Raw genomic sequence first — 70951 nt, forward strand, 5'->3', positions numbered from 1 at the left:
GCTCAAGCTTTCAAGATCAGCTCTCTTAGAGCGGAGCTGTTGGCTGTGCAGGAGAAGATCAGCCAGTTGGAAAGAAGCTCGTCCTGGCTTTCGACTCGGGCCGACTGCGACCAAGAATGGTTGAAGAAGTTCTCCGACCTTCAGCAACAGCTCCAGGATGCCGAGGCGAACTATAATGCATACCGGGCTGGCTGGTGCAAGCAGATGGACGACTACAGGGGGAAGCTCAGGATGGCGACCGACGAGGTTGCCCGCCTTCAAAGGCAGTTAGCTGAAGGAGCTCAGTTTGCTCCTGTTTGGGATCCTGACGTACTCCAATCCCTGAGAGGAACCATAGAGGAGCTATCTGTCGCCCTTGGAGAGGGGAAGGCCGAGCTGCAGCAGTTGAAGATTCAACTGGTATACGAGCAGCAGGCAGTCAAGGACACGGAGGCAGAATCTGAGGTCCTGAGAAAGAGGCTCCGAGAAGCGGAGAACGAAAGCCAACAGTCTCATCGGAGGTATATGGAGATGCTAATGAGGGAGAAAGAATTGGAAGAAGAAGTCGAGAGCTTAAGGCAATCTCTGATGAGGGTCGAAGCCGAAAGTTCGAAGTCGGAAGAAGCCGAACCCCCTTAGGGCTCTTTTTGCCTTTCGTCCCTCTATGTGTCTTCTTTTGCCATTTACTTTTTTTTTGTTTGTTTTTTTTTGGCCTTATGGGCTCTGTAACGCATGTTTTGCTAACGAAATGAAAAGAAGATCTTTGTTACTTTGCCCGCGCATCGTGTTGAATTGTCGTCCGTCGGACTTCTTTCATTTTTTATCCCGTTCGATGTCGATGTTGGCGAAGGTTCCTTGTTCATCTTTGTATTAGGTCATCATTACCGAATTTCTTGTATTTTTTGGTTTGTTCGACGTCGACATCGTCCGAAGGTTCCTAGCCGTTGCCGCATTGGTTCGCCTTTTCGTTCATGATCGTGGATCTCTCTTTCTCTTTCTCCTTCTTCGCGGAGACGAGGTCCTTTGTGTCTTTGGTATAGTTTGGCCTCCATTTTTCACTAATGTAGTCCGCCGCTTTTCCTTCACATCTCCCTCCTTCTTTTAAGCAGGGGTTATCCCTAGCCTTTTATGGGGTCGCGGTAGCGTAGAAGGGCCGTCAAGAAGGTTCTCTTCTTTCTTATCAGGTCTCGAATGGTCGGACCTTAGTTGATGTCAGGATGAGGTTCTTCTCCTATTTCTGATGTAATCGATTTTAGCTCAGGTTAGGAAGAGGTTCTTCCCCTATTCCTAACAGGACTGTGGGGGCACATATGGGCATCGCAGGGCCTCTCCCTCCATCCGGTCTAAGAGTAACCGGGCCTTCGACTTTGCTCATGTTAGGACGAAGTCCTCCTCATGTCTCTAACAGGACTGTGGGGGCACATAAGGGCGTTGTAGGGCCTCTCCCCCATCCGCTTTAAAAATAACCGGACCTTCGGCTTTGCTCGTGACAGGACGAGGTCCTCCTCCTGTCCCTAACAGGGCTGTGGAGGCACATAAGGGCGTTGTAGGACCTCTCCCCCCATCCGATCTAAAAATAACCAGACCTTCGGCCTTGCTCATGTTAGGGCGAGGTTCTCCTCCTGTCCCTAACATGGCTGTGGGGACACATAAGGGCGTTGTAGGGCCTCTCCCCCCATCCGGTCTAAAAATAACCGGGTCTTCGGCCTTGCTCATGTTAGAGCGAGGTTCTCCTCCTATCCCTAACATGGCTGTGGGGGCACATAAGGATGTTGTAGGGCCTCTCCCCCCATTCGGTCTAAAAATAACTGAACTTTCGACTTTGCCCATATTAGGTGTTGTTTTCGTTGTCTGAAGGGGTTATCCCCTATCATTACAAGTCCATGCCAAAAGGGAAAGATGTGCAAGTCTGAAAGAAATCTTGATTTAAAGCGAAGTCGTTTGCAATACATTTACAGGTTTTACAAATCTCAGGGCTGTAGAAGGTCTGCTCCCCGTCAAGGTCCTCCAGAGACGGAGTTGATGATCCCAATTGGTGGCCGATCTCCGGGCCGCTCTTCCTTCCTCGACAGCTCAGGTTGCGGTAGGGCCCTTGGCCGATCCTCTCTACCCTCAGGCCAGCGTCGAATGAACCTGTCGAGCCGACCTCGTCTGATGAGCTCCTCGATCTCGTCTCAGAGTTGAATACATTCCTCTGTGTCGTGGCCGTGGTCACGATGGTAGAGGCAGAACTTGTTAGGATTGCGCTTCCTGGGATGTGTGCGCACCCTTTCTGGCCTTGGGAGCTGCTCTCTGACTTCCATCAGCACCTGGATTTTCGATGCGTTGAGGGGGGCGTAGCTGCGAAATCTTCCTGGACGGGAGCCCCGCCGAACCCTGCACTCCGGGCTTCTCTGCCTGCGCGCCCGGGGAGGAGTCTGGGCGCGCCTGTGCCCGGGAGGAGTTTGAGAACGTGGCCGAGCTTCTCTCGGCCCAGGAGGAGTCTGGTGGCTCATCTGATCAAAGAAAAAGATGGTACCCAGCTTCAGCGCCGAGTACCAATTTCTCACCGCTCCTTTTAAGGTGGATGGGAAAGCTCGACACAGGATGGCGTCTGACGCACCATGGAGTAGCATCATTGTCCGGAAGGCCTCCAGGTGGTCAACTGGGTCTGAAGTCCCATCGTAGCTTTCAAATTGAGAGAGCTTGAAGTTTGGCGGGATCGGTTCCTACATGATCATTTGAGAGAAGGGAGGGTCGGTACAAATGTCCTCACCATAAGCAGGGGGAGCGTAGTGGAGTTCTTCGATCCGACGGTTCATCTCCTAGAGACTTCGATCCAGAAAATCCTCTCGACTACAAGTCTCAAGGGTTTTCTGGTAGAATGGAGGTAGAGATCTTCCAGGAGTAGAATCATGATCTGACTGAGGGCTCTCCACCCTCGGATTCATCTTTTCGAGAAAGATGGGGCAACTAGCCCAAGTGGCCCATCCTACTGCTGGATTTTGGAGTTCCGACGATGTTCTCTCCAGTCGCACTGACGCCTGTGGCTGTTGCTGCTGCTGCATGGCCTGTACCGCTTCAGTAAGGCCTCTGACCTGCTGAACCAGTAGGTCGAATTGCTCCACGCCAACCGCCATTGCCGGAGGAGGAGGAGGAGCCAGAGAAACTGGAGGTGAGGTCGGAGCCTGAGATCTGGCCGCGGAGGCCGTGGATCGTTGAGTGGATGCTTTGCGGGGAGGCATTGGGCGAAGATCCGGTAGAGAGAGGAGAAGAGGATGTCGGAGAAGATGACCGAAGGCGGTCCCGTTGAGCGCTCCTTTAAGAACAAGGATACTGCGAAGACACAGGCTCCTTCCTCTAGCGCCAATCCTGTTGGTGCAGAAATCCGCCGGCGTCGGAGAAGTTGGAGTCGAGGGAGTCACGGTCGCCACCGGGACCTGCAAAGGAAGTCTAAATCGGAGTTGGGGGTGCTCCGGTAAGACCCTCCGATGCTCAAGTCAGTTCACTGCCTCAACAAGAATGGAGTGCTCGATTGAAAATTTTAGCAGAGTTTTGAGATAGAAATTAGAGCCTAGATAATAACGTATCTGGGGTCCCCCTTTTTATAGACGGAGGGTGCAACAGACCGATAGCGACGTTTGTAACCACCTGGCAGTAGGCCATTCGGGGCCAGGAGAAGTTTATTATGAAGAGTAGTGGAGTGAAATCGTAGCCATCATCGTGGCCTGCCACGTGGAGCCCGTTGCGGGGAGTGGAGCAGCGTCCGTTGTCGTGACTTACCAGAGAGTGGAGGAGCCACGCGGAATCCGTCGCAGGAAGTGGAGCAGAGTCATGGCCATTACTATGGCCTGCCAGGGAATGAAGGAGCCGCGTGGTATCCGTCGCAAGAAGTGGAGCAGAGTCGTGGCCATTACTGTGGCCTGCCAAGGAGTGAAGGAGCCGTGCGATATCCGTCGCAGGAAGTGGACTAGAGTCGTGGCCATTACTGTGGCCTGTCAGGGAGTGGAGGCCTGTCGGTCGAAGCTCGGTTGAGGTGCCTGGCGGAGAGGGGTAGCTATCCATCTGAGAGGAGCTCGGATGTCGCAGGCGAACCTTCTACCGTTGGGTGCCTTGGGCATTAATACTGCAGGCGAGGGCTACTTGCCATAGGAGCTCGGTCAGAGAGTTTCCGCAGACGAAGTTCGATTTTGCACAGAATTCGACAGAGGGTCGACCGGCAGTGGATGTCGGATGGCGCTGGAGAGGTTCATCCGTTGGAGGGGTCCAGCTGCTGGATTCCGTGTGTCGTAGGAGTTCGCCGAAAATCTGTCCGTTACAGAAGTTTGGTTGGAGTCCGATCTCCGTAGAAGCCCGGATGGAGATCATTTGTCGAGGAATCTTGACCGAAGCCTGCCTGCAATAGAAATTCGAAAGAAATTCGTTCACAATGGAAGCTCGGGTGAAGGCTTACAGTGGGAATCCGACGCGGACCGCTCGTAGTGAAAATTTAAAGTAGATCGTTTGTAGCAGAAGCTCGGAGTGAATCGCTTGCAGTAGAAGCTCGGAGTCCAGCCCTTGTAGGAGTTCGGGTGAAATCGTCCTGCAGTCGGAGTTCGGGGAAGAAGTCCGACTCCCATAGGAGGCTGGACGGAGTCCACCTGCAGTTGGCATTCGGGGAAGAAGTCCGACTCCCATAGGAGCTCGGACGGAGTCTACTTGCAGTTGGCGTTCGGAGAAGAAGTCTGACTCCCGTAGGAGCCCGGACGGAGTCTACCTGCAGTTGGCGTTCGGGGAAGAGGTCCGACTCCCGTGGGAGCCCGGACGAAGGCTACCTGCAGTTGGAGTTCGGGGGAGAAGTCCGGCTCCCATAGGAGCCTGGACGGAGTCTAGAAGGTGGTCGACCACTGTAGACACCTGGATGGAGTCCGTCCGTCGTGGAGAATCCGGTCAACACTGGTGGGGGTTTATCCGTCGGCAGAAATCGGGAACGTTGCGGAGGCTCAATCACCGGAGAGGTTCGAAAAGATGTCGCCGAAGGTCGGACGCCGATAGAATCCCTAGAGGGTCACTCCTGACACGAACTTCGACTGAGGGATATTTTATACCCAATAGGTCACATTGACCTTGTATAAATATCTTTGTATTTAAGGTTTGTATGAATGGTTCAATCAATCAAATCATTTTCTCCCTGAATTTTCTCTCTCTTCCTTCCTCTCTCTCTGGTCTTCTCCATGCCTTAGAACCAAGAAATCTAGGGTTTCTTGGCCGCCACCCCAAAAAAGAAAGAAAGGAGGCACTAGAAACCTGCGCCCCCCCTTTGTGCACGCCCCTATTTTGAGTGCCCCCTCTTGATTGCTCAAGAAGAGTTACAGATCCTATTTTTTTATTTTTTGGAGGCTTCATCAAGTATGCTTTCAGGTCCCAAAAGGTGGATTTTAGATCTGATGGAGAAGGAGTTCAAATCGTAGAAAAAAATCCTACCGACAGAATTTACAAAGCTGTTGAAATCAGGAAGGCTGTTCTTCTTCAATGTGTTTCATCCCCTTCCAACGAGTTTTCTTCATTGATCTCCTAATGGGAGGTACTCCACACACCTAAAAATATGGCACAACAGTCCAATCTCCACCTCAACTCAATATTCAGCCTCCTCCTAACTTTGAGAGCTTCTAGATCTCCTCGCCCCCATTCCCTGGGGCAATCGCTTGCTGATCATGGATGGATAAACATGAGAGTCAAGTCAGGCCGCTCGATTTCATCTTCGTCGTATGCTGTACTCCTTCTGACCTGAGACCTACTCGAGGTATCGTCCTGTGGCAATAGAAATCTTACCTTGCGATGTCTTTTCTCATCCTCTCGAGTCTCCTGTCTCGTACCCGATCCACCTCCACCTGGAGCTCTACCTTGCTCTGAGCTTCTCCTGACTCTTGAAGCTCCATCTCGCACTGGGCTCTCCACCAGGTAATAATATCCTCTCCTCTTCTTCTTCCCCTCCAGAACAATCCTATCGTCGCGAAGCACTTTTAGGATCTCTCCACCAGCTACCGTCCTATAGCCTCTCAAATTCAGTCTACTCAGTGAGATAAAATTTTGTCTGAAATTGGATATGTATCGGATCTCTCCTAATCTCCTCACTGTACCATCACGTATCCTCTAGCTAACCATTTCGATGTCTCTAATCGCACAGCTTGATCCATTCGACAGATAAATAGTACCCTCACTGTTCTCCAGGGAGTCAAACTGCTCCTTTCTGCAACATACATGATGGGTGGATGCAGAATCTAATATCCACTGCTACAAAGAAGTAGATACCTTATCAGATATCTCAAAGACAACTCCCTCTAAATCATTACTGGCCATCGCTACAATAGCCATCGTCTGATCCCTGAGTTGAAGACAATCTCTAGCTAGATGCCCTAACTCATCACATCGGTAACACCTGATCTTACTCAAGTCCCTTCTGGACTTGGATCGTCCTTGTCGTGATCTCCTATAGCTCCATCTACCACCCCCTACTCCTCCAAAAGCCACCAAAGCTGAGCTACCACCATCTGAGCTCGAAGTCGGATTCTCCCTCCTGAGAATCTCATTTTGGAGTATCACTGTGGTGACCTCATCCATCTTAATGGTGTTCTTTTCCACTAGAAGAGCAGTCATCAAGGACTTGTACGAAGGGAGAAGCGACGCCAGCAAAATCAGCATCCTGATCTTCTCCTCAATATTCTCACCAATGCTGAGGAAGTCGGTGAGGATCTTCTAGAAGTGGCTGAGATGCTCCTGCACGCTATCCCTCAGCCATTCGTAGTTGGTAAAACTGTCTCTAGAGAAAAAGAGTATCGGTGAGAGATTTTGCTATGTACAACTCCTCGAGCTTCGACCACAGCACCGTCGGAGAAGTTTCGCTAAGCACGCTAAGCACATGGATCGCCACCTCATCCGTTAGATACATGCGGATGGTACTCACCACCTACATCTGTAATCGTTTTCAATCTCGCACCTCCATGGTGGTCAGCTTCTCCTCACACAAGAGAGCACCGATCAACCCTTGCTAGATGAGCACATTCTTCACCCTTGCCTGCCACAAGGAGAAATTGCTCTTTCTATCAAATTTGTTGATCTCTATTTTGATTGATCCTATATTCTCCATCTTCAATCTTGCTCACCACCGCTGTAATCTGCATCCTTGTACAGTCTCGCTCTGATACCACTTGTTGGGTGGATGTCTGGTTAGGACACCACTTCCCAAGATCTTTTCGATACCGTACGATGTAGCAGGAAGAGAGAAGAAATAAAACAGAAAATAATCAAATACGTGGATCAGCCAAAAAAAAGGCTCGCCTCTACGGGGCATGCAAACTTCACTATGAGAAAAGAAATATTATAAGAGGAGATCTCATCCTCAACCCTCATACATCTAATTTTTTTCTCACAGAAAGTTCTCCCTCACAAAAGCTCTCTCTCTAGGAAGACCCTCTGAACCCCTAAAATGACTGCTGTTTGCTGTCCAGGAGCCTCCCTGCTCCTCTTCTCAGCATCGCGTGTCTCGTCTTTCTTTGGATTCAGATTCTCTGCTGAAGCCCATGCGCGCCACTCTATTTTCGCTGAAGAAAACACACTGCGAGACCACCAGGCCACCACACACCTCTCTGTTGGGCATCAGGGCCTTTTAAAAACCTTAAACCTATGTTAGATTAGGTTTAGAACTCTTAATCAAGCTCAAAACAAGTCCCGAACCGCCAGATTAACACCGCAAGCCTCCCAGAGCTGTCCGATCATGATCGATCCATGGAATAGTGCCATGGATTGCGAAAAATGTGTGAGAAACATCCATACGGTCCACAGCCCTCTTTGTGCACCATCCGATCCACGGTGGATCGAGAAAATAGGCTCCCAGCGGGTGCCTGGGCCTGGGCGTCTGTGCCACACCCAGGCTTGAGCCGCACCCCGCGCGCTCGGGCCTGCCCATGTGCCTGGGCCACACGCCCAGCCGCACGCTGTTGCGCATTGGGCTACGCCCCACCTCGTGCGGCCCAATGCTGGATTGTCACTTAGAGATTCAATATTTTATTCTACTAGATTGTCACCTCGTGCGACGGGCCGACGGTCCTCCACCGCTCCAGATTCCATGCCGACTTCAATTACGCGTATCTTGACCGTCCAGACTCTGTTTGGGGTGATCTTGGTCTCATTGGACTCCATTTTTCATTGCGGACCTCATTGTGGGCTCAATATGAACTGAATCTCGAAGTGTCAAATTTTAACAGTATCAATAACTTACATTGTAGTACTAAGTGAATACAATAAAGTATCCAGAATATCTTAGGACGTATCAATAACTTACATTGCAGTACTAAGTGAATACAATAAAGTATCCAGAACACCTAAGGACGTATCAATAACTTACATCGTAGTACAAACTGAATACAATAAAGTATCCAGAATATCTGAAGACGTATCAATAACTGATTTTGCAGTACTAAGTGAATACAAAAAAGTATCCAGAACACCTAAGGATGTATCAATAACTTATGATATAGTACTAAATTCATCTCCTATGTTCCAATGGTGTGTGCCATTTTCTATTGTACAGTACTAAATTTTGATGTCAATTCTTCCTCTACAGTACTAAAGGGTATGAAAGATATCTGGTGCACTATAGAATAGTGAGTATTTGCTTTCTAAAGTTATCCATAAGATGTCGTAGGCAATAAGTATGGGGACAATTCGAAAACCAATCCTCGATCACTTTGATACATCCAAGTTGACGGTCAGAGTGAAAGGTGTATTGCTTGATCAATGAGCCATTCAAGTAGGAGAGAACACATCATAGTTTTCGATAAGACCACCACCAGCTCTCGTCATTTTCTTATTGGACGATGGCAAAGGCGATGATAAAAATACCATTGTTCGCATCTTTTGTGGTAGCACTCAAGAGGCATCCTTGGTACTTATGTTTGATGTGGGTGCCATCTATAAAAATCATAGACCTACATCCAGCATGAAATCCCGTGATGCACGCTCCAAGGCTGATGAAAATACGACAGAATCTTCTTGTATCATCAAAAATCTCATAGTGTGTGATGATGCCTAGGTTTGCTAATTTGAGGGCTCTACAATAAGGCTCAAGCTTATCATACGACAGATGATCGAGATCATGAATCTCACACTTGGTCATTTTCTTCCTGTGCCATGTTTGATAGTATTTGAGCAACACGCCATAATTTTCATGGATATCGGCCACAATTTCGATAGGTCGGTAGTGAGGCATGGATCTTAACTGTCTTGACTTTCTCAGCAACCCAAGAAGATGTGACCTTTGGATGACTCCTAGTATCGAGACTATTGTTACATGTGTACGTGAGGTTACACTTCCTAATGGAGAATGTCCTCTCTCTTTTCGATTCAGTAGTATAGACACGCCAAGGGTAAAGTTCCATTGGGCACTTAACTATAATCTTCATAGAATCATTCTTCTTGAAGATATAGTCATGATTGTGTGCGATGCAATAATCTTTAATAGTTGTCCTAAAGTGTTGAGCATTGCGAAACTGCTGATGCTTTCCTTTGATCAACCCTCTCCGTGTAATTATTGTCTCGACAGCAATGGCATTATCATTGGGATCATCCAAATTGTCATAATTCTCATGTCCAATTGGTGCCAACTTACCGAAAAAATGATGGAATAACAATTGTGAGTACCACTTGTGCTCATTCTTAGCATTCTAAAATAATTTACATCTTTTAATCAAGAGGATTACAAAAAGTTTATAATAGATTTGTTGTATAGAAAGAGCTACCGTAGTATTAAAAGTAAATAATGTAGTGTAAGAAAAGCAAAATGAAGTATTAGAAGTAAATAATGTAGTACCAAAAAAGTATATCATAGTACCAAAAGTGACTAACGTATAATTAACAGGGGTAATGCAGTGATGTATGATTTCATATTTTTATCACAGTGACGTATCATTTCATATTTCTACTGTATGGATAATTTATACTATTGTACCATATGATGTAATATGAAACCATAGTATAGAAAGGCAGGTGGGAGTACCTTGATGTGCCTATCTCTCGATCCTCTCTAGCATCCTCTCTTGGCTGGACCTTGCTCTCTAAAACCATATCGATGACCTCCTTCTTCATTACGTAGTGGATATGACACATGCTAGCCATATTGCTATCTTCAATTAAACTCACTTACATTCTTGTAAAAGGTGTAAGGTACTTCACGATGATATTTTCGGATGTTATATGGTTCCATCTGCACGAGAGGATGTTGTAGATGTCTGAGAGCTTCATCAATTTATTTATATCAAAGACATGATAAGTGGTATTGTACTCGCAAATGATAGAGAGTTCAGCATCCGTACTTGTGTTAATGATAGAAAATGAAGCCATTGGAGTTCAGGACATGGGTGTTGAGGGTTGGTTAAGGATCTTTGGGATTTAAGGCTTGAGATCCTCACAGTGTAGATGTTGGAGGCTGTGGAGAGAGGCGAGAGAGAAGGATGAGTAAAGAAGAGAGTGGAGGAAGAGCACAAACTGAGTAGAGAAGGAAGGAGGCCAAGAGCACAGCTGCCTCCTCTTTTTGGCGGGAAGAAAACGGAGGGAGTAAAGAAGAGAGGGGGCTAAGAGCACAGCTGCCTCTTCTTTTTGGCGGAAAGAAGACGGAGGGAGAAGAACTGTGGAGTAGACAAGGATAGGGGACTTTTGGTGGGAAGAACATGGCTGAACGAAGGAAGGGAAGGAACTAAAATATGCACTATTACCCATAGAAAGAGTATAAGAGTAATTTTCTTTCTATGGGTAGCCTCTTTTAACTTATATTTCTAATAGGGAGTAGCTTTTACTTAAAAGTCAAATAGGAAGTTTCTTTTAACTTTAAAGTGAAACAAAATTTTTTTTCTAATTCTTCCTTTTTAAATCTTGATATGTCATTGGACAAGACCCAGATGAGCAGGGATCTCGGTTTATCTCGACTGATATAGCAAGGGAAAAAATTGAAAGGACTATAGATTTCTTTGGATTTGAACTGATGTCTTTTGATTGTGATGTTGAAATCTTGACCGATATAGTAGATCGAGGTTACAAACTATATTTAACAATTGATATCTAGATTTATTAATTAAATTTTTTTAAAAGAAGGAAAATGATTGCCGGTCCCATATCAGTCGATATCTTGGATTTTATCGGTTCATATCAGTTGAGATTAGTGGGAAGAGATGGAAATCTTGCTTGAATATGTATTTGTAGATTAGGTGCCATGGTCCATAGTACTAGGGTTGTTTCCAAGGCTGAATGTTTGTGAAATATTTAACGCATTAAATGTTTTAATTCAAGCTTCATGTGCCATATATTAGTGAATCCACACCAGAATGAGATCGATGGTCGGGGAATTCATTGGACCCTCTTCCACACGGTCCCCTAGTCATTTATGAGTCCCAAGGCCTTTCAACAGGAGCAATTTTATCAGCGATTTGATGAGTGGCGCCAGAGAGCGAGCATCCTCGGTCTCACACGCAGGGATTATAGAATTATGGTTTACTGCTGTGATTTTGCAGCACTCGTCACTGGATTTGTGCGTGTCCGGCGATGGGATGTTTGCAAACTACTGAGAAGCGGTCACAGAGAAACGGTTGGAGTCGGATTTCATGCCAGCCATATATAAACTCTTTTCCCCGGAGAATAAGCTCGACCGGTTCTCTCGGGTCGCGGACTCTCACATTAAAACCACCTTACTCCCATTCTTCTTTCCTCTGGTCACCTCTTCTCCCTTCTCCTCCTTCCTTATGCAACAACGAACCCATTTCCCTTCCTCTCCGATAGATAGAAAGATTGAGTAAACCATGGCTACTAAGTTCCGACTTGTTTTCGCTACTCTCTGCCTCATTTCAGCCCTCCTCGGGATCGCTGATACCAGGCCAACTCCAGCCTTTCACGTTCGCGCGCGGTCGAGTTTACTGTGACACATGTCGTGCTGGCTTCGTTCTTGAATACACCGAATACCTCGAAGGTACTGTAATAATTGCATGCGTCTGGTAAGCACAGTCAGTAATCTTTTAGATGTCATTATGTTCTACATAGTCTCGTGCGGAACGGATTCACTTAGTTGATTGCAGTACTGTTATATTAGTGTTTAATTAAAGAGGTTGTATCCGTTGAAGTAGAGGAGCCCAAGTGTCCACACGTATCTAACGCCATGTAATGTATGTATGTATGTATGAATGCAGGCGCCAGGGTGAGGCTGGAATGCAAACAGTATGGAAGCAATGAAATCACTCATCGGTCGGAGGAGGCAGTGACGGACGGACAAGGAAATTAACTACGTGATCGAGATGACGGAGGATCACCAAGAAGAGACCTGCGAGGTGGTTCTGGTGGAGAGCCCGCGCGAGGACTGCAAGGAGATCATCCGGCCGATCACGGGATCCGTGCGCGTGTGATGCTCACCTGGAACAATGGCATGTCCTCCGAGTGGCAAGAGGCCAACCCCATCGGCTTCTTCAGGGATGTGCCCCTGACCAAGTGCGGGCCCATGCTCCAGCTAGCGTTACGCCCTCTTCACTGATGACGATATTTATTGATGCTCGACGGTCGATGGTCGATGGTCCTCCGGAAATGCCGCCATTGGCGAGCCTGAACATGCATGGATCTCCCACTCGATGCATGTCCCTTGCTATCACTTTATTGCCTACGCCTGCAGAGGGCATCATAGCGTGTTTTTGCAGAAATAATTGTATATCTCGGATCTATTAATTTTTTCTTGTGAGCCAAATCAAGGACCTCAGATGCTTTGCTCCAAAAGCCAAGCAGCAGGGATGCAATTAGTCTGATTTGGCATTCGTATAATCCAACTAAAACTACCACGGTGACTAAGAACTCTAATAATACTTGCAGTTATTTAGACCTCGGTTGTTTCACTTAAATCACCAATGGCAAATCTTGGTCTTCTCCTTTGCCAAGTAGATAATATGATGTTGATCTGCAGATGGATCGGGGTCTTCTCGACGTCGGAACATTATAAAAATTTCTACAAAGGCGACCAAAATGAGGTGACTTGGACTCCAATTTGCCCTGACTCAACTTTTGGCTGCGCTTTCTCTACCACAACAAAGGTGACCAATTTTTGGCCGCTCTTACTCCAATTCTGCCCTTGTGCACCGAGGTTAGAAAGCATTATCTTTCGGATGCAGGGTAAAAAATAAAAATTAATATATTTTAACTTAATTATTTTAAAATTTTTAAATTTTTTTGAAGTTTTTAATTTTACTTTGAACTTCAATTCATTACAATTATATTCTCAAATTTTTATAATATTATAATTTTTCTTCGAGTGTTATTTTCGTCCGATAATTGTGATGAAAATATCACGTGCTATCATATAATATATAATGGAAGCTAATGTGAAATTTTAAATATCTTGTTTTCTATTTCTTCGTTTTAGCTAGAATTTTTATTTCTAATTTCATCACTTTTTCTCCATCGCTATTTTTTCTAAAACTTCACCACCTCCTACACCACTATTAGCACCTCCATCTATACCATCACTATCTCAAGATTTTTCTCTATGAAGATCACAACTACCACCAAGACTGCTTCCATCACCATCTTTTTTATTAAGTGTTGAAAAATTTAAACTTTGAGGTCACAGAGTCCTTAGTTGTCACCTCTTTTTTTTATTATTATTTATATTTACTGAAGAAATTATGTAGTTGATAGAATTTTTAGATTTATAATGATTTAAATTATTGATTCGTTTGATCTGTAGCTAATCTTATAAACTCATAGAGTTAATATTGGACGATCCAAATTTTAAGAAAAGCCAAGAAGAAGATAAGAACAGCCAATTCTGATCCTCCGTGCTTTGTTCTTCTATCTTCTTCTTAGATGGATCATATTCTGAAAAGATAGAGAAAAAATAATGAAATAAAAAATAAAAATCATAGCTACAAAAAAGAAATGGAAAAAAAAGAAGAAATTTAGAGTTCCACGTCAGCTAATTCGGAGAGAAATTACAATATTATAAAAATTTGAGGATCTAATTGTATTAAATTAAAGTTTAAAATAAAAATAAAAAATTTTAAAAAAATTTAAAAATTTTAAAATAATTAATTTTTTTTTTTAAAGGAAAACCATGCGTGTAGTTGTGCTAGTGGACAGCAGAGCCCATGGTAATTAGTAAAGCAACACCATTAGACCCAGCTTACTTTCAAACGAGCAATGAATGCTATGGGGACTCGGAAAAAATCGCTCAGAAAAGTCACTCAGCTATATATGGTGCACAATTCACCATGCTTCATTGCATCGCACATTTCACAATGCCCATGTAGCAATTAAGATACAACAAACCGAACGAGCGAGTTCGAGTTATTCTTGAGTTTCTGAAGCATTTTATTTGGGCTACCACTCTGCTCCGTTGGACGGCGCGAGTTCCCGACGCCAACAACGGGGATATACCGTACAAAGGATTGCGCGCGGGTGAATTAAGATGGTCGAAACCGTTACAGTGGTTGTTGTTCAGGACTATCCTCCTGCGCCGTGCTTGGGTCATGCACAGCTAGACCCTAAGATGGGTAACAAACGGATGTCATTGAGCAGCCAACATTGTATGCCCAGAAGTTCACATAAATAAACAATATATATTTTGAACAAGCTATTATTTAAAATATTTTCTTCCAAGTGACATCATACATCAATCTGACAAATCTTTTTAATAAATCATAAAAATGATAAACAAACATTATCTATAGAATACTTGCTAACAAGGATGATAGAAATGGTGAAACAAGCATGACCATGCGCAATGCGGCCTCCATTGAGTGGCTAATTTTTTGATACTAGATGAATCACCATGAAAAGTTGTATCTATTCTAAGTGATGTGATAGATTAGTTTGAAAATATTATTTAATAATTCAATAGTAAAAATGATAAAAAGAACTTATTTATATATAATATAGTAAAAATACTTACTAAATAGGGGCTAATACTTGAAAAACGTTTCATGTGTGTAGGCATCTGAGCATCATCTATATAATGATTTCAGTAATTTTTTAGATAAAACATGTGATTAATTAAACTTAAAAAAAGTAATGTTTAATCTTATGCTCTAGCTTGGCTAACGTTTCTACTACTTTCAAGATTTTGTAGGAGAAGAATAATAATTAAACAGAAAATTTTATTCTTTCCTCCACTAATTTGTCGAACTTGTGGTTCCGCTTTACATGGTTACCATTCTCCATCGTGTAGAAACATGCAAATTATCCATTAATTATAAGGGAGGCAGGAATTGTATATTGACCAATGGAATCCAGCCCCTATTTATATTACTGATGAAATCAACCGACACTCTCAACTATTATAATTTCATAATAGTTGCTATAAGATTTTGAAAGCTCCACTATATTGCATAACACCAATAGTAAAAATTTAAATAAAAATAACTCTATATTCCTTATTTTCTTAAAAAACTGTATATTAACTAAAATGACAATGACTATTGCACCATCTAAATAAAATTGTAGAGTTTTTGGAGAAAGTGCTTTTATTTTTTTTCTCCATTATCACCCACATGCGTATATATATATATTGGATATTTTGCAAATGACCTCAAAAGACGACTTAAGCAAGTGCCAGGAAGCAAGAGGGTGTACCGTCCCAAACAATGTGTGGCAGTGGACAGAGAACTTATAAGAGGAATTTTTTTGATCAAAAATTAAAAAAGAATTTTTTATTTGGTAGATCTAAAGATAATTCAATCCTTATCCGGGCGGAGCAGAGCCGGGCCTCGTCTCTCCTCTTATTCGCTCCCTTAAACCCTTCAATAAACCCTAAAATTCAAATAAAAAAAAAATCTTGTCCAAGGGAAAGAGATGCTCGCGAGAGCCCCTCAAACCCTCCTAAACTTGGATGGGATCCCTCAGCATTCCCGCCTCCTCCTCCGCCGCAGGAGGTCGCCCGCCACCGCCTGGAGCGCCGCCACCACCGTCCCCGGCGGAGGGAGCAGGGATTGCAAGGTGAGCGCGGCCTACAAGCGGATCCCGATGGAGACCTCCGGCGCCTACCAGCTGATCGACGAGGAGACCGGCGACAAATTCATCGTCTGGGGGGGAGCTGAGAACGGCCTCGACTCGCCCATCCCCTCGGCGGAGGTCCTCTCGTGGAGGCCTCCTCGACAAGGAGGAACCGGGATGGGTAACGAGGAGAGGCCACAGAAGGGTGAGGCCTTTCCAAAGTCTCTTTTTCTTTTTTTTGATAGATTATAGATTCATTCCCCCAAAATCAATATCCTTAGCTTGCAGAGGTTTTGTTTTTCTCGATACCACAGGAGTTGAGGCGACTGCACCGGTTGCCGAGATGGGTTCTAAGCCCACGGCAAGTGTTGGTGGCTCCATTGGAGGTTTTGGTCGGTTAAAGGTCCCGAAGGTAAAAGCTTTGATGAAGTCGTCCTCTCGGAGAAATAGGAGAGAAAATGCTGCTAGAAATAGGGTCTCGGTTTCGGATGATGCTGACGTTATGGATTCATCCGAATTCAGCAATGCAAAGACTAGTTTGGGCTTGCTCCAGCATAAAGAATTGAATGACAGTGTTTTAACCGATGAAAAGGTTGGGAATACAAACTCTGTACACTTCTTATCCAGAAAAGATGCAAGGGCTGAAGATGTAGATGCGTCTCTTCCAAGGATCGTTTCTTCCTCACGGGGTTGGGGAGGTGCTGCTTCCCTACAGAGCGGCGCTGCTGGCCGGTCAAAACGACACCGGAAGACCTCTACTGATGGTGGATTTTTCAGCAGGAAATCCTTCAAGGATCTGGGTTGCAGTGATGATATGATAGAATCTTTAAGGGGTCAGATGTTCCTTCGCCCATCACATATTCAGGTACTCCACAACCCAGAATGATATTGCATGCTGTTGGCCTGACCGGTTTATGCCTGTGGAAACACTGATTCTATTGATACATGACCAAGAGTTCATGTTTCAGTGATGTTGGTTTACATTTTTTATAGAATGATAATACTTCTGGCTCAAGATCCTTTTGGCCGAGCAAGATACATTTTTAGAATGACTAAAAAAATAAAATCAGAAATGTGATTGATCATGAAATGTTGGTCAGCATTGAATTTTTATGTTGCATTACTTCTGAAAAGAAAATAATGGATCAAATATTTTCATGGTGCACTTGACTTCTATATTATTGCATCAATATACATTTTTTTTTTGTTTTGAACTTCGCACGCTTTTAAAAATAACTCTTCTTTAACAATATGCCAAACCTAGATAGCGAAATACTTGCTTCAATATCTACTTGAGTATAACTTGTGTTTGTATTCTGAATGCTGCAGGCAATGGCATATGGGCCTGTATTAGAAGGAAAAAGTTGCGTTATTGCTGATCAAAGTGGTTCTGGTAAGACACTGGCATATCTTGCTCCAATTATACAAAATCTAAGACAAGAAGAAGTACTAGGGCTTGGGAAATCCTCATCAAGGAGTCCGAGAGTAGTAATATTGGTGCCTACTGCAGAACTGGCATCCCAGGTTGGTACCGGCTATGAAGATAATGTAGTTATTATTTCTCCTTGTATGCCTCTTAATTCTTAGAGCCTATGTTTTAGTTGCTTAGCTTATCAGTTTTGTACTTTTATTAGTATTTGCAATGAAGATTGTGAAGATACTTGCTTTTTCTATCTTTTATGTTCCTATCTGTGCTAGTTTCTTTTTTCATTATCATTTTCTTAGCAAACATTTTTTAGTTGTTTTCTTTCTTTCTTAGCTTCTTTTCATTCTGTTGATGGAAAGCCATGTTCGCTAAGGACTGGGGTCTTTGAATTAATCTGAAAAAATTGCAAAAAAAGGGATGAGTTGGTCAATACCTTGGAATACTTAGAAATGTAATGATCAAATGAAAAACTAATGTCAGGAGAAAATGTAACTGTTAACAGCAATATGATGTTCACAAAGCCAATCTTTTAGTCATCATATTGGTCCTGTTCTATCTATTCTGTTGTTTGAATGAAATATCAAGTATGCTTACTAAAAGTAGAATTTCCAAAGTCTGTAATATTTAGTAAAGAGACCATGAAAATGTTGAGGAAAAGAATTGTATAAAATATGAATATTTGTGGTCTTGTGGATCAAGTTTGTTGGATTTATAAAATAAGTAATGCCTCAGTGTTTATTGAAGGATTTGCAGTGTTTATTGAAGGCTCTAGCATCTCTATGCCCTCTTCCTTCCTGCTTAATAAAAATGAATCATGCAAATTGATCAGATATATTGTCAAGGCAACTGTTTTAGAGGACCTTAATACGATGTTTACCATCATTTGCTAGTTGTCTCATTGTAGAAAACCCCATGTGGATGACTGGTTTCACATGCTGCTCTGTGTTTGAAATGAAATTAGAGCCAGAAAAGTTCTTGCATCTACAGACCTCGCATCACTGCATATCATCAAAATTTGAATCTACATTTAAGATATGCTGTTTGAATTTGTCTATTTATGAACTTTTTTGGAGATGATTGTTTACTTTATCTGTTGTATTCCAAGTTTGCAGGTCCTTAATAATTGTCGATCCTTAGCAAAATTTGGGGTCCCATTTAGATCTATGGTTGCAACTGGTGGTTTTCGACAGAAAACTCAGTTGGAAAATCTTCAACATGAGTTGGATGTACTCATAGCAACACCTGGTCGCTTTATTTATTTACTTCATGAAGGATATCTACAATTGACTAACCTCAAATGGTAAGGCATGTTTAAATTTCTCTACTAGATTGAGATTCTTATCTTTAGGCTGACATTGGAAGGTAGCTTTAATATTTTGGTATTATCATTTTTTAATGGGGATTTTTTTTTTTAATAAATCCCAAAAAAAATGCCTAGTTTGTGTATTCACCCTTCAAAGAGTCAAAGGTGCATATATGCCTCTCTACAAGTCTATAAAATTTTGCATGTGTAACCTTCATAAATTATTGTGCTAACTTTCATCATTGTAAGCTTAATTTGGTTGTATCGACAGTAACTTGGCACTGACTGCTATTACCCTTACTATATACAAATTTTGTAAATTTTAATGGGCATATTTGACATTCCATGCTAATGGCATACATCTAACTTTCATCTTTAATAAGCAATGAAGCACCTTTTGAAGAGTATGTATGTATGAATGGATGCATGCATATTTTTAGGGTATTGTGTCTCATAATATTTTTTTTAAATAATATTCCTACAAACATAATAAAAGAAAGGTTAATGATAGTTAGTTGCTAATTTGACAATCACTCCCACTTTATAGGTATTAATCATGCTGATAGTTTCCTCCTTTAAGGTCTGATCTTTTAACATTCTCATGCTTGAGCATGACGCTACAACTCTACAGCTTTTGAAGATGACTGGTGTTTTGGAGCACCTCATGAGGCTTATACATGCATCCAACTTTACTTGTAGTTGTCTGACTTGGATATCTAAGGCATGTGCATTGAAAAAACTTGAGAGTTGTTAGGCTGAATATCCTTGCCTTTTTTATCTATTTCCTTGAACTTTTTTTTGGTAAAGTCCACCAACCTTAAGGGCTTTGTTTTAATTTTATTGTGGGTCGGGAGCTTGATTATCGATAGGAAAAGTCAGTGTTTAGCGTATAGGTCCAGAAAGAATGGCATGCTATTTGGAGTATCATGTAATTTTCCACAGGAAAGGCTTATGTTGCTCCTCTTTGCCTGCTGTCTTGAGAATGGGGAGATAGTAACATTTAGTTGAATGTTTACTTTCTGCTAACTGACTTTCTTTTTCTTGTTCTAGTTTCTTCAGGAAGCTAGAGTTAAATGTTTCATAGGTTGCCATGCAGAAGAAGTTACTTTTTTGGTTTGCTCTGATGCTCTTATTGCTTGGATATTTCCAGTGTTGTGTTAGATGAAGTAGACATCCTATTTGGTGATGATGAATTTGAACAAGTTCTTCAAAGCTTAATCAGTTCGGCACCCATGTCAGCACAATATCTTTTTGTCACTGCAACTCTTCCTGTAGATATCTACAGCAAGCTAGTAGAAGTATTTCCTGACTGTGAAGTAATCATGGGACCTGGCATGCATCGTACAAGCTCTGGGCTTGAAGAGGTTAGCTTCCAATTATCTGGCTTTTCTATTCTTTTTACTTATAATGGAATGCAAGATTCTAAAAGATATCCACTAATTTTGTTTTTCAAGGCCTGTGACACCACAAGGTCTTGTCTGAGTTCTCAATATTCAAATAACTGACTATTAGAATGATTCAATGAAACCACCGCAACATTGGTTTTATACACTAGGCTCTCAACTTTCAAGTGATGTTGGATGAGTAATACTATGTGAAAAGATATGGTTTATAGACATTTTTTGCCTATTTTATAATGAGGAAGATGTTAATTGTACATGCTTTACACTACAAGAAGTGATACTCCTTTTATTCCGTGTTACCTTGAATTAGCCTTCACATTTATATTTTCCTTGTTATGTTGAGCGATCATCTCTTTATTCCTCAGTTTATATATAAACAAGTAAAACCATAAATCCGACTTCTTTGTAGGTACAAAATAGCTAATTTTTTACTTAGGGCGTCTTTGGCAACCAAGAAATACCAGAGTACAACCCAATACTCCAGAATTTTTAGTTTTCGTTCCAAAGTGGTGTTTGGATGACAATTTTGAAGTAAAAATTAGAGTATCAGCCCAAGACTTAGAATTTCTGAGTGTTTTTAACATCCAAGAATAGTGATCATATTCTATCCAGCATTTATCAGGCTCTTCATCTTCTCTGTCACATGCTTTTATTGTCCATCCTCCATCCTGATGTGTTATCAACTTCCCCCTTTTGACCACCCCCTCTGGCATCTTTGACCCCTTCTACTGACCTTGATCCCCTTGGGCAAATTGAGATCCCCTCTCTATCTCCCTGCCAGCAATCCCAACCCAACCAACTCCAATCCCTGTCAAGCCCACCCTATCTCCTCCTCCGGCAGTCTCAACACCCACCATCACCTCCACATTGACATCATCACCATTGCTACAACTATCGTAGCCATCACCTCCCCCCAGCCCAACTCCTCCAACTTCATTGCCGCCACCATCACTATTAGGGTATATATGTAGTCAAATATATTGTTTCTATTCTCCATGAGGCATCCGCACCATGGTTGTGACCACATTCTCTATTTGTAAATATTTATCTTAAGCCATTGCTTTTTAGAGGATTGCATATTCTCATCAATCATAAGCCTTCTCTTCTTTGAAGCTATCATGCTACCACCAAATCCTCCTCCACTAGCATTACCACCAAGAACATTACCTCATCAGCACATCACCACCTCCATCATCATAATCACCACCACCACCATCGCTACAGCCACTACCATCACCCTCATTGCCTTTGTCTCTTTTTGCCTCACACCAACTCGAATTGACTTTGGCTTCTTTGACCTGTCACATTTCTCAAGGATGAGATCATCGAGGAATGAACCATGTGGATGGTCGAAGGCCAAGGAGTAGCCAAGAGACTATGGCAGCTTGTGCCTTCCTTGTATTTAGCATGGCCTGGCCTGAGGGTCAGCTACCATGAAAGGAGAAATGCTGGTTGGGTCGGGCTAGTGGAGATTCCATGGTTAAAGTTCAGCATGGGCTGGCCATGGAAGAAGAGGTGCCGCTCTGGGGGAGGCAGCAGATGTGGTTTGGGGGCATGGGTCTTGTGATTTAAAAAGGAAAGAAAATCATACAAAAATGTGAGAAGCCAAACGGCTAATGAAAATTATATACCACGGTAATAAGTTCATGAAGTATTTTGATGATGGGTCATTCAGTTACTAGAGTATATTATATCTCTGCTAACCTTTTTCAGGACTTCCAAACAGGGCCTTAATAATATTTCTTATTTCCGTAATATTATGGTTTACATAGGTATAGAAATTGCAAGGCATTATGGATATGGGTCTTAGCAAGGCAATATTTATGAACCCTGAAACTCAATGTTTGCATGGGATGGGTTTATATGTCATCATCTCTATACATTAGTATATTTTAATATGCTTGTGTGTGAGAGAGAATGTTGTTAAATAATAATAAGATAAATTAATTCTAGACAGGGAAAGAAAATCAGATAAAACACATTTATATCCATTTCTAAAATTTCTTTGGCATGAATCTTATCAGATAGAAAAGAATTAGCTTATACAATGAAATAAGCTTCCTAATTTCCGATATCAGTTTGTCTTGGAATCATTTTCAGATTCTAGTATGATAACCTTCCCACTTTGGAGCCTCAGTGATGAGCTCAAGGCATTTTTGGAAAACCTTACATTTAGAGGCAAGCCAAGCCCTAAATAAGCATTCTCATGTATTAGAAAGGTATGAAATTATTAAAAGAGTAGTAGTCCGACAATATTTGCGATACACTAATGTCCATTTGCATGTGCCTAATGCTATCATCATCAGGATCACCATAGGATGTCCTTGTCACTAGAAGTTCTATGACAGACAACTAGATTGCTTTTCTTACTTACTCCTCCATGACTGCCATATCTGAAAATTTGGGTGCTTCATTTCGTAGATATCTCCTTTTTTTATAACAGTAATAATATGGTTTGGACAAGCATGTAGGATGTCTGTGTTGGTTGTTAGACATGCAGATAAATATATGAACAGAAATTTTGATGCAATAACCAGGCTCTACCAAACTGTAGCTTTTGATTGTTTTAAAACAAATTGCCGTGTTGCTTTTTTACTTATTTTCTCAGTCATAGGCAAAAAATCCATGCTCAATCAACCTTGTAGTTAGTTGCATAATAAGTAGGGGTTTTTTGAAAGGTGAGGTACTGTTAGTCATAGGTTGCCCAGACTGAGCTGAACCAGGATCTTGGGTTGCCTAAGTCAAGATTGAGGGTGGAAAAATTTGGAAAGTGTGAAGATTTTCCAAAATCTCAACGGATATACTAGGATTGAAATGCAAAACTTCAGCTGATATGGTGATTAGAAACCATTTTTAGACATTATCTTTTAGATAATATTAATTAGAAATTCTATTTAAGATAGTAAAAAGGTGATCAGAAATCTCAGCTGATATATTCGTATTGCATTTGATATATCTTGGAGGTTCATATCAGCTGATGTGATAAGGGCCGAGATTTTGCATGTATCATATCAGTCAATCCCTGATACTAATGGAAACCGAGATCTTGCCAAGATGAAGTAATTGAAATAAGAACAAGAAAATCTCAGAATCATCAGAAGCAGATTAATTTGATGAAACATATCTACTTTACCTGTCTGGTGATGTGGCAGTTGTTTGTAGTACGCTAATTGCTAAATTTACTCCTCCTTGTTTGAGAGTACAGGGGACTGGTTTTGTTTCTCACCTGAGCATTGCCTGTTTTTTCCTAAATCCTTATTTATTACACGTATGACGACAGTTCAGATTTCATTTTTCCTGTGCATTTCTAAAATTACCATGATTTCTTTGTCATAAGGCATACTGCCTACACTAACTTATCAACCAATGCATTGACAGCAAATGCCTGGTTTGGTAGCATTTTATGGAATTATGACTGGGTTAATTCACATGCAGGTTCTTATAGACTGCAGTGGAGATGATGGGGAGGAAAAGAATCCAGATACAGCTTTTCAAAATAAGAAATCTGCTCTTCTGCAGCTTATAGAAGAATCTTCAGTTCCTAAAACTATTGTTTTCTGCAACAAGGTAATCTCTCTCTCTCTCTCTCTCTCTCTCACACACACACACACACACACACACACACGCACGCACACACACACATGCATGCATGCACGCACACACGCACATGCACACACAAATAAGCATGCTTACCTCCCTCCTGCATGTGCATTCCTTTTTTCGTTTATTGATACATGAAAACATAAATTAATTTGGATTTAATCAAGCTCATATATTAGTCAATTCCAAGCATTCTTTACCTTCAGGTTTAACACATTGTAGAATGACTAGATTCATTAAACAGCAAATGGATGAGAGTGAGAAAACTATCATTTATATCTTTTATTTGAAATATTTACTATCTGTATTGCTCCATGGTAAATAAAATCCAGACCTGCTTTGTTATTCTGTCTCTTGTTTGTCTCTACATTAACCATGCAAGTCAAATATTGTCAAAACCTCTAAACAACTTTGTAATTGATATCCCTGTTTTTTCTTGTCACAACAATGCATCCACACTCTACAATTGTTTCCTTGTTTCATTTTGCAGATTGAGACATGCAGAAAAGTGGAGAATGTGTTGAAACGCTTGGATAGGAAAGGATTGCACATTAAAGTCCTGCCATTCCATGCCGCATTGGCTCAGGAAATACGACTATCAAACATGAAGGAGTTTCTGAATTCACAGTCAAAAGAATCCATGTTCTTGATTTGCACTGACAGGTAAGAGAAACAAGGCACAGACTATTTCTCTTAATATCCCTTTTACAACAATTTAATTTGCAAATAACCCACATAGTCTGACATATAAATATCATTATGGCATTGCCTCTCCATTGTCATTTTTAAGTTTATGGTAAGCATCAGTTTTATGAAGTCTTGCACTGTCATTTATAAGTTCTCTTCTTTTCATCACTAAATGTTGTTTATAATACTTTAATCCCCAATTCATCCGCTTTCTAAATTGCATGAAACGGATCCCGTTTCACTTGCACTTTAGCTGACTTTTATACTAATCTAATGCAAAATTGAGTTGTTTATTGAAGAACATTCTGCTTGCCTGGAGCAGGTCAAGAAAAGGAAGATTAATAGTTGGAAAATATCATGTGGTAAAATAGCTATATAATCTTTTGTGGTGATATTCCTTTGTCAAACTCATTAAATTTTCTTTTCCTCCAACCCTTAATAGCTGCATCTTGTTTTGATACCAGCGACCCTTACTCTGACCTAGAAGTTGCCCTTGGAGATTTCCCGTTAAAGTAATACAATGCACGGTTTACTACTCAGTCCTTGATATAGCTGCAAGATAAAATTGCTGTTCTGTCAATCATGTTCTCTGCCTTATTCTTGTAATTACTTGGGTTAAGGGTAATTTTGTCCCCTTGTTGTATTTATTGAATATTCTGTTAAAAGGTCAAATTACATTTTAAGCCTTCTTTGTTCAGCTCCTTGCATGAACTGCATGACTCTTGAAGCCTGTGATTGGATGTTCTTCACATGATTTTCTCAAGGCTTTATAGGAACAGCCTGGATACTGTCATGACTCATGAATATTTTTCTTTTTTGGTAAACTGGCATGAATATATATGATATGGACGTACTTTGAAACCTTCTTTGCATCCTTATTGGTGGTTGCACTTAAGCCAGGTCTTTCAAGTTTGAAAATCCAATGTCCTGACGGGGGCTAATTTCAACCCTAAGAAGAGGGTAGATCTCGCTGATTGGATCAATAAGAATTCATTCTTTTTCTAGAGGTCAAAAATTGAAAATTATATAGGAGAATAGATTGCCATTATTAATCACAGAGTAAAATCGACGAGGGAATAAACATAGCTTATGCTTGTTATAAATTGCATTCTATTAACACTTTTTAGGACTCTTCAGTCCCATGACTATCTCATGTCATTTACATTTCTCGCTATTACACTTGTATCATGCTCCGAACCTTTACATCTTGTTCCATTTCAAAAGATTAATGGAGTTTAGAGTGTTACTTTTTCTTTTGATTATGGATGGGGATTCGTGAGCACATGACTAACTGGAACGACTTCATCCTGTTGCAGAGTATCACGAGGCATTGACTTTGCAAATGTGGACCACGTGATACTCTTTGACTTCCCCCGCGATCCAAGTGAGTATGTGCGGCGTGTTGGGAGGACAGCTCGTGGAGCCGGGGGCAGGGGCAAGGCATATATTTTTGTCGTTGGCAAGCAGGTTTCACTGGCTAGGAGGATAACGGAAAGAAACAGAAAGGGCCATCCGTTGCATGCCGTGCCTTGTGCATATGAGCTGGAGAAATCGGCACTGTAGGTGTGTAGCTACATGTGTATAGTTGCAGTGTGCTGCAGAGTTGTTGTCATTTTGTATCAAACTATCGAGAAATAACGAAAGACTTTTGTATTGGATTTGATTCTTAATATGGCCTAATTATTTCTTAATCAGATGTAATTCATTGGATTAGTTACATGTACTGGATCAATTACAGTAAGTTCAATTAATTAAAGAGTTTTATTCTTAATTAAATTTGGACTGGAAGTCAATTTTGATTAGAGTTAGTCTTTTGAAGGGACAAGATAAGTGTAGATATAAATATAGAGATGTCCTGATCCCTTTCTTCAATTTTTAAAAAGGTGTGAATGATTTTCATCGATCGTTTATGTTAAGGAAGGTGAGGAGAGAGAAGATTAGATATTATAAGAAAGAAGATCAGGTATCTTGTGGGCTATGGAATCATCGTATTGGATATACGATGATATAAGGTATGATTTATTTATGATTTTACTTTTGCATGAACATAGGAGAATGGTCCAAACATAACAGAAATTAAAATTATCTAATATGTGGTATCAGAGTACGGTTTCATGCTTCATATTCATGACAAAATTTTGATTTATTTTTAAAATATTAAAATCATATTTTTTTATATTTTTTGATTCAAATCAAGCATAGGAAATTAAATTAAAGTTTTATTAATTTTTTGAAATAAATAAATAAAAGAATAAATTTTGAAAAAAAAAAAAGGGGCCTTGGGGTTGGCCGCGTAGGTTGACCTACGCCGTCCGGTGAATGGGGTAGTAGCCACGGCTGCTGCCAATATCGACGGTGATTCATTGGAGCGCACGCGGGGGTGGGGTGGGGACTTTGCTTCTAGGCGGCGGTGGTGGGGAACCCGACGTTCCTGTGCAACTGTGGAAATCATGGCTTTTGTCGCTTCGGTGAGAGGTGGTGGATCTTCCCTTACCTCTCCGACAACAGTGGCAGTCCGCCATCCTCCCAACTCCCTTCTTGGATGGTCGGGGTCAATAGGGGCGATCGTTCGATCACCCATGTGGTGTGGAAGAAGCCCTTAGAGCTTCTTGCGATCAGGGGTAGAAGAAAATGAGATTCAGATTTCGGATCCTAACGAATCCAGATCCGAACCCATTATGGCATTTGGGTTTTTAGTTTTGGGTTTGATCCATTAAGACTTTAAATCAGACCTGAACCCAATTTTGCAAATAACACCCTGAAAAATATTTTATTACATTAAGGTCCTTGTGGTTTTCTAACAGACTTATTTTAAGACAACAGTTTTACAGAAAAGCCCTTGGTAAAATCACTGTAACTTGCTTATTTTTTATCTGATTTGAATGATTTTTGAACCATTAGACTCATGATGGTTTGAGGAACATTTTGGTTGAGTTTCATACATGATAAAATATTTAAATAATTTATTATTTATTTGATAATTTCGCTCACTATTGCAGTATTTAAGTGTGTTTTCACATAGCCTCAAAAGGTCCAGAACACTCTATAGATCTTAGGTAGCTGAGTTATTAAGGGCTAATGATTTTCTCATTATATTTTAGAATTGCATAAAGATGTATCTGTTACAATTGACCCAAAAATGACTGTAATTAGATGCAAAAATTAACAACTATAGATTGATTGACTTGAATTACATAAAAATGGAGAGTTCTACATCCAAAGGTAAAAATAACCTCGAATTTTTGTAATCATAGTTAGTTAAACTAATGAAAATATAACTAATATAATGGGTCATAATTTAAACATAAATTATGTGTTCATGCTGTAATTATTATTCTTGCTTATATATTTTATATTATTATTGATTATAAAAAATTTCATATTATGATTTACCAAACCAACAGGTTGGACATGGACCCAATTTATCCCCATGTTTCCTTAGTCCTTAAGGTTTGGGTTTTGGAACATCTGAGGGAATTTATTCTGGCCAAGTGTCCAACTATATTCCCTTCCTTTGCTTAATTTTGAGAGTATGAAATGGCACCACTGCCTGCAATCTAACCATTTTGCTACTATAGATATAGCTATTAAATAAACTTTATAGGGATCAATGAGATGTTGTAAGAAAAAGTTATATAGCAGTTTACCAAATCAAATAAAGTCTTAGTTGGTATCCTAATGAACAAGTTAATCTCTATGAAATATGATAAAATTTTTAGAAGACAAAAGTATATTATGAAAATACGTGATATAGCTGAAAAATTGAATGACTTGGGAATAACAGTGTCTAAAAATTTTCTTGTCCAGTTTGTTCTCAATTCTCTTCCATCCTAATTTATCCAATTTAAAATTTACTATAATATACATAAAAAATCATGATCAATGAATGAACTCATCTACTAGTGTGTGTAAGAGGAGGAGAGATTGAAACAAAAAGTAATTTTAGTTATTCACGTGGTTTTAGGGGAGCGTTCTAAAAGAAAGAAAGTGAAGAAAGAAAATAAAGGATGGAGCAATCCAATAAAGAAAGATTTTCTCAAATTGAAATGTTTCTTCTACAACAAGGAGGAACATATCAAAAAAAATTATGAGAAAAAAAAATATTTTCTTACCACGTGTTTGTCAAAATCAATTTTCTTGATGTTCCTTCTAATGCACTACAAAAAAAATAAACTATTAGTGACGGCTAATAATCGTCACTAATAATCATTTTACCATCGCTAAAAATCTGATGAAAATAACCTCATCATTAATTACTATTATTAGCGACGGTAAATTCACTGTTGCTAATAAAAATAATTAACGATGGTATTAGCAACAAAAAGCTGTCGCTAATAATTTTAATTTTTTTAATTAAAATATTAAAAAACTATTAGCGACGGTCAGATACCGTCGTTAATACTGTCACTAATAATTTTTAATTTTTTTAAAAAATTTAAAATTAAATATTTTAAAATATATTTTAGTCACATTAACAAGCAGTAATATTTTTTAAAATCTGTTATAAATAAAATAATAATTATTTAATATAATTATAAATATATAATTAATTATATTATATTAAAAATATAAATTATATAATTTTATAAATTTATACTACTCTATAAGTATCAAAATTACATACATATCAAAAAAAAATCATGTAAGATCCTCCTCATCTTTTTCTTGCTTCTGTACGTCCTCTTCAGCAACTGATGAATGAGAGCCAGATATCTCAGCATCTTGTAATGAAGAAAAATAAAATATTATTAATAAGTTTCGATACGAAAGTGTATATGTTGATACAGAGGTATATATTTCGATATACTACTCTGATTCTTGAACATATTATTTTTATACATTTCATTTAATGATACGGAGCTATAGACACTCTCGGCCTATCATTTGGATGGTTAGATTGAATTTTTACTCTCTATATTTCTTTTCCAGACTCAAGTCTAAACATATGAAGCTTCTAAATATAAAATTTTAAAACAAGTAAAAAAGATTATTAATAGACTTATCTGCTATGATAGCTGTGACAACGAGCCCAGTTGATCCCATAGATGTGGATTTTGAAGAATCTCAATGACCGTATCGCGGATGGCGTCTCGGAAGCTCTAAGATTGTTGGCTCTAAAGCCTCTGCACGACCTCCTCCACATGTGCATCAGCCCATGTCTGGGTTGTCAAGCTCTAAGAGGAGTATCAAGCTACTGGAGGGTCGAAGCTATGGCCGAATCTTATGATCCGGCTCTTACTCACCCCTTTGGTGGTCTTGAGCCATCCCTCGAGATCAAGGAGGCATTGAGAAGACGGGTCCTCGTCGTGCCGCGATACAAGATACTCCATATAATCCGTCTATACAATTCAAAAATTTATTAGTCCATATATATCATCATATATAAAAATTTAATAAATAATATTTTAAGTTATTATCACGATCTGTCGAGATTGAGGATCTAAATAATCATCAATCCTCCTAGATCGGTGTGTAGCCTCCTATATCTGCAGCTACCCTGGTGCATGATCCAACTGCCATATCTACAATAAATAAATAATAAAATTAAATTAATTAAAATATATATATGATTAATTCAATATCAAATTAATTTAAATATAGAATTTTTACCAATCTATCAGCCCAACATGTGTGCCAAAGGAGCCATCAGTGTGCTTGATCAGATGTTACTAGGTGGATCAATTCTATCATGTTCTCTGCCGTCTATCAGAGTACTTTTCAGTACTCCACTGGTCGTAGAGGGCCTCCCATATGTTCATCCGCATCTAATAATCTGTATAAGACTTTTAGTCTGATGGTGACTCAGAACTGGAGTGCTCTATGACGGACTATCGAAAGCTGTACAGCCCATCCCAAAACCTCCGCGTGGCCATCTGCTCGAAGGTCCGATGGCCAGCCTCCTCATTATGAGGAGTCTCGAATCGATAGTATCCCTGCAAGTACAAGCAACTATGTATTAATAAATAGAATACAAATCTATTGCGAATTTAAAAATTAAATATTTTTGACCTATCAGGAACATCTCTCAGGCTGCATCACGAGCCCTCGATGGCCAATTGGATAACTCATTCACCAACTTCGGCATCAATTGCCAGATGATCCCGATAACTACATGAGGCATCCCAGACTCCATAAATGTACTGCAAAATTGATTTGGAATAATAAATATTAGTATCTAAAATAGCTAAATTTTAAACATATTCAGTGAAGATGTAATACTTACGAGCGACTCTAAATGTAGACAAGCTCTTTATCTTTCGGGCGAGTCGGAGGTGCCATGAGCCGGACGGGTCCACCATACTGTCGACTCTGAGAGCTGGACGCTGCTCCATGTGAGTATAGGATCACTGGTGACCCCACATCATCCAAATTTGAGAGTATCAAGATATCATAAAGAATATTATATTAGATAATAAAAGATAAAATAATATAAAAAAATATCTAAAGTATTAAAGTTTATCATGTGGTATGTCTGGAGTAGAACCAGCGAGCTGACTGTATGAGAGCTCTCTCTTCAAGAGTTCTCTTCTCGATTGTGACAGCTCCATCCTCTAGAAGATATGATCTATAATTTTTAAAAATAAAAATAAATAAATTCTTGAATTAATTATACAATTATGAGTGTCAATAACCTAATGATCTGTAACTAAGTTAATTGAAACTGAAAAACTATTGTAATTGATACGCCTCAAGTATAAACCGGCATGGAGGGATATATTTTAATATACTGCTCTGATTCTCGAATGGATTATTCTTACGTATTTCATTCAATGATACCGAGCTATAGATACCTTCGGTCCATCCATCGAATGGTTAAATTGAATTTTAACCCCCTTGTACTCATTCCTTCCGTCTTAAGTCTAAACCAGTATGGAGGAGTATATCAACCAGTATGGAGGAGTATATTTTGATATACTCCTCCGATTCTCGAACGGTTTATTTTTAGATATTTCATTCGATGATACGGATGTATTGACACCTTCATTCCATCCATCGAATAGGAAGATTAATTTTTGACCCCTATATCTCCTTTTTTTGACTCAAATCTAACTATGTGAAGCTTTTAAATATAAAAATTTAAAACTGAATGAGCGGCAATGAGCTCAGCTGTTTGACTTACCTACTGTGATGGCTGTGACAATGAGCTCAGTTGAATGAGCAATAAGTAACTAAAATATTGATCTTTACATGCAAATACCCTCAAGATAGGAGCGCAATATCTTGGAGGTTTGAATTTTTCTTGTTTGTTGACTTAATTCTGTCTTTCAAGTGTGCATCTCAAGTCCAAATATTGTAAGTTTTCTTATGATAAGTATGCAAAAGAGTTTGAAATTATACTTAAAAATCAGCTTGCTACAGTTGATGCCCGATCTTACCACCTCCAAAGATATGTTACCCTTATATTCATCATGTTTACTTAAAAGTAGTTTATCTACAGTAATTTGAAGTCACATCTTTCAAATATTTCAGCTAAAGTATCATGATTCTGGGAGGCCCGAGCCTAGTCCAAACCCATTAGAATTTTTTTAAAAAAATTAAAATAAAAACTTAAAAATAGTACTTAAATCAGAGACCAACAAAGTAACAAGAGAAAGAGAAAAAGAAAAAGACTTAGATCTACCATTGAAAAATAAGGCATTGCAAGTTTCTCTGCATCTTTAATCATGAGGTGGCTACAAGCGGTTGTCTGCGATATAACAGACCATCCAAGTTTGCCCTACAACTACAACAATAAGAACAGAAATGCATCACCTCCATCAATCTCTCTCTAGATTCTTTAGGCGCATCTTGCACAAACAGTCATCATAGGCTCCCCGAGCCCCCCACGTCTACTCGAGCCCACCACCTCTACTCGAGCCCAGCCCTAAAATTCTTTTTGAGCTTTGGGACGGGCTTAGGCCTGATAATTTTAGAAAAAAATCAGGTCCGAACTATGCCCTGGCCCAGGCTTGCTAGAGAGCTTCCCGAAATAATTTCACCTCTCAAGAATAATATTAATTTTAATAATATTATTAATAATATTATTAAAATTAATAATATTAATAATAATATTATTAAAATTAATAATATTATTAATAACATTATTCATAATAATATTATTAATATTATTAATTTAAATTAATTAAATATTATTAATTTAAACTAATTCAACTAAATTTAATTGAATATTATTAATTTAATTTAAATATTAAATCTAATTTAATTAAATCTTATAAATATTAATTTAAAAATAAATAACTTAGCACAACGATATTTGACGACCGCTATGCAGCCGTCGCCGTCGCTAATACTCACCAAACTCACGAAGATGACATTGCGGCATGGAGGCGGCACTGTGCGGTAGGGGAAGAAGGGTAGGGGGAGGAAAGAGGAAGGTGGGGGGCAAAAAGTGGGAGGTGGGCTGGGGGCTCGGAGAGGCGGTAGGAGAGATGTTGGACGGGGGCTCGAGAAGGCAAGAGAAGGTTGGGGGCTCACAATCGGGGGATCGGGGAGGTGGGAGGCGGTCGGAGGCTCGGGAGGCGATCGGGGGCTTGAAAAAGTGGGATCCGACAGTCGGGGGCTCGAGGAGATGGGATCCAGTGGCGGGGGACAGAGGGAGACCATAGGAGGGGTAAAGAGAGGGGCGGTGGGGGGAAAGAAAGGGAAAGAGAGAAAGTGAAAAGTCAAAAATTGAGCGGACGATGAAATATGGGTGGTATTAATGGCAGCAAAATTACTGTCGCTATAGCTATCGCTAATATTATTAACAATAGCAAAATACCATTTTTAATAAAATTTTTCATCGCTACTAAAGTTACGGTCAAATTAAAAAAAATACTAGTTATTAGCGATGGCATGCACTCTGTCACTAACGCCGTCGCTAATAGATTATTAGCGATGGCTTTTCCATCACTAATAACTAATTAAGTCATTGCTAATAATTTATCGATTTTTAGTGATGAAAAGATTTTTGATTGTAATATTATGTCGGTGAATAGTACTATTAGCGATGGCTTTTTTTATCATTGCTAATACATGAATTTCTTGTAGTGATGCCTGATGGATTAGTTCGGGTGCTACAATTCATATTTATAATTCATTGCATGCATTTCTTTCAATCCGAAAGCCAAATGATAGAGAATGGTGGATCTTTATGGGGAACCGAATGAAATCCAAGGTTATTTCAGTTGGGACCTGTAGACTTATTACAGACACCGGATTTCAATTAGATCTACATGATGTCTTTTATATTTTTTTAGTATATAGGAATTTAATTTTTTTATCAAAATTTAATTTAAAAAAATTTTTATTTATTTTTTTGAATTCAAGTTTTAAATTAATGAAAAATTCTATTTTGGTTGGTATCAGAATATTGTGTAATAGATTATATAAAATGAATTTAGATTCTTCTTTTGAACAATCTTTATGTACTTTGAATGTCAATGTTGGAATGAAATGTGATATTATAAATAAGAGTTCTTCAATATTGTGGCATAGATAATTATATTACATATCAAAAGAAAGAATGACTAGATTGATTAAGGAAAGTATTTTATCGAATCTATATTTTAGTATATGCATAGATTGCATTAAAGGAAGACAAATTATAAGTCATAAAAAGCATGTCACTAGAAGTCAAGGACTCTTAGAATTGATACATATCGATATTTATGATTATTTTTTATTTTATTTTAAAGGGCAAAAATATTTCATCATCTTTATTGATGATTTCTTATATTATGATTATATTTTTCTATTATATGAAAAGTCTGAAGTTTTGGAAGCCTTCAAGGTGTACAAAGCTGAAGTAAAAAATCAATTAGACAAAAAAAATAAGATTATGAGATCTAATAAGGGTGGTGGATACTACGACAAATATGATGAATCTGACTATAATCCTAGATCTTTTGCCAAATTTTTGGAATAACATGTCATTGTAGTATAGTATACTATGTCAGAAAATTTCTAACAAAATGATGTGGCTGAAAGGTATAATTGAACCTTGATAAACATGATGAGGAGTATGATTAGTAATTCTTTATTACTCTTGAATTTATGGAAAGAAGTCTTAAAAATCGCTATGTATATCCTAAATCAGATATCTAGTAAGGCTGTTCCTAAAACTCCTTTTGAGTTATGGACGGATAGAAAACTGTGTTTATCGTATTTACATATTTGGGATTGTCCTACATAGGCTTGATTATATAACCCATAAAAAAAGAAATTAGATCCCAGAATTGTTAGTTGGTATTTTATAGGATATCCAGAAAAGTCAAAGAATTTTAGATTTTATTGTCTATCGCATACTACTAGAATTGTTGAAACTGAAACACCAAGATTCATTGAGGATGGTAAAAACAATAGGAGTGGTGAACCACGAAATTTGATGTTAGAGAAAATAAGAGAATCTTTTCCTATTACAGTAGCACCTAGAGATATTCCATATGAATCTGTTCAACCTAAGATTGTGAAGCATCAACAGGTGGTTGATACTTCATTTTTCGAACAGATTGTCAATGAATCCGACGCGATTGAAAACAATCATAATAATGATACTGAATCTGAAATATTATGGAGATCAACTAGAATTACAAGATCAGCCATTTCAGATGATTATATTATTTTCTTACAAGAATGTGATTATAATATTAGGATGAAGGATGATTCAATTTCATTTAAGGATGCCATGAATAGCGATGATTCTGAACTCTAGTTAGATGCTATGAAAGATGAGATAAAATTCATGAGTAAAAATCAAGTTTGAAAACTTGTCGAATTACCTGAAGGATCTAAGTCTGTTGGTTGTAAATAGATTTTTAAAACTAAATGGGAATCCAAAGGCAATCAAAAGATATAAGGCTAGACTTATAGCAAAGAAATTCACTCAAAATGAGGGCATTGATTATCATGAAATATTTTTTCCTATTTTTGAAAAGAATTCATTCAGAATCATTATGGCATTAGTAGCTTATTTGGATTTAGAGTCACCAAATGGATGTCAAGACTGCGTTCTTGAATGAAAATTTAAAGAAAGACATATATGGAACAGTCTGAAGGATTTTCAGTACAGAAAAATAAAAGATTGGTATGTAAATTAAAGAAATTCATATATGATCTTAAACAAGCTTTCATATAATGGTATCTAAAGTTTAATCAAATTATTACTTCCTTCAGATTTAAGAAAAATATTACTGATTAATATATATATTTGAAGATGGGTGAAAATAAGTTTATATTTTTGGTACTATATATGGATGATATCTTACTAGCCAGCAATGATTTGGATCTTCTGCATGAAATCAAAAATTTTTTTTTTGATTATTTTGATATGAAAGATATGAAACATGCTTCTTATGTTCTTGGTATAGAAATCTATCGTGATAGGAGTAAGAGATTGCTTAGTTTATCTCAAAAGACTTACATTATTAGGATTTTAGAAAGGTTTGAAATGTCGAGATGCTTATCAAGTGAAGTGCCAATTATTCAGGATGATAAATTCAATAAATTTTAGTATCACATGAATGAGATTAAGAAAAATTAGATGAAGAATATATCCTATATATTTACAGTGGATAGTCTGAGGTATGCTTAAGTATGTATCCATCTTGATATTAGTTTTGCTTTGAGAATACTTGATAGATATCAGAGTAATCCAGGTATGGACAACTGAAAAGCTATCAAGAAGGTAATGTACTATCTTCATGGGACTAAGGACTACATGCTCACTTATAGGATGATTGATCAATTGGAGATGATCGATTATTCAGATGTAGATTATGCTGGTTGTCTTGATAATAGAAAATTTATAATATATTATATTTTTCTGCTGGCTGGTGGAGCAATTTCATAAAAGAGCATAAAACAGTATATGGTTGTCTGCTGAATATATAAGTTGCTACGAGGCTTTCTCACATATTCTATGGCTGAAAAAATTCATTTTAGGACTCAGGGTTATGGATTCTATTTTTAGGCTGCTGAGAATTTATTATGATAATTCTGTTATAGTTTCTTTCTCTAATAGTAGCGAGATGACCAATGCAAACAAGCATATTGATGTTAAATATCTTGCTATGAATGAGAGAATTAGTAGTCATTAGGTGTCTATTGATTTTATTGATACTGTTTGTATGATAGCTGATCCTTTGACTAAAAATTTAGTGTCCAAAATTTTTAAAGAGCATATAAAAGTTATGGGCATTTGTTATTGAAATAGTTAGTTTGTAATAGACATTTATTTTGAGATCTCGTAATAGTTTAATAACTGCTATTGTTTCTATTTAATTATTGTTTGTATACATTATGGTTGACTTTTATCAAAATTAAAATAAACACAAATATCATTCATATGACATAACAGAGGAACCATTATCATAGGCATTATGATTTTTAATAGCCTATGTATTCTAGTATATAAGATTGGATTAAGTGAGAATTATTGATGTCATGATGCATGGAAGAGAGTATGTCAATTAAGATATATAACCGCTATGATCTATATTAATAATTTTTGTTTAATCAAAATATAAAGGATCTTTCAAGAAATAGATAATTGGACAAATTTTTTAAAAATAAATGCACACTCATCAAATCATTTTCAAAATTTTGATTCAGGACTATTATTTTTGAAAATTTAAAATAATTTGTTTTAAAGTAAAATATTTTGAAAAAAAATCAATGAGTTATTTTAAGTGATAATATAGGTCAAGTGGAGAATATTGAATTTGACTCTTAATGTGATCTAATTATTCTTTAATCAAGTGTAATTCATTAGGTTAGTCACATGTACTGAATCAATTACAATAAGCTGAATTAATTAAAGAGTTCTATTCCTAATCAAATCTGGATTGGAAGTCAATTTTGATTAGAATTAATTTTTTGATGGAACAAGAAAAGTGCAGATATAAATATAAAGGTGCCCTAGTTCTTTTCTTCAACTCAGAAAAGTGTGATTGATTCCAAACGATTGTCCACATTAAGGAAAAAGATGAGGAGAGAGAAGATCAGATGTCTCATGGAAGGAGACCAGACATTCTGGGGGCTATGGGTCATTGTATTGTATATACGATGACGTAAGATATGATTTATTTATAATTTTATTTTTGCATGAATATAAGAATACGATCCAAATATAACAGAAATTAAAATTATCTAACATTCCAACATGAAAATGGTACCAGAAGAAGAGTTCCTTTTCTTCCGTAGAAGTCCTGAATTTCAGTTTTGCAAGTATATCTGCAAATAGAGCATATTATATTCCATGATAGATGGACTCTCAAAAACTCAGTTATTTTTTGTGCTACATTTGTTTTAGTCTCAACCATACTATAGCAGGAAACCGCTCAATTCATGGGGTTCCCGTGCATGTAAATTGCTGCGAGCGTCTGATGGAGTAGCAGGAGGATTGGAATGCTTTTTGGGTTGGTTGCACCTCCATGGTAAAAAGCCGGTTGCAGAGTAAGCAAAACCACCTAGAAGGTAAAGGTTTTCTGTTGCGTATGCCCGCACCTCAAGAGTCCTCACGGACGTTCTGAAGAAGATGATCCTGAGCGTTCTGCAGGAGAGTTCGGGCTGCCTCGTTCGATGCATCTTGCAAGCGCAGCTCGTTGATCTCCTCCTGCCACTTGTCCATCTGCTCCCTGTGCACTCTGTGGAGCAGGCGAACGAAAGAAAAGAAATAGAGAGAAAGCAACAGAAGAACAAAAGGTTGTGTTAGTGAATTACGCACGGCCTTTGGAGTATGAACAGGGAGAAACAAGCACTCACGCGATCAAACGCTCTTCGAATTCATTGCTCAGATCTTTGAATAATGTCCTCACCGCTTCTAGCAAGTCAGAAACCTTTTACAAAATTATGCATCTTAGTTTCTTACACTGTGAATGCATAATTCTAAGACGACACATCCACCTTATTATAAATGCTGACATATCAAACTTGGCATGACCAATAATCTTCTTCTTAAATAAGAATGAAAAGATGATAATTTGAACATAATTTGCTTTTGTAACAGAGTTAACCTTTTTTTTTTTCCCTTCTTCTTGGCATCGATGGTCAAACTAATCAAATATTACTGTAATAATGCTACCACGAAGGACCACGTAATGCGGGAGGGAACCACCCACATCCAAATAGGCGGACGGCAAGTGATTGGGCGGGAACGGACAATAATTCGGCGGCAAACCTTTCCATCTATTCGGCGAGAAGACCGGCAGAGCCGTCTGATCTGAATCGGCATTGATCGATCGCGACAGGGGAAATCCTATTCACATACCTGCTGGGTGAAGTGGTCGATCTTTTCCAAGATGCGTTGGATGTTGAGCTCCATCTCTTCCGATCCCGCCACCGCCGCCATGTTCGTCGTCTCGTCCACGGCCACCTCTCCGCCTCCCTTCTCGCCTCCGGCCTCCTCCTGACATCAAGAAACGAATTAGATCAAGCGATCTCCTTCACTAAGTCCAGAGAGAGAGAGGGCATCGATAGATCGATACCGTCAATTTCATGCGCTTGTGCAAGACATCCATCACCTGCCTGCAAGAGCGATGCCCACCGCTGCTGTCAAATGGGGAAACAGAAGGCAGAGATCAACTCTCCAGAACGATGCCGAGCAAAGTAGATGTAAGACCGAATCCTATCACCGGAATTTGGTCGAGAGCAGCGACCGATCATCGCTGCCTCTCACCCGTGATCCGCAGAGCGGACAGTGTAAAGGAAGGAATTTGGAGCGGAAAACGGAGAAGACGATGGGATAGTACCGTTGGGAACGAACTTGGAGATCGATTACGAATAAATGTCTATCCAGCAGCGGCGGCAAATGAGAGATCGGATGTGACCGCTTCGATCGATTGCTTCTCAGATCCAATCTACCTGAAAGCAACTCATCTACGATTAATTTGATCGATGGATCAATCAAGAACCCCACCCCCCCCACCCCCCCCCCCAAAAAAAAAAAAAATAAAGAGTTTATGGTGGAATAAGATCAGAAACCCGTAAAAGAATCGAATTCCAAGAGATCTCAGATCAAATTTACAGCAAAGAAACGAGCAAATTGCCAGGAGACGACCACGATCCCTCTCTCCCTCTCTGCATGGGGGAAGGGGGGCTTGGTTCTTTAAATTTTAAACTGGAGATGGGGAGACGGGGGACGGTATATATAGAGTCCAACCGCGCGGCGGGAGCACCGGTGCGGAGTGCCCAGCTTCTGAGATCTGACTATTATTTTGAGGAAGGGAAAATGGAGGTCAGCTTACCTGTGGTGATGGCACTCCGAATTTCTACAGTGAGGGAGTAGGGATTCGTTGGCCGTTGATCTCTTCCAACGTCTCCACGTGGCATGCACAAGCGGAGGTTCATCTGCCACATTAATACACCAAACGGAGTGGAAGAGATAAGGTGGGTCTGGTGGACTCGAAGGGTTGGGGAAGAGGGAAAAAGAGCGAGAAGGCAAGTTTTAAGGCGGTGGACAGAGGCATCCATGATGTACCTTTCTGCTTCGCCATTTGTTGCTTCGCCTTCGTCGGCAACGACAGCAGCTGCGACTCTTATGGAGAGCGGCCGCACCTTCCTCTGCGGGCAGCGCCTCCCCCTTCCCGCCCCTGCGAGGACCTGGGCACTTGCTCGTCGTCCCGTCATCGAGGCCAAGGCAGTGACCCGGAGAGAGAACCGCGCCGCCCGCCACCAGCGCATCCGAAGGAAGGTAACTGGTAATGCTAGAAGTTTTCCTTTTCTTTTCATTCAATTGTTTTATGAGAGAGTGCAATGAACTGAACTGAACTGAAAATGCCCTCATTTCCTTGCCTCGTAGCCCTGCTGCCTGAAGCTCGTTTTATTTCGACAAAACGAGCGATTTCCAGTTCCTATATCTCTTATAAGGAAAGCTGGTAACGCCTCCAGCTAGAATTAGGGCTTATTGATACCCAGCGGTTTTTGACAAAATGACTCAAAAAGAAACCACAGCTCCGCTGGGGGCCACATCAATGCTTCATGCACACTTGATCAAACATGCGTGGTTGGATGTTTGGCAAAATGACTCAAAGGAGACTGCTTCGGGGATCGCATGCTTGGTTGGGTGGAAGAACGTCGGTTGGGATTCGGAACTTGGAGCACATGAACAAAGCACTCCTATCTAAATGGTGTAGGTGGTATTTTGGTGGAAGCTGATGCTGTATGGAAGAAGATTATCATAGAATACTATTACATGAAGAGGAGATTCACATCAAAGGGAAGTAAAGGCTCCGCTCTATGGTCACCAGTTTGGGAGGATGTGTGTAAAGCTGCGGGCTCTTTCTGGAATTCACTTGCCTTCTCCTTGGGTAATGGTGAGTCTATCAGGTTTTGGGGTCGCGTTCTCCTTGGGTAATGGCGAGTCTATCAGGTATTGGGAGGACCCTGGGCTGGGCGATGTTCCTTTGTTATAGTTTTTCCAAAATTTGTTCCGGTCATATATGAAGATCAATGCTTCTGTTAGCTCCTAGTTGTTGAAATATTCGCAAGCGCGGTATATCAAGTTGTATAGGCCATTATGTACACCTCTCATGAGGAGGAATATTCTCAACTCACTGAGGTGATTGAATGGCTCCATCTGAAAGAAAGGATCTGTCAGGATTGAAGAGAGATTCTCTGTTCTCAACCAAAACTCTCTACCACCTCATTAATACTGGTGCTCTTAATTTGTATTGCTTTTTCTAAAAAAAATAAATAAAAAAAAAACTTTAGGCGGGAGGTATCTTTACCTCTCTTATTTCATTCAAAAAAAAAAACTAGGTGGCTTTAAATTCCCCTTTGCTGGCCTTTGGAAAGAAGCAGTTCCTCAGAAGATTCAAATTTTTATTGGGTTGGCAACCAAAAAAAGGGATAAATACAATTGAAATCCCTGCCAGGAAAGGATGAGCCATCAATGCAGAATGTAGGTTATTTGGGGCTCAGTCTGAGAGAATAGGGCACATTCTGATACGTTGTAGCTTTGCTAGAGGGATTTGGAAGGAGGTTTTAAGTACCGTGACTAATATTACCAACTCTTCTTCTATCTGTGCCTTTTAGATGGGTGGGAAAGCTAAGATAGTCCCAGCTAACCTTCAAGGTTTCTGGGAACTCTTGGTGCTCGTGTTATGATGGAATTGTGGAAAGATAGGAACAGCAGGGTATTCCTTGATCCAGGTTGTACTCAAGGATCTTATTTAAGGCTCTTTCTGTCTTGAAGTAATGGCGTATCTGCTGTAATGGTAAACAAGAGCTATAGTTTAATTTTTTGGGTGGTCTGGTGTTTCTCAGCTGGTACCTGAATTGTGACCATTTGCTAGTTCTTTGTTTTGCCTCTATGGAGGTGGTTGTATTTTTTCATTCTTTCCTTATTTAATAAAGCATAGGAGGACTTTGGCAGAGAGAGAGGAAGAAAGAGAGAAACTGCTTTGCTTGGGCCAAAACTCCATACCATTGATCACATATACATGATCAGACATTTTTCCTGTCATTTAAGTTTGGGATTCTAGTCTGACAACTATATGTAGAACTAAGATTCTTACACATGTAATACGGTTATAGATTAGATGTTTCTACCTAATATATGCAATCCTGATGATCAAAGGATTGGAAAATGTCATTCCTCAAACTTAGTCAGCATAATGCTAAATATGCAAAGGTAAATAGACTAAATAAACAATGGTATAAATATAAGATGGAATTGACCCGCGTCTGTTTAGTGTGGAAAGGAGGCGGAACTGTTTGTCATCTGTTCCTGAGGTGCCCTTCAGCTACTGGCATGTGGAAGTAATTCTGATGTCTGTTAAAGATGGGGTTTGTTCTAAAGGAAGCGGAGGGCTTTTGGGGTCACTGGAGAAATAAGAGGATCGAGAAATATAGGTGGTCAGGCTGGGATATGTGGATAGCCACAACAACTTTTGATAATGTGGCTAGAGAGGAACAATCGAATTTTTAGAGGAGCGGCTATTATAAGTTGGATCTGATCAGAAAGGTGAAGAGAACGTTGAGGGCCTGGGTACCTCTTGTCCTGGAGAAAAATGCATGTGAGAAAGTTTTTTAAGATGCTTGGAGTGAAAGGAGTTAATGCTGGCCGAATGGAGTTCTTTGTGATTTACTTTTTTTTTTTTTTCTCTTCTTTATCTTCTTCCTTTTGTAATTTATTTACTGCTAATCAATAAGTTTCTTTAGGCACTCCATGTCTATTGTTACCTTAGATCACATTAGGTGGGTCTTAAGAGGGTGAGCCTTAGCACAATGATAAGATTGCTCCATTGTAACTTGGGTGTCATAGGTTTGAAACATGAAAACAGCTTACCCACATGCGATGGTAACGTTGTGTACATCTGAACCTCCTGCGACCCCACAGTGGAGGGAGCCTTGTACATGGGGACACCCTTCTTTTACATTGAGTTAATCTTGAGCAAATTCTCTGCTTTTAAAAAATATTTGCACTAGAAGTTACAGTAACAATAGCATTCTTTTGTACTTAAATGGCTATACCCTGAAAACAATATGCCTATGTCCACTTCATTGGAGATATGCCAGGAAAAAAAAAAAAAAAATCTTGCTATTCTTGTTGTCAGTTGGAGTATAGCAATTGTTCACACGTCCTATTTGCATATCATCTCTCTCTCTCTCATGTGCAAATGCAGATCTTAGATGCACTTCCATCAATCATTAGTCCATCAATCATCCACAATCCTGATCCATATTTGGTTCTGCTGTATTCTAGGTTTCAGTGCAAATTTGCATATTTCTTCAAGAGCCATCATAAACTTCTCTAAGCTCGTCTCATCAACCACGTATGGCATTGTACCCAGGTTTCACATCATTTTTAGTTTGATGTCATATGTGAATTGAGATGGCTTCAAATAGGCAGGACCCAGATCTATATCTCGATTGAAAGAGGCTGAAATAGCATGAGGCTGACTATGATGTGACAGTGTTCTGAAGAAAATGGAGTCTTCTGAATACTAAAGCCATTTTCCCCATTTCTAACTTCCTTTCCATTTTCTTTTGATTGTGCACTTGGTACAGTTTTTTTTTTATTTCCTCAGATTTGTGCTTCATGCATTCATTGCTTTATATCACATCAACAATTCAGTTTGATTTTTGTTAACATATACAGTGTGTTAAATATTTCCAGTGATGCCTAGTGTGCTTAATGTTTTAATTCTTTTCATAGGATAAACTTATGCATCATTTCCCAAATGTCCTCTCCAGACCTTTGTTTTTCATTTTTTTTCTTTCCCCCTTGCTGGTATCGATGATGCTGTATTTTCCTCCAAATTATTGTATTTTTCTACTTTTCAGGTTGAGGGTACCCCAGAAAGGCCGAGGATGAGTGTTTTCCGTTCCAATAAGCATCTATATGTGCAAGTGATTGATGATACTAAGATGCACACATTGGCTTCAGCTTCAACGATGCAGAAATCTGTATTGGAGGAAGTTGAGTACACTTCGGGACCCACAATTGTAAGTTCTAGAGTAATCCTGGAAAGCATTTATATACTGTGTAGTCTTTTCATTTTAGGCTATTAGAATGTATAGTGTTCTCTTTAGATTCTTTTTCTGCTGCACTTTTCTTTTTTATAAATAGCCACATCTTTTAATAATGCATAGATTACAAAATACAGCAGTCCAGAAATTCACGAAAGTCAGTATTAAGAGTTGTGAGAAACACATACTCTTGCCTATACCAAGGGTGTATTTGCTTCCATATTAGTGTTAAAAGTATCGGAAAAAAAAAAAAGCACTAAAATCATCATTAAATTATTAGTGGTGATACCATCATTTAACACTGCTTAAATGGCCCATTTTGTAAGGAATGAGTACGATGGCATTAAAGCATTATTGAATGTGCTACTCACAGAAATTATACTTTGAAGCTCCCCTGGCCAGTATTTTTGCTGTAAGTGGGAAGCCAAGTTCTTCTACTTCAGGCTTGGTTACAAGGAAACAAATGCCTAGAATTTACCACTTCTGACTGTAGTGCAGTTCAATTGCTAGACTCACATGGTGGTATACATTCCCTAAAATAAACCATCCAATCAGGTATCAAGGGGGGGAGCCAACCTACACCACCAGGCTCTCAAACTATAATAAAGCAACGCTTATTCAACTCTATTCTCTGAATTGGTCTACAGGCCAAAGTTGATCTCTAGAAGTTTGTGTCCGGCTAGCTTTCTACCTAGCGTCAACCCTTTGATTTGGTTCTATAAAGAATCTTTGGACTAAAGGGAGTCTTGCCTGGAAACCTAGAAGGCTGGTTGGCAGGTAGGATAGCCTTCTTTCTTGGTTGGCTCTTGCAATCATGGTCAACCTTTGGACTTGAAAATAGTATTAACAAAGGAGCAAGCTGATTTTTGATTTAGTGAAAATTCATCTGAAACCAGATATTCGACAAACCAATTAAAAACTAATCTCATCATGTTCGCAGCACTGTATTGTTAAAAAAAAAAAAAAAGAAGTTATATTCTTTTTAATGGGAAATGATATGTTTGTGTAATGGAAATGCAGATTAAATGATCTCATTAGTGCTTTAAATTTGATTTTCTAACGAAAGTTCATTTTCCTCTTTTCTTGATTACCAGGAGGTGGCAAAGAAGGTTGGTGAAGCCATTGCCAAGTCTTGCTTGGAAAAAGGGATCACCAAGGTGGCTTTCGACCGTGGTGGTTACCTATATCATGGGCGCATGGAAGCACTAGCCAACGCTGCGCGAGAGAATGGTCTTCAGTTCTAAATCCCAGTGAATGGTGGGAAGATTACCAGAAATGTCTTCTTTCGTGTTTCATAAAACCAGAGGAGCCAGAATGGTAGGAGGTGTTACCCTGCAAGTCAGGTGCACACTTGATCAGATATTTTTGTGTCGTGGAGCCCACTCATGATATTTTTTTGGTTGTTCAAGTCTAAAGAAGTTCAATTTGTTTGCAAACTTTCCTTTTTGTGTGTGTGAGAATTGAATCCAAAGTATTGTAGAGGTCCTTGCTGGAGTACATCTGGACTTATTTTAAGCAGGTGACGGTTGAAAAATGTTGCTGTCTGTGAAAACTTTTAATTTCTATCATGTCAACCCAAAAAGAGTGGCAAAACGACTTGTTAGTTGTGTGCTCTTCACCAGACTGAGATGTGTAACCATCAAAGACGGGACTGGGCAAATACAATTTAGTTGGCAATGCCTTTTCCGTCACGGTGGGTGGTGACGATGCCTTGGAAGTACTGGAGTCTTACTTTGTTATCCCAAGTAGAATTGCTGAAAATTTTTTACAAGCTGGCGGATCCATCGGTTTCCCGCGCTTTGAAGAGTCCGAATCTATAGTTCTTGAGCTCATGCCATTTGGTTTGTTGACTCAGTGTTGTGTTGTAAACCACGCTGGCAAGGACCGGCCATGGAAGGCTTGTTGGTGACTTTATGGGCATAATCCGGTAAGGAAGTGACTTTTTTTGATTTGTCTCTGGATCATGTTGAAATCAACCACATCATATTTCTCCAGTGTTCGAACTATAAGATAATTTACAGTTTGTCGGCTGGAGATTCCACCCGGCTTCACTCGGAGAAAATCAAGGTTTAGAAAGAAAAGCCATCCTGGGGCAGGGAGAAGCGGGGGGTATGGCATTAAATATTCCACGATGTTTCGGGGGAAAGAAACTCGGTGGTCCCCAGTTCAAGTGAGTTGCGGGAGGGAATGCTGTAAAAGAGGCGCCCGTCAGCAGAAAGCTCCTTCCGAGGGTACGTACTCCACGGGTTATGAACAGAAACAATCTCCCTTTCGTTCCTGCTTTCTTCCGATTGTTATTGGGAGGAAGTTGGTTGGCAGGCCCTTCCATTTATCTGAACACCATCGTCGTTCCTGCCCTGCTTCTCCAATATTCCTTGCTGCAGCCCGGCACCGCCAAAGACTCCTTCCCACTGCTCCATTGCCTTGGCCAGCCGAACTTTCCAGGATCATTGCATCTCGAAATGCAATGCAAGCCGACCTTGTACTCGGAATGTCCAAGGCCCTTCTTCCAACTCCTCTGCTTTTTAGTAGTTCATTATTCTTCACCTCCTAGTCCCCTGCTTAAAATAACTCGTGTGCTTGGGGATTCATTGCTAGTCCTACTTCCAAGCTAAACATGTCTCATGGCGCACCCAACAGGAATATGGCATATTCGCTGCCTCAACAATGTTGACAAGAGCTGGCCAATAGTAGTGTAGCTGGTGAGTTCCACCCACTCCAGCGCTGATTTTTAACTTCTAGCTTCAATGTTACGAGCATCTGGCATGTGATATGCACACGACTGATCTATATTTTGCTATCGGTCCTGTTGGGTATAAAATACCCACAGCCGAAGTCTTCAACAGAATCAACGATTCCGCCCACGATGCCGACCTCAAAGGAAGACTCCGCCCGGACTCCTACGGGAGCCGGACTTCATCCTCGACTCCAACGGCTGCAGACAGACTTCGTCTGGACTCCTACGGGAGTCGGACTCCACCGACGACTTCAACAAGTAGACTCCGCCCGGACTCCTACGGGAGCCGGGCTCCGTCCTCGACAACGACTGCGGTAAGCTATCCGGACTCCTACGGGAGCCGGACTTGGCCTTTAACTTTAGTTGCAGGAAGACTCCGCCCGGACTCTTACGGGAGCCGGGCTTCATCCTCGACTCCAACAGCTGCAGACAGACTTCGTCCGGACTCCTACGGGAGCCGGACTCCGCCGACGACTTCAACAAATAGACTCCGCCCGGACTCCTACGGGAGCCGGGCTCCGTCCTCGACAACGACTGCTGGTAAGCTGTCCGGACTCCTACGGGAGCCGGACTTGGCCTTTAACTTTAGTTGCAGGAAGACTCCGCCCGGACTCCTACGGGAGCCGGGCTTCATCCTCGACTCCAACAGCTGCAGACAGACTTCGTCCGGACTCCTACGGGAGCCGGACTCCGCCGACGACTTCAACAAGTAGACTCCGCCCGGACTCCTACGGGAGCCGGGCTCCATCCTCGACAACGACTGCTGGTAAGCTGTCCGGACTCCTACGGGAGCTGGACTTGGCCTTTAACTTTAGTTGCAGGAAGACTCCGTCCGGACTCCTACGGGAGCCGGGCTTCATCCTCGACTCCAACAGCTGCAGACAGACTTCGTCCGGACTCCTACGGGAGCCGGACTCCGCCGACGACTTCAATAAGTAGACTCCGTCCGGACTCCTACGGGAGCCGGGCTCCGTCCTCGACAACGACTGCCGGTAAGCCCCGTCCGGACTTCTACGGGAGCCGGACTTCGCCTTTAACTTTAGTTGCAGGAAGACTCCGCCCGGACTCCTACGGGAGCCGGGCTTCGTCTTCAACTCCAACAGCTGCAGACAGACTTCGTCCGGACTCCTACGGGAGCCGGACTCCGCCAACAACGTCAACCGCAAGCGGACTCCGCCCGGACTCCTACGGGAGTCGGGCTCCGTCCTCAACTCCAACCGCTGGTAAGCCCCTATCCGGACTCCGACCGCTGCCAAACTTCAGCCAGCAGATCTGCACTCCCAGGCCACAATCACGGCCACGATCCTGCTCCACTTCCTGCGGCGGACTCCGCGCAGCTCCATCACCCCCTGACAGGCCGCAGTAACGGTCGCAACACTGTTCCACTCCCTACGACGGATCCCACGCGGCTCCATTACTACCTGACAGGCCACGATAAACGGCCACGATCCTGCTCCACCTCCTGCAACGGATACCGCACGATTCTCCCATCCGCTGGCAAGACGCGACAGCAAACGTCGCCCCACTTCCCGCGGCAGATTCCACGTGGCACGCCCCAGTGATGGCCACGGGTCTACTCCACTACTCTTCGCAGCAAATTCCGCCTGACCTTGGGCAGCCCACTACCAGGCGGTTACAAACGTCGCCATCAATCCGTTACCTCCTCCGCCTATAAAAAGGAGGACCCAGATACGTTATTCTATAAGCTCATTTCTTATCTCAAAACTCTGCTAAATTCTCCGTTTGAGCACTCCATTCTTGTTGAGGCAGAGAACTGACTTGAGCGTCGGAGGGTCTTGCCGGAGCAACCCCACCTCCGGTTTAGACTTCCTTTGCAGGTCCCGACGGCGACCGTGGCTTTCTTAACTCCAGCTTCTCCGGCGCAAGCAGATTTTTGCACCAACAGGATTGTCGCTAGAGGAAGGGGCCTGTGTCTTCGCAGTACCCTTGTTCTTAAAGGAGCGCTCAACGGATCCGCTTCCGGCCATCTTTTTCGGCACCCAATCCTCCTTCCCTCATCTGATACCTTCTCGCGAGGTCTCTGCACAACTACCTCCGGCTATGGTCGTCGATAAGGGGTGGCCGGATGACCGATCTCTGCCGGATTCTGTCAACGTCATCTCGGGGGAATCCCGGCGGGAGGCAATCAGCACACCAGCTGCATCCCCCAAGCGGCAAAAGGTTGAAGAACCCATAACCTTCATCGAAAAAGACACCCAGGGAGTCCAATTCCCTCATAACGACGCGGTCGTAGTTTTCTTGAATATAGCGAATTACGACGTCCGTCGCATTCTTATCGACAACGGAAGTTCGACCGACATCTTGTTCTACGATGCCTTTTCAAGAATGTCCACTCTTAGCGGTCATCTGAGACCGATTTGCTCCCCCTTGATAGGGTTTACCGGTGACACCGTTCCGACGGAGGGAATGATAGCTCTGACTGTGACCGCGGGTCAGTATCCAAAGCAGTCCAGAGCTCTGATGAATTTTCTGGTGGTAAAGGCGCCATCTGCCTACAATGCAATCCTTGGCCGACCCGGTCTCAATGCCCTCAGAGCTGTCATTTCAACCTACCATTTGAAATTGAAGTTCCCCACCAACCAGGGGATCGAAGAGGTCCGGGGAGACCAAGCCCTGGCCAGACACTGCTACAACATCGCCTTGCAAAGAAGCGATCAAGCGGACCTCTGTCCGGTCGATGGATTGGATACTCGTGATGACCTCGCTGAAGAGAGGGGCGGTCCAATCGAAGATCTAATACCAATCCCTTTGAATGACGGGAACGCGGAGCATGTGGTGTTAATTGGCTCCAACCTGGGGGAGGAGGTGCGGACGCGTCTCGTTGATTTCCTTCGAAGGAATGCGGACGTTTTCGCGTGGATCCCGGCGGATATGTCGGGGATCGACACAGAAGTCATGGAACATCATCTGGCAGTCGACCCGAAACATCGACCGACAAAAGAAAAAATCCGGAGTCATGCCCCGGAGAGGCAGAAGGCGATAGCCGAGGAAGTGGATAAGCTTCTCAAGGCCGGATTTATTAAGGAAGTCAATTATCCTGAGTGGATCTCCAATGTTGTCTTGGTCAAGAAAGCAAACGGCAAGTGGAGGATGTGTATAGACTTCAAAAAGCTGAATAAGGCTTGTCCAAAGGATAGCTACCCTCTTCCTAGGATCGACCAACTGGTGGACGCTACTTCAGGCCATGAGCTCCTCACTTTTATGGACGCGTTCTCCGGCTATAATCAGATTAGAATGGCATCGGAAGATGAAGAAAAGACAGCTTTCATCACTAATCGTGGCCTTTACTGCTACAGGGTCATGCCATTCGGCCTCAAGAACGCGGGCGCGACCTACCAGCGACTGGTGAACAAAATCTTCAAAGAGCAGATCGGCCGAAACATGGAGGTTTACGTGGACGATATGCTTGTAAAAAGCAGGTCTTCCAGAAATCATGTCGTCGACCTCGAGGAAACCTTTGACGCTCTTCGAAAGTATAGAATGAAGCTGAACCCAACCAAATGCGCTTTTGGGATAACCTCAGGAAAGTTCCTGGGCTTCATGGTATCGGGGCACGGGATTGAGGCCAATCCAGAGAAAATTCGCGCCATCCAAGAGATGACCGCCCCAAGGTCGATCAAGGAGGTTCAGTGCCTCACAGGAAGGATAGCGGCTCTTAATCGCTTTGTCGCGAGGTCGGCCGAACGATGTTTGCCCTTCTTTCAAACCCTCAAGCAGCCGAAGAAATTCTGTTGGACCTCTGAATGCCAACAGGCGTTTGAAGAATTAAAAAGCTACCTTAGCTCACCCCCGCTGCTGGCGAAGCCTGAACCTGGGGAGGAACTATTTTTGTACCTGGCGGTCTCTCCCACGGCCCTCGCAGCTGTCCTTGTCAAAGAAGAAATGAAAGTCCAGCGACCAGTCTACTACATTAGCCGCGCGTTGAGGGACGCCGAGACCAGGTACACCAAATTAGAAAAACTGACCTACGTCTTGTTGGTTGCAGCTCGAAGACTCCGACCTTACTTTCAAGGGCACACGGTGACGCTACTCACCGATCAACCGATCAAGACGGTTTTGCACCGAGCTGATATCTCTGGAAGGATGGCAAAATGGGCGATCGAGCTCACGGAATTCGACATCAACTACAGACCTAGACCAGCAGTAAAGGCCCAAATATTGGCAGATTTCACAGTAGAGTGCACCATCCCAGAGGAGGCCGAACCTGAGCAAAGCGAAGTTGACGACCTGAAGACTCAACCGAACTCCCCCAACGAAGAAGCCAGTCCCTCCGATTGCTTTTGGACCCTCTATGTGGATGGATCTTCCAACATGGCAGGCGCGGGTGCAGGCCTGATCTTGGTCAGCCCGGAGGGGGTCATCGCGGAGTACGCTCTGCGTTTCGAATTTCCCGCAACAAACAATAGAGCGGAATATGAGGCTCTGATCGCGGGATTAAGGATCGCCAAAGAGCTGGGAATAGGTCAACTCCGGGTACACAGCGACTCCCAACTAGTGGTGGGACAAGTCAGCGGGAGTTATGAAGCGCGGGAGGACAGTATGGCCAAATATCTTGAGAAAGTAAAGGAGCTTACCGCCGCCTTTAGCAGTTTCGACATCAGGCAGATTCCAAGGTTGGAGAATACCAGAGCCGATCTTCTCTCCAAGCTGGCGACATCAGCTCCGGCCGAATTGCCCAAAGGCGTCCTCTTTGAAGTTCTAAAACATCCGAGTACAGAAGAACCGTGGCCCGTAATGAAAATCGACCACGAGCCCAGCTGGGTCGACCCGCTGATAACCTATCTTAGAGATGGAGTTCTCCCCCAGGACACGAAAAAGGCCTGGAAGCTCCGAAATCAGGCCTCCCGATACATCCTTTATGAGGGCAAATTGTACAAAAGATCATATTCCTTGCCCCTCTTAAGATGCCTCCGGCCCTCGGAAGCTGACTACGCCTTGTGGGAGGTACACGAGGGAGTTTGCGAAAACCATTTGGGAGCCAGATCTTTATCCCACAAGCTACTCCGCCAAGGATACTACTGGCCAACAATGCATCATGATTCGATTGAATATGTCAAAAAGTGTGATCGATGCCAGAGATACGCCAACGTCCAGAGACAGCCCGCCACCGAGCTCACACCTTTGAGTGCCCCATGGCCTTTTGCACAATGGGGGATGGACATCCTTGGCCCCTTTCCCATGGCGTCTGGACAAAGAAAATTTCTCCTTGTAGCGATCGACTACTTCACCAAATGGGTTGAAGCCGAACCACTAGCGAAAATCACAGAAGCGAAAGTGCAAGATTTCGTCTGAAAATCCATCGTTTGCAGGTTCGATTTGCCTAGAACCCTAATCACTGACAATGGGCGGCAATTCGCGGGAGCCAGATTCGCCGAATTCTGCGAAGATCTAAACATCTCCCACAACTTCACGTCAGTAGTCCATCCTCAGGCGAATGGTGAAGCTGAGGTGACTAACAGAACCCTTTTGCAGGGGATTAAGACAAGGCTTGAAAAAGCAAAAGGAACTTGAGTGGACGAGCTTTATCATGTGCTATGGGCGTATCGAGCTACCCAGAGGTTACCTACGGGGGAAACCCCCTTCGCTTTAGCCTTCAGAACGGAAGCCGTCATCCCGATCGAGCTTAAACTTCCGTCGGCACGAGTCGTGGCATTCGATGAACACCAAAATTCGTAAAATCTTAGAGCCAACCTCGACCTGCTGGAAGAAAGACGGGAGATCGCTCAGGTTCGAATGGCAGCCTACAGATAGAAAGTTGCTCGATATTACAACGTCCGGGTCAAGAACAAAGCCTTCAAAGCAGGAGATCTAGTGCTTCGACGAGCTGCTGTCTCGCAACCTCAGGATCGGGGGAAACTCGCCCCAAACTGGGAGGGACCTTATGAAGTCAAAGAAGTAGTCCGGCCCGAAACTTATTATCTCAAGGAGCTCGGAGGAGCCGACCTCCCGCGGCCGTGGAGCTCAGAAAACTTACGTATGTACTACCAGTGACTTCGTTTTAATCGAAAACCGCATACCCACATGTCTTTGGACAATTCAAACAAACTGTATCAAAAACAAAAGGGCAACCTCATAAAGTCGAAGGCCCGGTTCCATTTAGACCGGATGGGGGGAGAGGCCTTACAATGCCCATTTGTGCCCCCACAGCCCTGTTAGGGACAGGAAGAGATCCTCGCCCTAACTTGAGCAAAGTCGAAGGCCCGGTTCCATTTAGACCGGATGGGGGGAGAGGCCTTACAACGCCCATTTGTGCCCCCACAGCCCTGTTAGGGACAGGAGGAGAACCTCGCCCTAACTTGAGCAAAGTCGAAGGCCCGGTTCCATTTAGACCGGATGGGGGGAGAGACCTTACAACGCCCATTTGTGCCCCCACAGCCCTGTTAGGGACAGGAGGAGAACCTCGCCCTAACTTGAGCAAAGTCGAAGGCCCGGTTCCATTTAGACCGGATGGGGGGAGAGGCCTTACAACACCCATATGTGCCCCCACAGCCCTGTTAGGGACAGGAGGAGAACCTCGCCCTAACTTGAGCAAGGTCGAAGGACCGGTCCTTTTTGACCGGATGAGGGGAAGGCCCTGCAACGCCCATATGCGCTAAGCCCCGCCCGGACTCCTACGGGAGCCGGACTCCATCGCCGACATCAACTACAGGACAACCCCGCCCGGACTCCTACGGGAGCCGGTCTCCACTGACAACAGCAACTGCCGATAAACCTTGTCCGGACTCCTACGGGAGCCGGACTTTGCCTATGACTTTGATTGCGGGAAGACTTCGCCCTGACTCCTACGGGAGCTGGGCTCTGTCCACGACGCCAAGGAAGGCTCTGCCCGGACTCCTATGAGAGCCGGGCTCCGCCCACAACTCCAACTTCAAGAGGGATTCTCCATCCGGACTCCCATGGGAGCCGAACTTAGCCTCGACTTCAGCGAAAAAAAAAAAAAAAAACTCCAAGCAATAAAGGAAGGTAATGGATCGCAACGGTGATGATTGAAAAACAAACAGCGCCCAAGGGCAACTGAAGCTCGGATCTCCGAATTCAAGCCCTAGGAGGGACCCCGGGCTCGAGTGGCCCCAAGCGAACCTGCAGCCATTGACGGAAAAATGACAATCGGAAATCTTTGAACGGCGTAAAAGTCGAAAAGGAGCTCGGCAGATAACAACCCCACACGGATAAAAGAAGTCGTCGATGACCTTAGGACGACGTAAAAAAAAAAAAAGAGAAGAAGAAAAAAGAGAAGAAAAGGAGGAAGAAAGAAGAAAGAAAAATGAAGAAGCTCGACAAACAACTATTCGATGCAAGATGCAGACAAGGTAGCAAAATCTCCTTTTCATTTAACAAGATATACGTTACAAGACCCGATGGGTCAGGAAAAAAAGATATACAAGCCTCACGAACACGGTTCGGGAAGGATATACTGGAGGCCGCTCCCAGCTGCAAACTCCTCTCCCCGTCTCTGTCCTTCTCAGCCGCATTCTCCAGTGCGTGTAACGGACCTATCGGCTCTCGCCTCGCCTCGCTTCGCTCCATCTCCGAAGTCCCAACCTTAGGGGGAAAAGGGTGGGATAGATTTTCGGAGGCGATAAGGGCAACGGCAGCAGTGACGAAGACCTGTTTCAAGAAGAGCCGGAGTCACCTTGGAGGCAGCGGTGACGTCAGAGATATGCTCCATCTCCGAATGCTCCACGACAGCCGCCACCCAAAACGCTCCGGTAAGGTCGGCATGCGCTACTTCCACCGTCCCCGCAACAGATTTTGCTGCCCCACCGTCGACGCCGACCGCTTCTGGTCCCTCGGCCCCGACGGCATCAAGGATCCCGCCACAGCTTGTGACGACAACTCTGCCCTCTTGACCGGTATCACCCCGCCTTGCTACTTCGAAATTCTCGGGCAGGATAACTTTACCGGCGGCCCCCATTATTAAACCCCTGTTGTTGAAGGAATTCTTCCTTGAGCCCCCTTTAAAACGACGGAGATCCTCACCGACCGCCGTTCTCCTCCTCGCCTTCCTCCAAGCCCTAGACATCCCTTCAAGAATGGACTCCGGGGTAGAGGACATGGTGTGGGAACCCTCAGAGAAGAATTGGGGAGCTGAAGAAGGCAAGGACTAGTGCGAGGGAAGTAGCTGAGTAGCTAGGCTCTCAGGCGAAAGAAAGGTATCGTCCTATCAACAGGATGAAGCCACGAAAGGAGATTAGGGGGTTTAAATAGCCGACGGATCCTAGCGCAGTTATGGCGGTGGATGTTCCTGGGCCAACTGGTGCATGCCATGTGTCCCGCATGTCCCCCTCACCGCTATCGAGGATTGGCCGTCCACAAATTTTCGTAGCACGACGCTTGGGATCGCGTTCTGGCGGGAGTTCCAAAAAGACTCTTCAGGTCACCTTCACTGGAAAACGGGCTCTGACGTGCGCACATTTAATCCCGAAATATCTGGGGGCGGCAGTGCGCAGGATTCGAAGGGACAGCTTCGGCTGTGCCCATCTCTCTGTACTTCCTTTGTTCGAAATTCAAACTCGGAAGTAGGGGGACTGGTGTTGGGTATAAAATACCCACAGCCGAAGTCTTCAACAGAATCAACGATTCCGCCCACGATGCCGACCTCAAAGGAAGACTCCGCCCGGACTCCTATGGGAGCCGGGCTTCATCCTCGACTCCAACGGCTGCAGACAGACTTCGTCCGGACTCCTACGGGAGTCGGACTCCGCCGACGACTTCAACAAGTAGACTCCGCCTGGACTCCTACGGGAGCCGGGCTCCATCCTCGACAACGACTGCTGGTAAGCTGTCCGGACTCCTACGGGAGCCGGACTTGGCCTTTAACTTTAGTTGCAGGAAGACTCCGCCCGGACTCTTACGGGAGCCGGGCTTCATCCTCGACTCCAACAGCTGCAGACAGACTTCGTCCGGACTCCTACGGGAGCCGGACTCCGTCGACGACTTCAACAAGTAGACTCCGCCCGGACTCCTATGGGAGCCGGGCTCCGTCCTCGACAACGACTGCTGGTAAGCTGTCCGAACTCCTACGGGAGCCGGACTTGGCCTTTAACTTTAGTTGCAGGAAGACTCCGTCCGAACTCCTACGGGAGCCGGGCTTCATCCTCGACTCCAACAGCTGCAGACAGACTTCGTCCGGACTCTTACGGGAGCCGGACTCCGCCGATGACTTCAACAAGTAGACTCCACCCGGACTCCTACGGGAGCCGGGCTCCGTCCTCGACAACGACTGCTGGTAAGCTGTCCGGACTCCTACGGGAGCCGGACTTGGCCTTTAACTTTAGTTGCAGGAAGACTCCGCCCGGACTCCTACGGGAGCCGGGCTTCATCCTCGACTCCAACAGCTGCAGACAGACTTCGTCTGGACTCCTACGGGAGTCGGACTCCACCGACGACTTCAACAAGTAGACTCCGTCCGAACTCCTACGGGAGCCGGGCTCCGTCCTCGACAACGACTGCCGGTAAGCCCCGTCCGGACTTCTACGGGAGCCGGACTTCGCCTTTAACTTTAGTTGCAGGAAGACTCCGCCCGGACTCCTACGGGAGCCGGGCTTCGTCCTCAACTCCAACAGCTGCAGACAGACTTCGTCCGGACTCCTACGGGAGCCGGACTCCGCCAACAACGTCAACCGCAAGCGGACTCCGCCCGGACTCCTACGGGAGCCGGGCTCCGTCCTCAACTCCAACCGCTGGTAAGCCCCTATCCGGACTCCGACCGCTGCCAAACTTCAGCCAGCAGATCTGCACTCCCAGGCCACAATCACGGCCACGATCCTGCTCCACTTCCTGCGGCGGACTCCGCGCAGCTCCATCACCCCCTGACAGGCCGCAGTAACGGTCGCAACACTGTTCCACTCCCTACGACGGATCCCACGCGGCTCCATTACTACCTGACAGGCCACGATAAACGGCCACGATCCTGCTCCACCTCCTGCAACGGATACCGCACGATTCTCCCATCCGCTGGCAAGACGCGACAGCAAACGCCGCCCCACTTTCCGCGGCAGATTCCACGTGGCACGCCCCAGTGATGGCCACGGGTCTACTCCACTACTCTTCGCAGCAAATTCCGCCTGACCCTGGGCAGCCCACTACCAGGCGGTTACAAACGTCGCCATCAATCCGTTACCTCCTCCGCCTATAAAAAGGAGGACCCAGATACGTTATTCTATAAGCTCATTTCTTATCTCAAAACTCTGCTAAATTCTCCGTTCGAGCACTCCATTCTTGTTGAGGCAGAGAACTGACTTGAGCGTCGGAGGGTCTTGCCGGAGCAACCCCACCTCCAGTTTAGACTTCCTTTGCAGGTCCCGGTGGCGACCGCGGCTTCCCCAACTTCAGCTTCTCCGGCGCAAGCAGATTTTTGTACCAACAGGTCCATAACGTATGATGTTTTTCTTTTCTTTTTTTTTTTTTTTTTTTTTTTTTTTTTTTTTAAGAGGGGTTAACACCTAGGGATGGTTGTGATTGCATGATTTGCTGTAACTATGCGACAGGACTCGACAGATGGCCATGATCTCATTGCTCAGGACGATGCGTCACATAATGAGATTGTTAAGAAGGAAGCAAGAAGATGATGACGGCAATATTTAGGAGTATGATCCTAAAAGAAAGAAGGGCTAAATTTGAAATTGGAATTAATCAACGGGAACATGACCCAAAACGTAAATATAGTCATGGAGTCCAAGTATAGACAAACACCCACTTTGCAGAAGGTTTTCACACACAGTGACATCTAAGCCTTTCTACTTTAGAGAGAAGCTAGCGAAGTTGTACCACCCTCCGTACCAATCACACCAAAAGGAGAGAGAAAGCTCAACCTCTTCCTAAAATTCAGAAAAAAATAGAAAAGAAAATCGTAAAAAGTTGGCCCTTCTTAATTTTTTTTTTGAAAATCGTGTAAAATCAAGAAGTTTTGCTCATGTTTTTGTCTACACACATACAAAACAAAAAAAAAACTTTTTAATTAATTTAGAAAATCCTTCAAAAAAGAAAATTCCATTCTGTTGTTGCGTAATAAATGAAAAAAAAAATTCTAACTCCTTGGACTTTTCATAATAATTTTATTTAAATACTATCTATCATTAAATTTGAGTTTTAGTGGCAAGCAAAATCCTCCATGTTAGATTCCCTATACTTTTCTTCGTATGCACAAATTTAAGTGGGATATTTCATAATAAATTTAAAAAAATCCTCAAGTAAAAAAAAAAATCAAATTAATTGGAAATAGATTTTACTTCTTAATTGTTTAAGAGAAAAAAATTGATATTACTGCTACCAACACCTACGCCTGAGGTCAGATGACTACTTTGGCGGAGGTGATGAAGTTGCGATGGGGGACGATCTTTTGATCTTTTGCTTGGAACAAGCAAAAAAAGTTTCGTCGGGATGTTTTTCAGGAAGGATTCTCTGATGCTCAAGTTAGGAGATGAAAAATAAGAAAAGAGTAAATTTTTTTTCGAAAAACTTATCTTAGGAGTCCTCGCACTCTCTATTTATAGAGAAGGAATTAGAGTCATACACATCTTGGAGTTTGGCCAGTTTTTGATTATTATGCGTAGATTAGACTTAGCGACAATTATTTCTATTCGAGACGTGATCCGATCATGAAGATATCTTTCTTTATCTAAACATTTTGGAGTGAAAAAAGAGGGAGCGAATTCTGTCAACGAAAAATGCCGCATATTTTAGCTGGAGGTTAGCTTGGGCCGACCTGCAATATATCTCGCTCGTGGCTGAGGTACGGTAACCTCGATCGAAACTGAGATCTGAGCTGCCATCCATGTGTTCCCTGTGAACACGCTCTACTTCCAGGGCATATACCAGATGCCCTTAGGCTGGTTGGAAATAGTTCCCATGCCTGTTGAAATTTGGTCTCCAATGTCTTCAATTGGCACTGGGGATGGAATTGATCGAGAATGAGGTGGTGATCCACAATAGATACCCCCCACTTTCGAATCTGAGCTCATGCAAGATCGGTCGAAGAGAGTACAAATTCGAGGTCGAGGTCAATTTGTTGAGCCATGGTCCGAGCCTCCCTTGGTTGTCGACATGTGTCAAAGATTGGCATAATTAGCAAGTTGATTTTTTCCATCGAGCCATTGAATTCCTAGATCTGCGTGAGCTCTGCTGTGGCCAATCGAAAATTGTCACTTGGTGCATATTGACGGTAGGAGGTGAACCGCCATCAGATTGAAGCCGTCCGAGCTTCTATAAATAAGCACTGTTTATCTTCGGTTATCTCATTTTTACTATTTTACTACTTTGAGGGAGAGGAGAGGGTCACTTAGGCAATTTTCAACAAACTTCGATGATCACCGTCAGCATCTACAACCTTCCTCATCCATGGTCGAGCTCCATCATTTGATCCCGAACTTTGACCCTTGGGCTTGCTCGATCGTCTTTCTTAGGTCAATCTTCCATTCTTTTATGAGTTTTAGGAATGAGTGCATTGACTTCATCCCCATCCACTTGGACTTCGGGTGATGACCTAGAGGGGTGCGGATCCTGCATCCGACATCAGTTATTCCATGGATGAGTCTGAGGTAAGGGAGATGCCCAATTTTGGCCCCTTTCAAATGATCTCCATCCTTACCCAAGAGGACTTAAGTGTTGTGGCTTAAGTATCAAATTCCTTCAGTGTTCAGGCTGAAGGTCGCCGGTCCTGAGGATTGAATAGCTCTTCCATCCTGAGGTCGGATTGGGCTATATGAAGAGTCCTTTAAAGCCGAATTTAGATTGCCTCTTTATTTTTCAATTATAGAGTTACTCAACATGTACCAAATAATCTCATGCTATGTGGCACCAAACTCATAGCGCTTGATCATTGCCTTTGTAGCACATTGTCTTCTCCTCGAGGTGGAACCGATCATCTGCCTCTTCAGAGTGTGTTTCGCTTTGAAGGAGTACCCTAAAGAGGTCGGATGGTGGTATGTATCTCCTCAAAAGGGGTGATGTCTCTTCTGAGATGCTCCTTCCTTGATCCATAATTGAAAAGAGTGGTATTTTTTTTATCTCGACCAAGAAATTTTGAAATTTAAATACATCGTAGGATCAACCTCGGAGGTCGGCGGTTAAGGCTTCAGTTCTCTTAGACACCGAGGAGGAGGCATTGTAGCTCATCTTCAGCCACGTAGCTCTCCCACTTCCTAGGCTCCTTTCTGAGGAGACATTACATAAAGTTGGGTTGAGTCTGGCTGAGCTGATTAAAGGAACTTACTGTATTTAGCTAAAGGCTAGAATACCAGTGACGGACAGCCTTCCTTAGGGTCGAGAAAAAAATCTGACAAAGAATTGCATCAGTCAGTGTATGAAGGAGCATCAGAGCTTTAAAACTCTCTGAGTGATCAACAGCATCGACGGTATCATCATAGAGCTCCAGTTGAGGCATTTTGAACTGAGATGGTAGTGTCTCATCCATAATCTTCTGGGTGAATAGAGGGTCGGTATTGAGGTCGAGCTTTATATCTTGCTATCGTGGGGCTTGGTTATGCAATGCATCGATCCGATGCTGCATCTCCTGGAGCTTTCTTTCCGCTTTGCCTTCCCAAGTAGGGTGGTGACGAGGAGAAAAGTTGTCCAATGTAGAATCTCTCCTTGATAACGGAGTCGGCGAGCTCCTATGTCTTCTTCAGGCAGGATTAGCTAGTCGGCTAAGATGATTGGCACTCACCTTTGGGCTATGCAGGGGAGAAGATTGGTTGGGCGGTCTGCCCTCATCTTGCTATGGGACTTCTGAGGAAGGCTAAGGTGCGGTGGTCTATTGTATCCCCCATATTACAGTAGACAAAGCTTGTACCTACTGGATGAGGCTGTTGTATTGCTCATGAAAAACTGTCGATGTCGGTGGTGGAGGATTTTCTTGGATTAGTTTAGGTGTCTTCCTATCGGACATCATTGGCCTATACTCCATTCGAATGATGAGATGCATTCGATGCTCCTCTTCGTAGCCACATGGTAAATATGGTGGACTCTACTTCTCAAATTGGAACCTCAAAACAAGTTGGGGGAACCCTTCCTTTAGTGCCAACTGTTGCTGCCAACTCCCGCACTTGAGGTCGAATGACTAGTTTGGCCAAGGTGATGAAGCTGCAATCGAAGGGGGACGACCTTCTGATCTCTAACTTGGAACCTGCAAAAAAGTCTCATCAGGATGTTTCTTGGAGAGGATCCTTCGATATTCAAGTTAGGAGATGGAGAATAAGGAGAAGAAGAATGATTTTTTCTGAGAGCTTACCTTGGGGTCTCCGCGCCTCTCTATTTATAAAGGAAAAATTAGAGTCGTACATGACTTGGAGTTCGATCGGTTTCCAATTATCGCATGTAGATTAAGCTTGACGACAGTTATTTTTTTTTGGGGTGTGATTCGATTGCAGATATATCCTTTTTCATTTGGACATTTCAGAATAGGGATGAAATTGGATCGAACTGGACCGGGCCCTACCTCTACCCGAGCCCGATCCGAAAAATATTTTCTGTCTTCGAGCTAAGCTTAGGCCTGATTATTTTATAAAAATTCAAGTCTGAGCTCGACCCGGCCCGAATCCATTCGGGCCAGCCCGAGATCAGATCTTGCTTGGCCTGAGTCTAACCTGAACCTAACCCGAAGTAGAGAAACCCTTTGGCCATTTATTGTCATTTTGCAACAGATCCTGTTTTTTTTTTTTTTTTGGTGGAATGAGGAGCCAAGATAAGAATCGCAGCCTAAAATCTATGCCTTACCCACCAGGATTTGAAACCTCTTCTATAAAAAGCTCAAGGCTGAAAGGAAAGATCAGACGAGCCCACACATCACATGGAGAAAGTGTTTTGAAGATTAGTGACTGAATAATTGTCCCATTCAACCACCATCACTTGGTGACGTGCTCTTTGTCAAAAACCCAAAGTTCTCATTGAGCCAAATGCTTTCTCTACAAACTGATAAAAGAATTTATCATGACCTTTTTGATCCCAAATAAACATTGTATGTTATTTTTGAGGATTTTGCTGATTAAAATGAGAATTACGTAGCTTCAACAGGATTCGGGCCTTGGGTTGAACTTCGGGCCCGGGCTCGGGCCGGGCTTGGGTCGGGCCAAAGATAGGCTCGAGCTCGGCCCGAAGTATAAGCGGGCTTTATATTTAAGCCCAAGTCCGGTTTGAATTCTTTCGGGCCAAGCTCGACGCCTGATCTGAAGTTATTTCGGCCTGAGCCCAATTCCAGTCCTATTTCAGAGTGAAAAAATGGGGGTGGATTCTATCAATGAAGAATGCTGCATATCTTAGTTGGAAGTCGGCTCGGGCCGATCTGAAACACACCTCGTCCATGGCTGAGGCACAACCACCTCAATCGAAATTAAGGTCTGAGCTGCCGTCCATGTGTTCCTTATGAACATGCTCTGGTTTTAGGGCATATTCCTGATGCCCTTAGCCTAGTGGGAAATAGTTCCTATGCCCGTTGAAATCCGATCTCCAATGTCTTCAGTCGGTGTCGAGGATGGAATTGACCAAAGTTGAGGTGGTGATCTACAACAGATATAAATTTAAATTTTAGTGTGGCATATTATATGTTGAAGCAATCATAAGATGAACTTCCTTCAAACTCCAAATGATGAGAAATGGCTCAAATTCAAAAGAGAAGGAAAATCAGAATTTCCTACCACAAATCAGAAAGAACCGAATGTCTTCACATAAGCACATATTTATTTATCCTATCACAGTTTTTCAACTGCTCTATTAAACAAATTATCTTTACATTAGTGTTGATCTTTTTATTAGTGAGATGTTGAAACAAAATGATCAATGATTATTAAATATATTTCACTTAGTATGGTTTTTATTCTAACTTCCAAGTTTTTATAATTCTTTAATTACATAAAATTATAGTTAAATTTTTATTATCTCTTTGCGCATCACATGAGTATCATTATTGAAATGCCAAAATGGATGCTCTCCTTGTATAGAGCTCTTCATTTGCGATGTGAATGTCCATATAAATAACATTAGAATAAATTTTTTTTATTTTGGATGATAAATATTGGTCTATTTAATATGATTCTTTATCAAAATAAAATAGGATAATATCACTATTAAATTATATTAGACAATTTTTTTTATTAGCACTATCATAAATTAATACATAAATTAATGACGTTATTGCTAACCATATTTGCTTAGTATATTCTGATACTGATGAAAAATATTTTTAACCGATATTGTACCTTGCCTATATCGTGTATGGGTCATTAGACTATAATAATAGTTTATTAATTTCTATTATATTTTTATAATTATGATCTTACCTGAAAAGTATAATCTTCAATAATTCTGCTATAAAGCATTTCAATATTTTCTAAATGCAATTCTTTTCTATTTCCTTAGATAGCCGGTTGGATCATGATTTTACTATTTTATTATAATCAATTATCTTACTATATTGATGGATATACATATACTGCTAGAATTTTGTATGATGATAATATATCATAATATAAGTATCAAAAATTTATTTTAGAAAATAATTAGACTCTTGTATCTATTATATTTAATTTTATTTCTGTTATGTATTTTTGTTATACCTATTGCATATTGCATTTCAAGGGCAATTGGAAAAAGGAGGAAAAAAAACTGCATTCGCCACAGCGCGAGGGTCTTAGGCTAGTCTTCTACCGATAGAAACAGAAGTACATAGAATTCGGAATCGAGTCAAAATGATAGGAATAGGATAGTTTGCTCAAATTGTTTGGCAAAATAAAATTGCGTGAGATCCGACGAGAATCATTACGCATGTACGTGCAAAAGAGCTTATGGGGGGTTAGATTTCCTTTACTACAAGTATGGAAGCAAATCTGTGCTCACAATAAGATTGACCGAATATGTAAGTAAATCGGTGGGCTGATATGGTTGACCCAGCATGGAAGCAAATCTTTCCTCCTGTATGTTTGACTGAGTTGGAAGGTCGACATCTGTCTCTTTTATATAGACCCAATTATAAGAACCCATTTGTGCAAATAAATGGTCAAGAGCCAGGCAAAGATGGTGGTGAGGCAGGCTATCGGAAGTTTTTTCTTCCTAGCTTTTATCGTGCTCCAACAAGGTGCAGATCAGGTCAAGAGTCAACAGCCTGATGGTTTTGTGCAAACAAATGGAACTCGATTCATTGTTGATGGAGACATTGTTTATTTTAACGGTTTCAATGCATACTGGATGATGTTGGAGTCATCATTTCCATCAGAGAGGGGGAAGGTAAGCAGTGCTTTGGAACAAGCCTCAAGTTACGGATTGACTCTGGCTAGAACATGGGCTTTCAGTGACGGTGGTCCATGGCCACTACAGTTATCTCCAGGTTCTTATAATGAGAGTATGTTCAAGGTAAAGGATTATCAACTCTAGCTAGCATTCAAAAATTTTGGCCGCACGGACATCTATCTATTTTAATTTGTATCTCTACATATGTTTAATATGTTCTGTTTATTTTCATTTCAGGCGTTAGACTTTGTGATTTCCGAGGCCAGGAGGAATAAGATCTATCTTATTTTAAGCTTGGTGAACAACTACGAGAGTTTTGGAGGAAGAAAACAGTACGTTCAATGGGGAAGAGAAAGGGGCCAGAATGTGAGCTCAGATGATGGGTTCTATACAAATGATGTTATTAAGGGTTACTACAAGAACCATGTCAAGGTATACATAGGAGATTACGCGTTGTTTGGTTTGTCTTTTCTATGTGTCGCTAGTATGTAGGAGACAAGTTTCCACAGTACGTTCTTGGAGATTACATTCCTTGATCGTTGTTTTCTCGTGTCTCCGGAAGGGCTGCAACACTAGCAGCCTAACCATAACCTATAATCCTTCTTCAACCCACTTCCACCAAACTATATTTTTAGCTAAACGTGAGTTTAGTCAAATTGATGTCAGGTGAGGTTGGATTGAGCTACGTAGCTTGGATGAAACTAAATGGACACTTTAGATTATATACATGATCGTGCATTAGACTAGAGAACTAAGAGCACTTCTGCCCTTTTTTCTTTTTTTTTCCTCGGGTGACAAAAGAGCCTGTAGGAATGAGCTACATAATGGAGATTATGGTTCTCCCGTACATATCCTTAACCTTTCAAATTTTGGTGGGGATGGGATTTGTTCCCAGGTCACTTAGTCCACTGCCAAAGGACTTTATTAGCTTGATAAATTGGTACCTGCAAATTATTTCTGCCATCTAACCTAATTGATAATCCCCACCCAATCCAATCCAACAGGTGGTTGGTTCAATGCTATGCTTGGCACAAGTGGGAGAGGACCAAGCCCCGTCGGGCAGGTTTGGGCTGAGGGTATGGGTCAAATTGTCTGACCCGAACTTTAAATAGGTCATGTATGCTTGTAGTTTTGAACCAACTTAAGTCATGATCAGGATATAAATTTATGAGTCAAAATAATTCATGTTAGGTCGAGTTATGAACTTAATATGAATTTTTTGAGTTATCAATCTTTTTCTTAATGGTAATTGTTTAAAATAATTCAGGAATTATACGTTAACTTAGGTTCATGATTTATTAAGTTTTGTGAAATAGACTAGGTCAGGATCAAATCTTTAACTCGAGTTTCGAGGAGATTAGCTCAAATGCAACGGTGTTCCCCGTAAGAGGAGATTGATTTCTCACTAGTTTGGTGTCTCAGACGGTGCTGACGAGGATCAACACGGTTACTGGTCTAGCATACAAGGATGACCCAACCATCTTTGCTTGGGAGCTCATCAACGAACCACGTTGCGAGAGTGACCTCTCTGGTAGAACCTTCCAGGTCAGGTACTAATTTTAATTCTTGTAGTCGTTTATTTTATATCGCCATTTGTGCCTGCCCATCCAAAAGATGGAAAGTTGGATAGATTAAGCGATTCAACAGCATCAGTCACCAGCGACTACCATGTACTTGATTGTACATTCTCTTCTTTAATTAATAGGCTTGGATCGAAGAAATGGCCGCTTATGTGAAATCCATAGACAATAAACACTTGCTAGAGATTGGGATGGAAGGGTTCTACGGCGATTCGATGCAAGGAAGGCGGCAATTCAATCCCAATGGTTACGTGTTTGGAACTGATTTCATCTCCCACAATCAAGTCCAAGGAATCGATTTCGCCACGATTCATGCATATCCAGATTTATGGTAAAAAACTGGACACCGCTTCATTCAAATTTTCTTCATCGATTCGTGCAGAGCAATAAACATCATTCCTATATTTGAAAATTCTTTTTTCAAAAAGAACATGCAAATAACTTTCGCTGCTAATTCCAAGTGCTTTTAGGGAAGAGCAATTTATATGCACTACTTTACTCAAAGTAGGCTAGATGAGGGCTGACTATAGTTGCAATTAGGAAAGCAACATCACAATGCTACTCTAATTAACCGTACCCATGTTTGATGGAGCATGATTGCTGGTTTTCAGCTGGGCTGATAACTTGATCCCTTTTTTTTTTTTTTCTTGGTGGCAAGAAAGAATAACTTGGCCTTTTAATAAGAGGGAGGGAAAATGACTTTTTAAATCTGCAGGTTAGCGAACTGGAGCTCGGGAGACCAACTTAGATTTCTACAGAACTGGACTCAAATCCATGTCTCAGACTCATCCACCATTCTAAAGAAGCCCCTTCTCTTCACGGAGTTTGGCAAGTCTTTGAAGCCTCCAGGGTCTACCGTGAATCAGAGGGACGCTTTCTACGGGCAAGTCTACGGCTCTGCTTTTGTCTCGGCCGAGGATGAAGGCCCGCTTGGAGGTGGGCTCTTCTGGCAGCTCCTGGCACAGGGGATGGACGGCCTAAGAGACAGCTATGAGATCGTACCCACGGAGCAACGCTCCACCGCGAGCATTATTTCCCAAATCTCCCGCAGGATATCGGGACTCAATAACCGCCGGAGACATGGATAGATTGGAATTTGGAAACCCAAGAAGGGTTGGGCAAAATAGCACAAATAAGAAAAAAATGTGCTTGTTCTTATTGGTTCAATCTTGAATAAATGAAGCATGACGAAAGCGCTCGTTATAGTCCCCCTCACATACACTAAACAATTTCGATATGGCTCTCTCTCGTACGGATGGTGTGGAAGCTTGTTGTAGATCTTGTCTCTGTCTTAAGCATTGTTGCAGCGCACGTGGCACAAACTTCGTTCATTGTAATGACATCTGTATGGTCCAAAAAGTAATTTTTTGGATGGGTAGAGGGTATGATAAGAGCGGAGCATTGGTCACGTCAAAGATCGTCCTCTGAAGGCAGCCATTTCTGCATGCTTTGAGATTCAGATTTTTGTTCGCTTGGGTGTAATCACCGATGATCTAGTCACCTGCTAAAGCCGACGAGATGGTGGATGATGGCGAAGAAGCTGCGAGACCTTCCTAGTGTCTCAAAAGGCGGCGACCGATCAGAGATGAGTTAGAAACGGATGCTGCAAGGGCAGACGGTGTAGGTCTCATCAAAACTATCATCGGAGAAGGTGACAAAGCCCATCCAATGGTTTCTAGAGGTTGTCGAGGCCCCGACAGAGACCCTCCAGGAGCGATCGAAGCGCTGGGCGGCATCTACGGTGGTTGGAAGGAGCCTGGGGCAGCGGGTGTCGCTGGAGTTGGTGGCCAGGGACTTCTGGCTCTGGGGAGGCGTGAAAGGGGATTAGGGATGGCAAAATTAATCCGACCTGATGGGTATACATCCTACCCGAACCCGGTCAAACCCGAAAAATAGGATTTGACTGGGTTTGGATTCGGGTTTGGGTAAAATCCGAAAACTATAGTACGGGTATGGGTAGTGCTATTTTCTACCCGAACCCGACCCGAACCTATGGATATGGGTAATATCCGAACCCATATCCGAATATATATATATATATATATATATACATACATACATATATACATATCTGAATATATATATATACATACATATACATATACATATACATATACATATACATACATATATATATATATACACACACACACACACATATATACACACACATATATATGATCTCTCTCTCTCTATATATATATATATAATTATATATATGTATGTATGTATATGTATGCATGCATATATGTATGCATGTATGTGTGTGTGTGTGTTAGAAGTGTGTATGTGCTTATGTATGTATGTATATATATATATAATTGGTAATTCTATTTTTGATTGATAATATGTATAAAATTATTTTACTTTTTTTTTGTATAGAATGGATGGGTATAGGTTGGGTATGGGACGGGTATGGATTGGGTATGGAAAAATGGGTTACCCACGGGTATCCCCAAACCTGTTGGGTATGGGGATGGGTATCTCTTTTCTTACCCGATTGGGTATCGGGTAAGGTTTGGGTATAGGGTATTAAGTTCGAGTTTGGAGATGGGTAGTATACTACCCGACCCAAACCCTACCCATTGCCATCCCTAAAGGGGATGTTGCGACGTATGGGCTGGAGAGGGGACTGCTCCTCATCTGGTTTGGAGAGATGGAGGACTGTGGCCGGGCTAGCCCTTGAACTGTGGAGTTTGGGGTTTTTTCTCGTAGAGGGGTGATCTCGATGGTGCTCGTATGGATTCGCCTTTCACGGCTCCCGATAGAGTACTGGGATGAGGAGGCGGTACGGGAGGTGGTGTGGTTCACTAGAGAATTGGTCTCTGTCGATGAATGCACGGTGGAGAGCGACGACTGGGGTTCGCTCGTGCTTGCATCCGAATCGATCTTAGTCGCCCTCTACGATCGGGGGTGCTCGTCAAGGGGCCGAACGGCCCCTTTTGGCAATGCTTTGTATTTGAAAGCACCGAAGGAGTCTGCCTCCGATGTGAACTCTTCCATCCACTGAAAGAGCGGTGTCAGACGGTGAGAGGCACTGCGGCAGTGGGGTTGGGCCTGGATAACATCCTCTGGGCGGAGGAGTCGGAAGGGGACCAGGGACCGACGGAGCCCCCCTCGGACCCTAGTTGCTGGCTGTCCGATAGTGGGAGCTGAGGTGTGAGGCTGGGACGGACGTACGGGAGGAAGCTGATAATGGGGTCAACCCACCCCGAGTCACTGACGAGTCAACATAGATTGGGATGTTTTGCCACTGACTCGATTCGGGTGAACTCAGAGTCTGGAGCTGACAGTTGGATCCAACCATCCAAAGTTACATGGTGGAGGTCGCCCGACCGATCGCATCTGGATCTAGTGGGCGAACGGCCGGTGGGGAGCGAGCAGATCCGCACTAGGGGTGGAGGGCGGAACCTGGGCCCAAACTCGTTCGGCCCATTGGCTAGCCTTGGGCTAGTGGGCGCAGATGCACGTGCGGGTGCGCTGGGGGTGAAGCGGGTGGCCCAACCCATTCAAAGATGGGCCGGGTGGAAGAGGGAACCAAGGCGCAAGCGATGGGCCAGCCCAAGCGAGTCCGGCCCCATGATTCTGATGTGGGTCGGGCTCCGGTGAATCTTACCAGCTAGGATTTGGGCCTGGTGGGCTCCAAGAAATATGAAACAAGAAAGAATAAGGCTAAGGAAAAGGCCGTGGCCTCCCCACCCATGGATCTGGAGGCGTTAATGGGATCTAGGGGCCCTGGAGTTTTCTTTTTTGCTATCGGGGCCTCGATGGAGGTGGAGGGCCCAATAGAGCGTGGAGGAGTGAGCCGAAAGCCAGATACCCCAGTGGTGGCAGGGGTGTTGGAGCGGAGGCTCGAGCTAGAGATGGAGGGCATCCCCCTTGGAGGTGCAGCTGTAGAGGGCTCGGTGCACATGGATGCATCAGCTGTGGATCAGGGCCCCTCTCATAAGGATACGGTGGCCAGACTCATATAGGCCATCCACGATGAGGGGATGATCATGGAGTTGGCGGAATTGATGGGTGATGAGGCTAAGGTGGATTCTCAAGACAAAGAGAGTACTGGTACAGGCCCCCTTCTTAGTGAGTCTTCACCATGAGGATCCTGCTTTGGAATTGTCGGGAGATGAGGAAGCCATCCTTTTGATCTACCTTTGATTGATTGATCCAGCAACATAGTCCAGAGGTTTGTGTGCTGAGCGAGACCCGTCTCTCCGGGGCTGGGCTGGACCAGGCTAGATGGAGGATCCCTATGGCCTAGATCTCTTATGTTGTGGAGTCTCGGGGTCTGTCAGGAGGCATCTTGGTGATGTGGTGTTATAGCTTGGTCAGAGTGGATGCATTCAATAAATGTAAGCAGTAGATGGTCCTAGTCATCATGGACCAGTCCGGAGGGCCTTCGCTCCTCTCCGAGGTCTATGCGAGCACTGAGCATAAGGATCGGAGGGTGCTCTGGGCAAATATTTCTAGACTCCTGATGTAGGGTTTGCCTTCTCTGGTGACTAGAGACTTTAATTGTATCATGGGCCCCCATGAGAAGCGAGGCGGCAGGTTGTAGGGAGATAGTGTGGAGTCCAGAGATTTCAGAGATTTCATCAGTAGCACAGGATTGATTGATCTCAATTTTATAGGCCCAAGGTTCACCTGGTGCAATAACCAGCTTGGGTCTGCTCAAATTTAGGAGAAGATTGATCGGGCACTTGCTTCTGCTGACTGGATCCAGTACTTTTCGAGATATTATGTTCAGTATCTATCGAGGATTGCCTCGAATCATTGTCCAATTCTTGTCTCGACAGATGGCCTGGATCGATCTAGGGCCCCTTTCTCGTTCGAAAAGTTTTGGATCTTTTATTCGAGATCATGGGACTTGATCCGGGAGGTGTGAAGGATGCCGATCTGTAGGGATGCGAGGTATAGAGTGATCCACATGCTGAAGCTGGCCAGATGCAGACTCCTCAGATGGAATCGCTTGGAGATGGGCAACATCTTCTGATGGATCGAGCAAATCGAGGCAGATATTGCGAAGCTGCAGTAGAGGGAAGACCATGAGGGGGGTCAACACAAGCCAGTGGGAGAGCTATGCGATAAGCTCTCCGAGCATCATTCTCTTCTGAGACAGCAGGAGACCTTATGGAAGTAGAAATTCAGTTCAGTGGATTTGAGAGGAGGATCGAAATTTCAGATTCTTCCATCAGTCCACCATGATCCCAATGAAAATTCTTTAGGGACTAGTGAAAACTACCCCATCCCGGGTGCCCAGTCGATGGCTTGTATTTCCGCTCAGGAGAATGATACTCTGACTAGCCTGGTGTCTTCTGAGGAGGTGCATGGGGCTCTTTGATCTCTTGGAGATCGAGGATAAGGCCCGAGGGCCTGATAGCTTTCCTCCACTATTCTTGCATCGATATTAGTCGATTATCCGAGAGGAGGTGGTAGAGGCAGTGCAGAGGCATTCCGTGCAGAAATTTTTATGTGATTCGTATTCAAAAATTTCATCACATGAACATGGTGCAGCAGAAGATAAATATTAAAATAATTTTAATATTAAAATATATCTTGATCTAATCAAGAAATCAC

At 42.5% G+C, this 70951-nt stretch overlaps 4 protein-coding genes and 1 pseudogene across 10 annotated transcripts; 4 read left to right on the plus strand and 1 right to left on the minus strand.

Moving 5' to 3' along the window:
* Nucleotides 1-11539: 11539 nt before the first annotated feature.
* Nucleotides 11540-12745, plus strand: LOC114913170 (pollen-specific protein C13-like; annotated as a pseudogene).
* Nucleotides 12746-15694: 2949 nt separating this feature from the next.
* LOC105040135 (DEAD-box ATP-dependent RNA helicase 50) lies at nt 15695-26037 on the plus strand. Of its 4 annotated transcripts, none has more exons than XM_073250715.1 (9): nt 15695-16153; nt 16263-16813; nt 17278-17472; nt 18487-18674; nt 19828-20041; nt 23516-23647; nt 24171-24343; nt 24667-24729; nt 24832-25050. In XM_073250715.1, the coding sequence occupies exons 1-8, from the start codon at nt 15808-15810 to the stop codon at nt 24707-24709; spliced, it is 1842 nt and encodes a 613-aa protein (XP_073106816.1). In that variant the 5' UTR covers nt 15695-15807; the 3' UTR covers nt 24710-24729; nt 24832-25050. The 4 variants fall into 4 exon arrangements, with proteins under 4 accessions (XP_073106816.1, XP_073106814.1, XP_073106815.1 ...); XM_073250713.1 differs by having other exon boundaries at nt 24690-24729; XM_073250714.1 differs by lacking the exon at nt 24667-24729.
* An 11480-nt stretch (nt 26038-37517) lies between these two features.
* Nucleotides 37518-39571, minus strand: LOC105040136 (uncharacterized). Of its 4 annotated transcripts, none has more exons than XM_029263030.2 (6): nt 39372-39571; nt 39097-39208; nt 38833-38893; nt 38616-38753; nt 38111-38184; nt 37518-37992 (listed from the first exon to the last, which is right to left on the minus strand). In XM_029263030.2, exons 3-6 carry the CDS (start codon nt 38863-38865, stop codon nt 37854-37856), a joined length of 384 nt encoding a protein of 127 aa, XP_029118863.1. In that variant the 5' UTR covers nt 38866-38893; nt 39097-39208; nt 39372-39571; the 3' UTR covers nt 37518-37853. The 4 variants fall into 4 exon arrangements, with proteins under 4 accessions (XP_029118863.1, XP_010914838.1, XP_073106817.1 ...); XM_010916536.4 differs by having other exon boundaries at nt 38833-38896; XM_073250716.1 differs by having other exon boundaries at nt 39329-39571.
* An 88-nt stretch (nt 39572-39659) lies between these two features.
* On the plus strand, nt 39660-45412 carry LOC105040137 (large ribosomal subunit protein uL18c). Its single transcript, XM_010916537.3, has 3 exons — nt 39660-40037; nt 43634-43795; nt 44914-45412. The coding sequence occupies exons 1-3, from the start codon at nt 39675-39677 to the stop codon at nt 45061-45063; spliced, it is 675 nt and encodes a 224-aa protein (XP_010914839.2). The 5' UTR covers nt 39660-39674; the 3' UTR covers nt 45064-45412.
* Nucleotides 45413-63584: 18172 nt separating this feature from the next.
* LOC105040152 (mannan endo-1,4-beta-mannosidase 1) lies at nt 63585-66465 on the plus strand. The gene is made up of 5 exons (XM_019848210.3): nt 63585-63920; nt 64035-64229; nt 65220-65342; nt 65503-65708; nt 66093-66465. The coding sequence occupies exons 1-5, from the start codon at nt 63585-63587 to the stop codon at nt 66463-66465; spliced, it is 1233 nt and encodes a 410-aa protein (XP_019703769.3).
* Nucleotides 66466-70951: the final 4486 nt, after the last annotated feature.

Source organism: Elaeis guineensis, chromosome 1, assembly GCF_000442705.2.
Source record: "Elaeis guineensis isolate ETL-2024a chromosome 1, EG11, whole genome shotgun sequence".
Lineage (NCBI taxonomy): Eukaryota > Viridiplantae > Streptophyta > Magnoliopsida > Arecales > Arecaceae > Elaeis > Elaeis guineensis.

What these genes read in the sequence shown, in the direction of transcription:
- LOC105040135 (XM_010916534.4), top strand. Translation starts at nt 15,808, where the DNA reads ATGCTCGCGAGAGCCCCTCAAACCCTCCTAAACTTGGATGGGATCCCT. An exon ending in CGAGGAGAGGCCACAGAAGG is followed by an intron (nt 16,154 to 16,262) that starts GTGAGGCCTTTC and finishes TCGATACCACAG; the next exon opens with GAGTTGAGGCGACTGCACCG. An exon ending in CTGCAGAACTGGCATCCCAG is followed by an intron (nt 17,473 to 18,486) that starts GTTGGTACCGGC and finishes CCAAGTTTGCAG; the next exon opens with GTCCTTAATAATTGTCGATC.
- LOC105040136 (XM_029263030.2), bottom strand. Translation starts at nt 38,865, where the DNA reads ATGGATGTCTTGCACAAGCGCATGAAATTGACG. An exon ending in TCGACCACTTCACCCAGCAG is followed by an intron (nt 38,185 to 38,615) that starts GTATGTGAATAG and finishes ATTTTGTAAAAG; the next exon opens with GTTTCTGACTTGCTAGAAGC. An exon ending in TTCGAAGAGCGTTTGATCGC is followed by an intron (nt 37,993 to 38,110) that starts GTGAGTGCTTGT and finishes CCTGCTCCACAG; the next exon opens with AGTGCACAGGGAGCAGATGG.
- LOC105040137 (XM_010916537.3), top strand. Translation starts at nt 39,675, where the DNA reads ATGCACAAGCGGAGGTTCATCTGCCACATTAATACACCAAACGGAGTG. An exon ending in ACCAGCGCATCCGAAGGAAG is followed by an intron (nt 40,038 to 43,633) that starts GTAACTGGTAAT and finishes TCTACTTTTCAG; the next exon opens with GTTGAGGGTACCCCAGAAAG. An exon ending in ACACTTCGGGACCCACAATT is followed by an intron (nt 43,796 to 44,913) that starts GTAAGTTCTAGA and finishes CTTGATTACCAG; the next exon opens with GAGGTGGCAAAGAAGGTTGG.
- LOC105040152 (XM_019848210.3), top strand. Translation starts at nt 63,585, where the DNA reads ATGGTGGTGAGGCAGGCTATCGGAAGTTTTTTCTTCCTAGCTTTTATC. An exon ending in ATAATGAGAGTATGTTCAAG is followed by an intron (nt 63,921 to 64,034) that starts GTAAAGGATTAT and finishes TTTTCATTTCAG; the next exon opens with GCGTTAGACTTTGTGATTTC. An exon ending in CATGCATATCCAGATTTATG is followed by an intron (nt 65,709 to 66,092) that starts GTAAAAAACTGG and finishes TTAAATCTGCAG; the next exon opens with GTTAGCGAACTGGAGCTCGG.